General features: G+C 47.4%; 8 non-coding genes across 8 annotated transcripts; 4 read left to right on the top strand and 4 right to left on the bottom strand.

Annotated features, from left to right (window-relative positions):
- Positions 1-2225: 2225 nt before the first annotated feature.
- Positions 2226-2307, bottom strand: TRNAS-GCU (transfer RNA serine (anticodon GCU)). Its single transcript has one exon. It is a non-coding gene; the product is annotated as a tRNA-Ser (tRNA).
- Positions 2308-12767: 10460 nt separating this feature from the next.
- TRNAC-GCA (transfer RNA cysteine (anticodon GCA)) lies at positions 12768-12839 on the bottom strand. The gene has a single exon. It is a non-coding gene; the product is annotated as a tRNA-Cys (tRNA).
- Positions 12840-35156: 22317 nt separating this feature from the next.
- On the top strand, positions 35157-35228 carry TRNAG-UCC (transfer RNA glycine (anticodon UCC)). The gene has a single exon. It is a non-coding gene; the product is annotated as a tRNA-Gly (tRNA).
- A 6554-nt stretch (positions 35229-41782) lies between these two features.
- On the top strand, positions 41783-41853 carry TRNAG-GCC (transfer RNA glycine (anticodon GCC)). The gene has a single exon. It is a non-coding gene; the product is annotated as a tRNA-Gly (tRNA).
- Positions 41854-54695: 12842 nt separating this feature from the next.
- Positions 54696-54769, top strand: TRNAN-GUU (transfer RNA asparagine (anticodon GUU)). Its single transcript has one exon. It is a non-coding gene; the product is annotated as a tRNA-Asn (tRNA).
- A 3264-nt stretch (positions 54770-58033) lies between these two features.
- On the bottom strand, positions 58034-58115 carry TRNAS-GCU (transfer RNA serine (anticodon GCU)). The gene has a single exon. It is a non-coding gene; the product is annotated as a tRNA-Ser (tRNA).
- An 830-nt stretch (positions 58116-58945) lies between these two features.
- TRNAP-CGG (transfer RNA proline (anticodon CGG)) lies at positions 58946-59017 on the top strand. Its single transcript has one exon. It is a non-coding gene; the product is annotated as a tRNA-Pro (tRNA).
- Positions 59018-59739: 722 nt separating this feature from the next.
- On the bottom strand, positions 59740-59811 carry TRNAC-GCA (transfer RNA cysteine (anticodon GCA)). Its single transcript has one exon. It is a non-coding gene; the product is annotated as a tRNA-Cys (tRNA).
- Positions 59812-71695: the final 11884 nt, after the last annotated feature.

The raw sequence follows: 71695 nt of genomic DNA, 5'->3' as shown, positions 1-71695 counted from the left end.
TTGATCACCGGAGTTTCATGACATTTTTGTTGTTGCCGAAAATTCCTGGAGACCAGGAAGGAGGCAGCAAGTGCTTTTAGAAGCATAATATATTCGCAAATATGACCCAAAGTCAGCGCTCAATGCGATCTCACCGTTTGCACCGCCCTAGAGCCTCCCTGCTCAAGGGTCCTGTGACCTCAATGACAGAGTCACTGTTGCTCTAGGGTGTGCTGCTTCGTAGGCCTGCCCAAAAGACTTGCGGAGGGCTTCAATAGGGATTGGGGTAGACAGGCCTTCAAGGTTAACCCACACTTGCCACTGCTAGGGTTCACCTGCTGGTATTAAGACACCAGGGCTTCTAAGGTTGTGCGGGTCCTTCCAAGGTCTAGAATGGAAATGTGCTCCCTCAGGGAGATTGGTCTGGTGGACTGGTTATGAAGGCTGAACCTGGCTCCCCAGTTCCAAATTCGGCAGCTCTGACCATAGTGCCACATCCTCTCTCCACTGAACACCATACTACCCCACTGAGAGAAACTCGCACTGCAACTACAACCCAATTGTGCCCCGCTACTAACACCTAGAGGTGACTCATTTCAAATTACGCACTAGACAAGAGCAATATGCTGCCTAAAAAAACAAGTGACAACATTCTGTAAAAAGCAAACACTCATAAGGAATGTAAGATTAATTAAAGCATGTGAAATGTAAGCAGGAACAACATGGTTACCTTAACACTTTAGCACTTATTCAGAAATGAATGAGTGCTTTTGCATGAAAAGTTAAGGCCATGACTACAGGGCCGGAACAGACCTGCTTCAATGCCCATTGAATATATCCGTACAAAACAAAAGCAATATGGTTTAAAAGGACCACAGGATGAATACAGAGCAGCGGTGTGCATTTTATTTTCGAGTCCGCCCATCAAGGAGGTATTGCAGTACATCCAGAAATGGTGCACTTCCCCACCTGGGAAAAACAATGCTGTTTAGAGAAAGACAAAAAAACAAAAGTAGCACTTCACTGGTAACCTCTGTGTAGTGGCACTAGTGTTTTTTGGGTGTGAATAAAATCAATCTGGCCCCTTTTCGACCCACTCTGTCTTGCTTTAGTTATTTTTTACAGTTTGAATTTTTTATTTCTCTCTTTCCCAAGGCTGCACTTTGGAAGTGAAAAATGTCACAAAAAAGATGACCTTTCCAGCAAAAAAGTTTTTCTTTTTTGGATTCATTTCACAGGGGAACAAATAAAGGAAAGGAAAAGAAAGAGGGAGTAGTGGCTACAAGGCGCTGGGAAGGGGGCCCCCACACCCTGACCGTGCAGATTTCTTTAGTGCTTAGAGGCCCAGGGAAAGGGGGCCCCACACCTGGACCTTGCAGCTTGCTCTAGTGCTTCGAGGCCCAGGGAAAGGGGGCCCCCTCCCCTGGGCCTGAAGCAGTAACAGGGCCTTTCTTAAAACACTGCCCCAGCACCTGTTTCCCTGGCTGCTCCCTCCTCCCCTCACCCACTGCTCCTAACCTGTGTCCAGCTGGTCCTGGAAACAAAGAGGCCTTCTGTCACCTAGCAACAAAATGCAGACCGGAATGGCTGGTACTTAAGAGAGGTGTTGCCTCGCCCCTGACACTCTGAGCCCTAATTGATGGCCCTGCTGCTGTGACTTCCCCACTCTGTTTGTCCCTTCCCCCCACCCCTGCACCCCCAGGAATGCCACCACGTGACATCAGACATCTCTGATGTGTATTGTAATGTGTGGGGAGGGGGCCCTGGTGGAGCAGGGGGGCCCCCTGCCCCTCACCTGAGCGCGAGGCCCTGGGCGGCTGCCCATGCTGCCCATGCCTAGCGCCGGCCCTGTCAGTAGAAAAGGAATTGAGGCCAGAGTGAAAACGAGAAGATTGAATTGGTCTGCAGAATATGCGAAAGGTTAAGACGTCCGTGGGGGATTGCATAGTTGAATGCACTGAACCCTCCTCCCCACTTACTGATACTGAAGTTAAAGGTGGATTTAAATGATGGATGTTTTCTATAGCGCGAGCTCGGCCCAAAGGCATTGGAGTGCTTTGCATGAGCACTAGATGACACTGCCAGCCAGGTTATTTGTATGTTTCAGGCAGAGAGAAATCAGGCGATTTCCCCAGTTACAGGATGTTGCAAGGTGTTTGTATCTCTTTAAAGGGGCGTGTCGACTGAGGCAAATAAGGTGGAAAACGAGTTCTATTTTCTATATAAAGCGATTGTCAAAAGAACACCGACGAGGGTGGGATTCGAACCCACGCGTGCAGAGCACAATGGATTAGCAGTCCATCGCCTTAACCACTCGGCCACCTCGTCCTGATGAATGATGACTCCTATCACACTTTTTTATTTGTGGACACTCCACAGGGGGCAGAATTTCCTATATAACTATTTAGTGAAATGCGGTAGACGTAGCTACAACATTGAGCAGGGCGGTCTCACTGGATGTAAAATCCCTGCAGTGGCGGGCGCAGTCCCCCCCCCCCCCCTTGTCTACCCGGAGGTTGTTGGTGATTCGTGGCAGTTCACCTGCTGGAAATGAAGCCGGTCCGAGTGTGTTAGTCGGGGTGATTTAAGTGTGGTTAGGATTGCTGATCCTCTAGTCTAGAAGTACATTATGTCGCTGAGCCCAGGTGATGTTGGTAGCTGATTCGTAAAAGTCAATGGCGGATGCACCCTGGTCCGTCGTTACAGGCAGTGATAACACCGGCAGGAAGTGGTATGACTGATCTTAGCACTGAGATTGCAGTCAGGTCACTGCCAGTGGAAAACACTCGTCACTAAACCTCTCGATAAGCGGCCACGTTGCAGTGCAATAAAAATGTGTGATTCTATGTCAGGACAGGAGGCTCCGATTATGCTTAGTCTCATTTCTTTACTGACACATAGCAGCCAATCACAATACAGTAAAGAAAAAACAGAAACAGGGCAACCATAGAGTACACCCATAGTATATAAACAGTCTCAGAGGTAACCACTTCCTCTTTCTTTGCTGCTCCGCAGCCAGTTAAGTCTATTTACCTTTTCATGCTTATAATGCTATTGTGACTATTGTTATATTTAATTGTGCACTTGCCTTATCTTGCGCTTCTACCAACCTGCGCGCGGCTTGTGCATGCTTTACTGGTCTGGTCCGCCTTTCGGTGTGCCGGTATTTGTTGACTGTGTCGTCCGTTTCTCGGCGCGTTTGTGGGAGCGCGTGGCTCGCCTCCCAGTGCCTGGCCGTTGGTGCCGGTCGCTTTTGGTGGAGCGGGAGTAGGGGTCCGCGGCTCGTATTGGGAGCGCGAGCGCTCTCGAGCCGGTGTTGTTTTCAGTGGCTTTCAGTGTCGCGCATGCGCGCTGCTTTATTTCCGGCTCGAGGCGTTTCTTCACACGCCCGCCTGCCGGTTGAGTGAAGGACCGCTGTTTGATCTGCGCTCAGCCCACAGCCCTGAACTGTTGACCCCGCTTGACGCCGGAGCTCAGGAAAGAGCTTCGGTTGTATATTTTGTGTGCATAGGCTCTGCCTAGAGTGTTTTGACGGCAGGCTTTCTCCCTCCACATTTGAATTTGTTTTTCTTACTCGAGTTTACCTCAGTTAAGCCTGCTTTGGGGTCACACTCCCCCATTACTGGTATCTCTGGTACCCCATATATTTCTGCAGTCTTGTGGGCATTGACTTTTGCACATTGTTGCAATGGCTGAATATTATGAAGAGGATGAAGACTGCTATTATGAGGAGGAGGAGGATACCTCTCTGGAATATGACTTAGTGGAGGAGTTGGATAAAGGTGTTCAGCATTCCGTCAACAAGGCTCTGGTGAGAGCCATTAATCCACTCAAGCGCCATCTTAATGAATATGCCATGCAACAAGGCTGGTTGCCTCCTTCGCAAAAACCCGCTAAGTCTCCTGGTAACCCCCACAAGTTGGATTTTCAGAGACTGGCGAAGGTTTTATCTTCTGACAAGTCCAGGTCTTCTGTGTCTCTTTGTGCGGAGGAGTCAGACCATGGTCAAGCCTCTTCAGGTCATGACTCTCCTCCTAGGAAACGTCTCCGCAAGGAGCATTTTGTTGACGCCCTTGAGCGTCCCCCCCTTCTCAATTTTGAACCTGAGGACATTGTCCACCCAAATTCAACGTCATGGCTCCCCGCTCCAGCAGTAGCAGCTTACCTGGAAGCGCATGTTCGTCAACCTTTTGACGCGTCTGTTCGCGCCCGGCTGCGCTCAGAGTGCCCGAGGCCTGATCTGTCAGACCATATTGCTGAAACGCCGGAGGTGGACCCTATGATGGTCACCTATCTTAAAAAATATTCTAAAGACCCCAAGAAGGGCTTGGACCGCTCCTGGCGGTCTTGTCAAGACAAACTAATGGACATGTTGGGTCCCTTATCCAAGATCCTGGACCTTGGTTTCAAGGCCAAGGAGGCCGCGGCGACGGTTAACCCTGACGAGCTAATCGAATGGGCACAAAGAGCAGTGTGTATGTTTGGGAACGTCAATTGTGCCATATCAGCAGAACGTCGACGTTCCATTCTCCTGAAGCTGGATCCAAAGTTGGCAGAGCTAGCCACCTCTGAGGCAGGTCTAGAGGCGCAGGGTCTCCTTTTTGGCCAACCTTTCCTAAAGGAATTGACTAAGTTTGTTTCTGCCTTTAGCGGCATTGACAAGGCACAAGCCTCCTTGCGCCGGGCCATGCGTCCGGTTTTCAGCAAGGCCGGACGACAAAGGGGACGGTCGTTCGGCCGCGGTTCTCAACAACAGTCCCAGAAGGGTGGATCGCAGCATCGTGGTGGCCAATACGACTCCGGCTACTCCACCCGCGCCAACTTTTACCCTTCCAGAAAGGGAAAGGGCCAGTATGGCAAAGGACGTTCCGGTGGTCATCAGGGACAATACCAAGATTCCCACTCTACAGGTGAGCCTGATTCGCGCATGCGATGTGATGTTGGGGGGTCGCATTCAATCTTTCCTGCAGAATTGGCGCATGCTCTCCGGCGATGCTTGGGTACTACAAACTGTTCAGGGGTTCAGAATAGAATTCTATCACCCGGTGCATCAGTCTTGTCCCCCTCCTTGTCTAAGTTTTTCTCTTCAGGATCAGGTTTGTCTCTCGGAGGAGATAGATTCTCTTCTACAAAAAGGGGCGGTGATTCCAACCACCCGTCATCCGAAGGGGTTTGCCAGTTCTGTCTTTCTGGTCGAGAAGAAAGGGGGCGGTGCTCGTCTTGTTCTCAACCTGAAAGACTTCAACGGCGGAGTAGTCTATCGCCATTTCAAGATGGAGGGCATCCATCTGTTGAGGGATCTCCTTCGAGAAGGGGATTGGATGGTCAGGCTGGACCTCAAGGATGCTTATCTTTCGGTCCCGATTTACAAACCTCATCGCCGTTTTCTCCAGTTCCTCTGGCAGGGAGTCTGGTACGAGTATCAGGTTCTCCCGTTCGGTCTATCGTCAGCTCCATGGTGTTTCACGAAGCTGTTGAGACCTGTGGTGGAACATCTTCGTTCACTGGGTGTCAGGCTGATTATTTATCTGGACGATATTCTCCTTATGGCGGATTGTCCTCTCAAACTTCTTCATCATCTGGAATTATCCATCACACTTTTACAATCTCTGGGGTTTCTAATCAATGTCCAGAAATCGGTTTTGGTACCAGCCCAGCGTATCGATTTCCTGGGTTTTCAGATCGACTCGGTTGCTTGTCAGCTTCTCTTGCCCAACCAAAAGATGCGTTATATCAAAAGAGAGTTGACATCTGTTATTTCCAGACCGACTGTGTCATTGAGGTCGTTGGCGCGGGTAGTCGGTCTCCTGGCGTCCTCCATCCAAGCGATTTTTCCGGGTCCCCTTCATTACAGGGCGATGCAACGCCTGAAAATTCTTCATCTCCGGAAAGGACTCAGATATTCCGATCAGATTCCTCTTACGGAGGAGGTCCGGTGGGAGATGCAGTGGTGGTTGGACCACATGGAGGCCTGGAACGGCAGGGCCCTCTTCGGTGTGTCTCCGGATCTGGTGATAGAATCCGATGCCAGTCGTTGGGGCTGGGGAGCCCGTTGCGGCTCGGTCTCGACCGGGGGTCGTTGGTCCCCTCAGGAATTGAAGCTTCATATCAACTGTCTGGAGCTCCTGGCGGGCTCCTTTGCGATCAAATGTTTTTCTCCTCTACAGACCACTTGTTGTGTCCTTCTTCGGATGGACAATATCTCGGCGGTCCGCTATGTGAACAAACTGGGCGGGACCAGGTCCAGAATCCTGGCGGAGATCGCCAAGGATTTTTGGCACTTCTGTCTGCAGAACAAGATCACTGTTATTGCAGAGTACCTCCCGGGATGCCACAATCAGATAGCGGACTGGCACTCCAGGCACCTTCGGGATTTCAGCGATTGGAAGCTGCATCCCCGGGTCTTCCGTGCTCTCCATCGGCGTTGGGGTCCTTGTCATCTAGATCTCTTTGCCTCACGCCTCAATGCGCAACTACCGCATTTTTACAGTTGGAGACCGGACCCTCAGGCTCTGGCCACGGATGCCTTTCTCCAGCGGTGGCCAGCGACCCTATGTTATGCCTTTCCTCCATTTCTAATGATTCCCAGGGTATTGGCCTACTCCAAACGATTTCAGACGGATCTGATTCTGATTGCCCCTCTCTGGAGGGCTCAAGCGTGGTTTCCGGTCCTTCTAGAAATGTGTTCGGCCCCACCGTTTCTCCTTCCCCCATTGTGGAATCTCCTGTTGGACCCTCTCGGAGGTCCTCATCCCCTGATCCTCTCAGGCTCCCTTCCTCTTCTCGCGTGGAGGATCTCGGGGAACGCTGGTCGCTCCCAGGCCTTTCAGGCGACGCTTCCAAGCTCCTTAGTGAAGCCTGGGCTCCCAATACTCACAAACGGTATAAGGGGTCTTGGAAGCGTTGGTGTGATTGGTGTTCACAACAACAACTTGATCCCGTTTCAGCAGATATCAGCATGATTGTTAATTTTCTGGCTTCTTTGGCCACCTCTGGGCTGGCTTATTCGACTGTTAACGGTTTCCGGTCTGCTATCTCGGCGGGTCATGCCCACATAGATGGGAAGCCCGTGGGTGAACATCCTTTTGTTTCCAGGTTGCTTAAAGGAGTTCGGTTTGCGAAACCTCCCACCCCTAAATATGTTACTTTGTGGGATGTTTCGGTTGTCCTCAGATTTTTGGAGGCCTGGCCTTCCAATACTTCTTTATCTCGCAAGCAACTTTCCGCAAAACTAACTATGTTGCTATGTCTGGTTTCTTGTAAGCGCGTGTCGGATGTGCACGCTTTGGATCTGGCGGGTCGCTCCTTCACTCCTGAAGGTGTTTCCTTTCGTCTCTCCAGACGTACCAAATCTAATACACCTTCTATTTCTTATCCTTCTTTTCCTTCTCACCCCAACCTTTGTGTGGTTCAATGCCTGAAGGATTACGAGGTGAGTACTGCTTCTTTGCGCTCAGACATGCAGGGTCCACTGCTGATTGCATTACAAAAGCCTTTTCGACCTGTTTCTCCAGCGACTTTGGCGCGCTGGGTGCGAGGGCTTATGTCTGACGCTGGAATTGATGTTTCTGTGTTTGGCGCGCACTCTGCACGTGGAGCGATGGCGTCCAAAGCTTATTCCATGGGTGTAACTCTGTTTGACATCATGAAAGCTGCAGATTGGTCATCTGCTTCTGTGTTTAAAACTTTTTACTTTAAGCCTATCGATAGTGTTGCTTCTGTGGTGGTAGATCAGCTTTAAAAAAGCATAATCGGAGCCTCCTGTCCTGACATAGAATTCAAAATTTGCAAACATTCGTGACAAGAATTTTCAATTCTATTAAGGACTAGGAGGCGAGGATTATCCCACCCGTTATTTATGCATGTATCTATTATGTTGTTACTATGCATTGCTTCATGAATATTTTCCTAATGAAATGTAATAAATGCTTTGATATTTTCTTTACCCACCCTTATTTGCTCATGATTACACAGGATGTGTATTACGGCTTTGTATCTTGTTTCAGGTTCTGATCCCAAGTGAGGTTCCTCCGGCTCAGCCCTTATGGTCGTTCTGCTGCGAGTTTCTGCTCCTCGTTGGCCTGCTTCTGTTCCTGTGGCTCTTGGAAGTTCCTCCGCCTCCACGTTCGGATTTTGGTCCTTTCGATTGATGTTCTGATGTTACTTGATTCTTCTTACTGGATTTTGGACAAAGAAAGAGGAAGTGGTTACCTCTGAGACTGTTTATATACTATGGGTGTACTCTATGGTTGCCCTGTTTCTGTTTTTTCTTTACTGTATTGTGATTGGCTGCTATGTGTCAGTAAAGAAATGAGACTAAGCATAATCCTCGCCTCCTAGTCCTTAATAGAATTGAAAATTCTTGTCACGAATGTTTGCAAATTTTGAAATCTGTCCCTGAGAGGAAGTGTTGTCCCTGAGATGCAATGTTCCCATTGGTCGTGTGACCTAAAAGCCAGTGTGTGGCCTGGCATTGAGAGGCGGTTATGCAAATGTCCCAGTCGCCCAGAGCCATCGATCACACTCGCCCTGGGGCTGAGAGGCAACAGTGACACTGATCTTGGTGCTAAAAGACAGCAATGTTGTTCATCCTCCCCGAGTCACTTACAGAAATTAACCAGACTGTACAAAAGTACAATCAAAATCGCACCTCTTGCACAGCACATCTCCTGCACATCTGCAAAAGTCAAACGTATTGGAACATGTTTCGGCTCGTTGGTCTAGGGGTATGATTCTCGCTTCGGGTGCGAGAGGTCCCGGGATCCCGGTCGAGCCCTGTTTTTATTACCCTCTTCATTTCATTGTTTTTATATTGATTTAAATCCTTTATAATATTTTATATTTATTTTAACCTTTTCCGATCACATCTGTAAACATCCCTCACTCCTACTCTGCATAAAAACGCGTTTTACATTCTACAGTGGAGTTCATTTTTTTATGAATTATGCAGTTATAAATAAAACGGTGGGCAAATTACATGCTTTACGTGAGTTGGGAAATTATGTTATGGAATATATTTCCTTTTTTTGTTTTTTTAGCCGTCGTTTATCAGTTTAATTACTGGCCAAAGACAGTAATAAGCACTTCCTACCAAAGCGGTAAACTGTTTGGTGGATTTAAACACAAACACTTCTTCTTTCTTTAGTTCAAAGCACTGAAAACATTAATTTGAGTCCATAATATTGATTATTTTGTATTAACCGAAAGGAGAGTCATCCACGGATTTGTGCACTTAATGAAAATAGGCCATAGTCTTCGAGAATAAAACTTTTCAGCATAACATTTCAATGCAGAGGAACCACCTTGAATGGCAGAGCTGTGTAAACAGGGACTATTTATTTAAAAAAGAGGCAGAATGAAGCACTCCTGGAAAAACAAGTAAAACAAGCATTTGCAATGCAATAGGTCTCGCATTTGCAAGAGTTAGAGCTATTGGCATTCTAAATGACAATGTTTTTTATTTATGTGCATTGAAAACCTGCAAGCAGTGCACATAAATAAAAGTCATTGCCATGTACAATGTCAATAGCTTAAACCCTTGCAAATGCGAGACCTATTGCATTGCAAATGCACGCTATAATGTTTTTTAAAGCGTTAGGAGAGAGCGTGTCCTGCCTGCAACACCTGGCAGGACACAGCTATTTGAGAAGATAGTGCTCGGAGGATGTGATTAAAGCCTACCAAGTAACAACACACGTAACAGGGGTGTCGCCATGGGATGTTACAAAATGAGACAAGGCGGTACTAAGGAGGGACTACTTAGCATTACGACAAATGAACAGCCACAGTTTACAGTGGACAATGACACAAGCCAATAAAAAATATGGGTGGAGAGTGGGCGGAGCTTCAAGCCCCTACTTCAATACAGCATGCCTTGCAGGGCAGCTCATGTGCTGCCCAGGCTCGACCTAAAAATGTCACTGTGTTCAGGCAAAATAAAGAAATGTAACTTATTTAAAGGGCCGAGATGCCCAAAATTACCTTGTGAGCAGAAGGTGCCCTGCAGGTGACGGCTGTCCCTCGTGGATGTAGTGAGGGGGAGGTCAACAGCCCCTTCCTGGCAAACTAGCTGTTCATTTTTTATTAAAATTCCATATCATAAGGTTTATCATGGATATAACAAATACCTTGCTTGGGGAGAAGGGTATTTACCTTTTCATTTTATTTGAGAGACTCCAGTCCTGGTCCAAAGTGAACATTGCTGCAGCACTGCTGAGCTTCAGTGGCATAGCCTGAAAGGAATATGTCTATCGATATCCCCTATTAAAAAGATATTGGTATTTATTTTTGATAAAACTGGATGAAGAGGCCCCCCGTGAGATTTGATCACGCGACCAGTAGGTTCAATCAATCAATCAATCAATCACGTCATTTGTATAGCGCACTACTCACCCGGGAGGGTCTCAAGGCGCTGGGGGAGGGGAAAGTTACTGCTCGAACAGCCAGGTCTTGAGCTGCTTCCTGAAGGCGAGATGGTCTTGGGTTCGCCGAAGGTGGGTGGGGAGGGAGTTCCACGTCTTGGCTGCCAGGTAGGAGAAGGATCTTCCTCCGGCGGTGGCTCTGCGGATGCGTGGTACAGTGGCGAGTGCGTGGCGGGTCGATCGTAGCTGGCGGGTGGGCGTGCAGAAGGTCATGCGGTCGTTGAGGTACTTGGGGCCCAGGTCATGGAGAGCCTTGTGTGCGTGGGTGAGGAGTCTGAACGTGATTCTCTTGCTGACGGGGAGCCAGTGCAGGTCTCTCAGGTGTCTGGTGATGTGGCTGTGTCGGAGGATGTCGAGGATGAGTCGGGCGGAGGCGTTCTGGATGCGTTGGAGTCTTTTTTGAAGTTTCGCGGTGGTTCCGGCGTAGAGGGTGTTCCCGTGGTCCAGTTGGCTGGTGACGAGTGCCTGGGTGACGGTCTTCCTGGTTTCCGTGGGGATCCATCTGAAGATCTTGCTAAGCATGCGCAGGGTGTTGTAGCACGAGGATGAGACAGCGTTGACTTGTCTGGTCATTGACAGGGAGGAGTCCAGGTTGACAAAACCAGTGCTCTATCCCCTGAGCTATGGGGCCACAGCAGCTGTTTGTGGATGCAGTAGCCTATACAATGGGTAAGAGTACACAGCTCTGGTTAGAATACTCATTATTGATGTTCATTGGGCAGAGAATTACTAGGAGAGAGGATTGCACCAGTCCGAGTGAGTCAGAGAAAGAAAACAGGATGTACAGGAATACAGGATGTTAAACACTGTGCCCAGCTCACTGCACAGTGTGAGTCACTCACAAGAAACACCCTGCTCTGTGCTGTGCACACTTTCAGCCCAGCCCCAGCTCCTGTTTGTTAATATGCACATTTAAGAGCATACAGGTGCAGGCAGAAGAACGTGCAAGGGACGGCTGGGTGTACAACAGTTAAACACCTATCCTAAGAGAAATGTTGGTGCAAAACTGCTATTCATAAATCTTTATCTGCAGGGACGCACGCCCACTAGTTGCTTTCACGAAGCACCCTTGGATCTGACAATAGGGTCTTAGGGGCAGATTTACAAGCCCCTTGCGCCACTTTTGCGTCACTTTTCCCATTTTAAAAGTGACGCAAAAGTGGCGCAAGGGACTTGTAAATCTGTCCCTTAATGTCCACTGGTGGGAAGAGGACCGCTCGATGGGAGTAGCAGGTACAGACACAAGGTGATGGAAGATAAAGTTTACAAGAGTGTGATGCAGCCTGTGTGCCCTGGGCGAAATCAAGTGTCCGTCCACATGCCCCTCCACCTCTTTAAAAGGGTTTTCCCTTCTATTTTCTCTGAGTGCTATATAAGGAGTTTCTATTAGGCAGTGCTTAATTTGTAAAACTAATTCATTAATTTATCAACATATAAACAAATGTGTGCAATTGCCCAAAATGTTTCTAAAGAGGTTGTGCACCACTGGGCCACCATCGCACTGCCCGCTGTTTTCAGGGATACTACCAGGGCACTTTGAAGCAATATTACCTGGGGAACTTACTTAATAGGTTCTGGTGGCTGTGGGGTGTTCACATTGAGAAAAACAATCACCAAATGGTGACTTTTACAGCACACTTGTCACATAAATGTTCAACAAAAATCTAAAGGTTCTGAAGGAGCGCAAAGGAATGTTCCAGAAGTTTAGTGGTGCTCTACAGAAGGCTCATGGATAGTGGTACCCACCCTCCCACTGTCACATGGCTGTCACTAATCCGAATACACAGAGCAGCATCCTTCACTATGTTTTCAACCTGTCCTTTCAGGTGGATCCAGAGAATGTAACCTAAAGGGGGAAGGGTGGCATTTCACAATCTCTTGCTGTAGACAGGGACCCTCACCATTTACTTTCAGAACCAGTGTGTGCCTCTTTCTATATTTCTGTTTATTAAATTAGATTTCTCGTAGTTTATTAATCAGCAAACCTCACAGGTTTCAAACCTTACAAACATTGGAATAGAGAAGTCTTACATTAAACAGAAAGGTTTGCCTTTGGTGATGTAAAAGGGTGGACCCACTCCTAAAAGCTTGTGTTGGGATTTAAGAATAGGATGCGAGATAGCTCCCTACGCTGATTTGGGGGATCTCTCTCTCACGTTCACCCTTGTATTTCTCTCTTTAGCAGGCAAAGTGCCTTAATTTTAGTTAGCTTGTAACTAAAAAGTTAAATGTTTGTATCTGTTGGTCGTTTCTAGGAAACATTATCCAAAAAGCGTGTGTTCTGTTAATTTGCTCTTTTTCACAGCAAATAACTTCTGCTTAAGCTTTGCAAAACAATCTTGTAAAAAATTGTGTGAAATATTTTGAAGGGGACACCCGGATTTGAACCAGGGACCCCTTGATCTGCAGTCAAATGCTCTACCACTGAGCTATATCCCCACCTGTACATCCACATCCACAATGTGCTATATATGTGTCCTCTGTGGCCCTGCGCGTACAGTATACTGTAGTTTTACATTCCTGTCATTTAATTCGGGTTTCCGCTCAGCTCTGTCCCCAAGCCATTGGCCATTGGAGGTTTCTAGCACTGAGCTACAAACATCTCCTCCAATTCTGTGATTCACCTCTTTGGTGTGTCTGCCCTGTATTCACCCGTCTTGCTAACTATTTAATCACTGAGCTATGTCGCCGTGCTCGAAGGCGCACCCGAACATGATCACATTTCACCTTCAGAATGGGGACATAAAGTCTTGTTAAATAGGATGTTGTAATGTTTGAAGGTATGGGCCCTGGGCCCTCATGATAGGCACAGCAAGGATGACACGGACACCAGGAATCAGTGGTAGGAAAGGTCCTGAGCACGTGCGCTCAGCCTCTTTTCTTGGCAGCGTCATGTGACACCATGACGTCTGTGGTGGGTGGGTGTAGAGTGTATTACATTACATAGAAACACTAGAACGTGTCCACGCTAAGACACCACATCACTCCCCCTTTTAATCTATGAAAAGACTCAACCTCAGAGTTTACATTTGTAGAAAATAACATATCTCAGGATGCAGTGAAGTGTTCAGTTCCGCCAAGCTTTTCAATCCGCCGCTGCTTGGAATTGGGCAGATGGAGTTCAGTTTGTTTAGGGGAACAACTGTCCGCTTTGGCCTGGTTGGTGGTGCTGATGGAAACAGTCTGCAAGCCCTTGGGTAGCCCCGTTGTACTCCCAATCTTTCTGTTGCTGACCTCCGCGGTGACGGGTGCGGTTGGAGTTCTTGTAGTTCGCCATTGAATGATGGTTGGCCTTGGGCTCACTGTGGGGACCCACTGCGCACTGACTTCTTCTTCACTCTTAACTGTGGCAACAGCCACGTGGATTTACTTCCTTCCTTACTTAACTGTGGCAACGGCCACGTGGATTACTTCCTTCTATTATTAACTGTGGCAACGGCCACGGGGATTTACTTCTTTCTGCTCTTCAACTGTGGCAACGGCCACGTGGAATACACTTCCTTCCATTCTTAACTGTGGCAACGGCCACGTGGATATCCTTCCTTGCGCTCTAGCCGTGGCAGACGTGCCACCCAGATCTCTCCTCTTCTTCCTTTCTTTTCACGGTGGCTAACGTGCCACGCAGATCTCTCCTTTTCTTCCTTTCTGTTCATGGTGGCAGACGTGCCACACAGCTCTCTCCTCTTCTTTCTTTCTTTTCGCAGTGGCAGACGTGCCACACAGCTCTCTCCTCTTCTTCCTTTCTTTTCGCAGTGGCAGACGTGCCACACAGCTCTCTCCTCTTCTTCCTTTCTTTTCGCAGTGGCAGACGTGCCACCCTGATCTCTCCTCTTCTTCCTTTCTTTTCGCAGTGGCAGACTTGCCACACGGATCTCTCCTTTTCTCCCTTCCTGTTCCGCGACATCACTCAGTCCGATCTTGCATCTTCTCTCCTGACGGGCTCCTCCATGCAGGGCGCGCCCGCTGCATGTGTGATCCTGGTTTGTCCCCGACTGGAACACTTCCTCCTTCTTCCTCAGCTTCCTGAGTTGGCGTCGCGAACCCTCTTCTCTAGATTCTTGTAGGTGACGTTCGTGGGATGGTGTTTAGAGACCTTGACTAGGTCGAACGTCCTGGACCATTTGGCGGTCCGCTCCTGCTGATGTTTTGGCAGGTTTCTTCGGTCGTCCTATCGGACTTTCTGATGTAGGTTTAGAGAACCCATCGCGGGTCATACTTGGTACGCGATCTTTCTGTGGATCGGCTTCTGGGGGTGCCACGCTTAGTGGTCTTCTTCGGTAACTGTTCTGCACTGTGGCGTTACCTGTGACCTTCTTGCATCTCGTGGGGGCTGTGCCTTGCCACGTGGTGCGTTATCTGCGCCCGTTCTTTTCAAGGCTCTCGGACACTTGTTGCGTGTCGTCGGTACTTGCAGCTTTGGCTGGCGTCGTTTTCTTGCTGCTTTGGCTGACGTCCAGTACTTTGCTGCTTTGGACCGTCGGGTACTTGCTGCTTTGGATGGCGTCAGAAGTTTGCTGCTTCGGACCGTTGGCGGAAGTAGTTGATGCTGCGGTGATCTCCTGTGGCCACTAGAAGTCACTGCTCTCTCCGTCTTCTGATCTCGGCAGTCTTATTCCCTGATCGTTCCTCCAGTGCTTGGCAGTCGTTTTCTCCAGACGTTTTGTCCTTGCTTGGATGCTTGGTGAGGCGTTGGTGCCTCTTCCCACGTCACTCTGGAAGTGGCGTCTGCCGACTCCTTGCTGGTGCATGTGGGTGTCTTCTGCGCGGAGCGCGCTTTCTGGATTCAGGCGTCAAGATGCTTTCCCTTGTGGCGCTACTCCGTCTGTGGACTCTAGATGGTGCTTACTTCTTTTGCGTTGAACAATGCTTGTACCAGTGCTGGAGGATGTTGGTGCACTAATGCTCTTGGCCACTGGGTGGCAGTGTTGCTGGATCTGTTAGCCTGTCTTGTCTTTCCCGGGTGTGCACTCTACTGCCTCAGTGCACAGGGGGTTGGATCTGCTGCTGTGTAAGGGTGAGTAGCCTTTCCTTGCTTTATGTGTTCACAGAAATGTGCTGAAGCATACATGTACTGCAGGACGACCTTACAAAAAGCACAGTTTATTTCCCCTTTTGTGTTGTGCAGGCTTTGATGCTGGGGGGAATTTGGCAGTCTCTGTGGGTGCACCGGTGGTTCCTCTTGTTTTAGTGTCCCGGTGGGCTAATTTAAACTTATGGCGGTGTTGACCGCTTTGCCGGCACTCTGCTTCTCCCCCCGGAGCTCACAAGGAGGGGGGCACCTTCGGTATAGGTGGTGCGGCCGCTTCCCGGCACTTTGTTCCTGCCCTCCCCCGGGGTGGGGGCACCTGTAGTCACCGGCGCCTGTCCTGCCTTCTCTACTTTCCGCCCTCCCGGCCCGCTGCAGCTTCATGCATTCCTCGCGCGGCGGGGGTACTGTTCTCGGCGCGTCGCTCATCCGCCAATGCGGGGGGTGCTTGAGGCAGGCCGCGGGATGGGCTCCGCCGGCTCTGCCAATTTACACGCCGGTGACGATCCGGCCCCGCAGTCTCCACTTTGGTCTCCCGCTTACCCTTCACCGCTCGCGGCAGTCTTGGCAGTCCTCACGCGGGCGGGGGTTTGTGCCTCACTCCCGCGGTTGGGCCCCGCCGGCTCTGTGTTCACGGGTGCTCTTGGTCCGCCGGCCCCACTTCCGCCGGTCTCCCGCCGCTGCAGCTTCTACTCACACACGCTGCACGGCGGAGACCTGCCTAGCTTCTCGCAGGCCGCGGGTGGGCTCCGCTGGCTCTGCCGTGACTGTCCTTCTCTGGCGCTACCGGCGGGCCGCGGGTGGGCTCCGCTGGTGCTGCTGAGTCTCTTCTTCGCTGGGGGTGCCGCCGCAGGTCGCGTGTGGGCTCCGCTGGCGCTGCTGTGTCTTCCCTCGGTGGAGTTGCCGCCGGCCGGTCACGGGTGGGCTCCGCTGGCCTGGACCACGTCGCGAGGGGGGTCGGGAGGCGGTTAGCTACTCCACTCCCTCCCCCTCGTTGGTTTAGTTGGCTTTCGGGTCCGGCCGCCTTCCCTTCGCGCCGTGGCTTACTCTGGGCCCCGCCGCTTCCTATACACACGCGGCGGGGGCAAGGGATGACTCGGGCAGGCCGCGGGTAGGCTTCGCTGGTCCTGCTTATTTACTGGCACAGTTACTTTTGGGCACTTCGCCCCCAGGGGCTCACCTTCGGCCGGCAGGCCAGATGCTGCGTCGCGGTCGTGGCGGGTGGACTCCGCCCGGCCCGTGCACCACTCTGGTGGGGTTCTTGCTTTGCGGCCGTCTCAGGTGGGCTCTGGGCGGTCCACTCATTCCTCGAGGCACTTGTTGGTGGCGGCCGTCGCGGGTGGCTTCAGTCGGCTAGCTGGTCGCCTCTTGGTGGCTGCTGGGCTCCGACGTGCACCGGCTTCTCGGCTCGCTGTGCCTTGCTGCCGGGGGTGCCCTTCAGGCAGGCACCTCTCCCCCTTTCCTCAGTGTTTGGTAGTGGCACGCGTGGGTTGCACTACCGACCTCGTCGCCATTGTAACGATTGAAGGTATGGGCCCTGGGCCGTCATGATAGGCACAGCAAGGATGACACGGACACCAGGAATCAGTGGTAGGAAAGGTCCTGAGCACGTGCGCTCAGCCTCTTTTCTTGGCAGCGTCATGTGACACCATGACGTCTGTGGTGGGTGGGTGTAGAGTGTATTACATTACATAGAAACACTAGAACGTGTCCACGCTAAGACACCACAGATGTTTTTGCTTTTAACGCTGTGAGACGCCTAGTACCACGCAGATGAAATGGCAAAAGAGGGACCGGGGGAGGGGGTAAGGCGACACTCCTTCAGGAGGGGCAACGATAGAGGTGAATTGGGATATGAGGGGGGTGACTACAGCTGCCCATCCTCAAACGGTGGCACTGTGGCAGCGAAACCAGGAGGTGCACACGTCACTGCAGCAGGAACACCTCACCGCCTCAAGGTCACGTCACTGCCGCCAGATACACGTCACCACTGCCATGAACATATCATCACCGCCAGGAACACGTCACCGCCGCCACAGGTACACGTCACCTCCTCAAGGTCACGTCACTGACGCCAGATACACGTCACCACTGCCATGTACATATCATCACCGCCAGGGACACGTCACCGCCGCCACAGGTACAGGTCACCTCCTCAAGTTCACGTCACTGCCGCCAGATACACGTCACCACTGCCATGTACATATCATCACCGCCAGGGACACGTCACCGCCGCCACAGGTACACGTCACCTCCTCAAGTTCACGTCACTGCCGCCAGATATACGTCACCACTGCCATGTACATATCATAACCGCCAGGGACACGTCACCGCCGCCACAGGTACACGTCACCTCCTCAAGGTCACGTCACTGCCGCCAGAAACACGTCACCACTGCCATGTACATATCATCACCGCCAGGGAAAAGTCACCGACACCACAGGTACAAGTCACCGCCTCCAGGTTCACGTCACTGCCGCCAGGTACACGGACCCGGAGGACTCAGCCAAGCACAGGACGAGGGATTATTAGAGTCCTACAGGGGGGCCGAGGGCTGGGACAGATGGCCGAGAGTCATGAGGGCTGGGGTGAGGGCCCAGAGGATGGGGCCTGGGCTCGTAGCAGGAAGAACTGTTGCCGCTCCCATTTGTAAACGCTTCGGTGTATACATTACACACGTTGTTATGTGTGGCATTTCATGCCTCGTCAGGGGTAGGACGCGCTGTAGAAAAGTAATGTCACTTTACATGTTTTAGTTCCCATCTGTGTGACATTTTAAAGCTTCATGTGAGCCATTTTGGGTGACCCTTTACTGTAACTATGTAAAACGAGCCGGCAACAAAAGTGAAAGGAACCGCGAGCAGGCAAACAGCATGCAAACAGCATGCATGCAGAGAGGGAGCGAGCGGCCGAGTCGTAATAAATCAAGCGCGTGGTGGGAAACACCATGCACGTGCACATCGCCTGTCCGGGCGCTCACATGGTTTGTTCATGCACGGACCTGCAACAAGTAAGAACACTTAGGCGTGCGCTACTGACCCTGGGCTGGCTAAACTGCAACATGCGTGTACATGCCAGGGTGTGTCCTTGCGTCTATGCTGGAGTGTCTGTCTATGCCTGACTGCACGTCTGAGCTTCTGATAGTGTATACTACATTGCCTACAGGTAAAAGATTGATTAGATCCCAATATCTTGCACTTGCTTCCAGTTGTTAATGGTAAACTGCCCAATGACTTGAGTCTGGATTTTTCCCCAAAATGTTTCTGCACGAAATGCCTTACGGATGAGGCCAAGGGGGCAATGTCTTAAACTAACGGGGAGGGCTGAATACCTGATTAGGATTTCCAAGGCATCTCAGAGAAAGGGGTCTGCTCAGACCCATGGTCTGCAGCTTTCACCTGGTTAGTCCTTTTTTGGGGGTCTTAGATTTCTGGATGCCCTGGGGTTACTCTTTTCAGCTTGTGGTAAATATTTTACCGTATCATATTTTGCCATATAATTACAAGTACAAGAATAGCTCAATTAAATGAAAGGCAGAGTCCGGGGTGTCTGAGTCTGAAAGGGCTTTAATTCAGAAATGACTCGAGTCAATGGAGATCTATTCCATCAATACAAGGGTTCGGGCATGCAAGGGAAGATGTCAGGAAAGATGTCAACGATTTATTCACAGTACATGGCATATATAGTAAAACGACACAATAGCATTGCATACAGTAGGCGTGACAAGTGAAATGTATATGATAAGAACGCATGTGCGTAGCAAAAAGGCGTGAACATGGGTGTGCACAGAGGCGTGAACTAGGAACGTCACAGAAAAGTGTCATAAGTGGGTGGATGCTTAGTGAATTCTTGCAGAGTCAGCTGAAACCTATGGCCTGGATGCGCGCGCAGCTAATATGACGTGTGGTTGACGTGTGTCTGGAGGAAGCTAAGAGTCTGTCGTTTAACACTAGTGGAGAAGACATAAGTCTGGCATGTCAGGTCGACCTGTTCCTGAAACATATCTGATATCTTGTATTTGGAGGATGTTTATACTGGAGGAAAAGGTCTTTCGGACAGAGGTTATGCTACACTGAATGTATGCATGTATAGGTGCAGATGCGCGGAGCCAGGGCCTTCCATGGTAACGGGAGCAATGAATTACATGAGGAGGACAGGAAGGCTTGGCCCTTTACTCTGCAGTCGGGGAACTGTTTACTTATTTTACTAGACAGGAATGTGTTTTCGAGGAGGCTGAGCTGGCTACGCTGATAACTTGAAGGCAAAATACCGTCTTTGGCAGGCAGAGTAGGCCGAGCCGGGCACCGCTCGCTTGGCAGGAAGTAAGGCAGAGGTCAGGGATGCATCTCATCTCCACGCTGCAGCTTTCGGAGACAGAGGCGGAAAAGTGGTTCAATGGCAGGAATCAGGGCCTAACTCGGCAGAGCCAGGAAAACGTGAAAGTGCACCATGTAAAGACGGTGGCACAGCATACTTAGGAACTGAATTATCAATCCATTCATGGTGGATCTGAAAGAGGACATGTTAACGTCGGACGCAAATGTATTTGCGTCTTCAAATTCGGTTGCGGAGGGAAGTTACATGCACTTTAACTCGTACATGGAGACGATGGGGTACTCGTTAGGGGACATAACTAACCAAATAAATTCCAATTACCTCATTCCCTCCTTGTCCCCTACGGACCCATTAGGATATATCTATTTTCATTAGTCCATCTATCTGTTCGTATAACATCATTTGCTCTTCTTTCTTTAATCGGGAGTGGGAACGTGCACTTGAACGGGGAATACAGGATGTGGCGCACAAGCCGCAAATCGCTGGCCCACATTGAAGACACAGACAACAACTGAATATCATGGCCAATATAATCCCTAGGAATGACAATAGCTTCCATCCCCAGGCTGTTAATGTACTCCAGAACCAACCGGACCAAGTCCAGGTGCCTGGATTCTGATGAATCTGGCTAGCGATCTGATGGAGACGGGATATAGCTTTATATACTGACGGCGCGTTTTCTGGAATGAAAACACAGCAACTCGATCCGATGACTCTACAAGCCCCGCCCCTATCTGCCAGGATGACGTCAAGGACGAGACGATTTTGAAGAACAACAAGTCTCATAGCAGACTGCTCCTCTGTTAAGTTGCCCAAAGCTGAAGTAGTCTCATTCACTACTGCTTCGAGAGTTCTGGTTAATTTGCGTATCAATTTACTATTGGATACTGTGCCTAGATAGGGAAAGAATCCTTTATTGAAATCTGTATATTGATCCCATGCGGTTTCAGTATAATCAACTAATGGAAGGTCTCTTTTGGCTCTAACATGAACGAGGCGGGAATTTCTGTGATAATCAGGAGGAGCTAGAAAAACAGGTGGTAGTAGGAATGCAATGTAACAGGTACCATCCCAGTCTAGGGGTAAACGTATATAGGCTGTATGGCCACAAATGAAATAGGAATGGCGGGAAGCTTTGAATGAAGACTTGCCTTTATCACTGAATTCGATCACAGTAGTACATTCACTATGACCTAGGTATACTGAACCATTCTTTCTGACACATAATTCACCTTTGACTGGTAATACTGACATAGATGGCAAGTCCGGACTAGTTTCTGACTGAACATTTAGAATCATGAGGTTGAGTGTAAAATTGCCTAATCCATACACTTCGTTTTCTAGGTCGGTCCCTGTCCTTTGGGGAAGACCCTCCTTGTCTGGGAAACATGCCTTATTCATAACTGTGTTCAGATATCCCCATACCCAATTGCCCTGGAAAACTATGGAATCAGTATTTACAGAACTGATTAAACTAAACCATGCACCACAGGAAACATTGTGTGTAAACGGGTACGGAAAGAGGGGCAGAACTCCCTTGTATTTCTGATAGGGAGGGAGTCGGCCACATATCCAACAATTCGTAGCATTGCTGGTCTGATGGGAATGGTGTAACATACTGATGAATGAATTGTTGCGCAGCACAAGTCGATAAGATAGTTCATGTGGAGGTAGCTCACTAAACGTGTGTTCTGCAGTATCATTAAAAGAAGAGTGTGCAATAGGAAAGAACATATGTAATACCACACTTATGCCAATAATCGTAAGACTCAGAAAAAAACAGAATAATCAGGGTACAGACGCACCTACTACGGAGATTTTTACAATAACGGTTTCTTTTCATGATCTCCTGTCTATCTCTCTCTCTATTTGGATCTAGCTTGTACATTGTCAGAAACTGCCTAACCGCTTCACCCGAGAGGGACTTAAACAATTAAACTGTCTGACTTACTAGACCTTAGTTTCAGTTTGTACTCCTCTTGGGGAGTTTTCTCTCGAAAAGGGAGTTTAATGTCTGTCTTTGGTACGTGAGAGTCCTGGGAGTCAGGGCTGGGCAAGAGTCCATGGAATTTCTTAACGTGACTAGAATGCACCCAGCCCTTCCTCCCCTCCAGTTTCACGGTGGTCCGGGTGGTTAGCAGGACAATCTTCGGCTCCTTCCAGCGGGGCTCCAAAGGGCTCGTCCTATCAAAGTTCCGTATAACAACTGTATCCCCCGGGACCAGGGCATGCGGCTTGACCTCGGAGTTGTCTGGGAAGGCTGCAGCCACCTGTGAACGACAAGATTGTAGTGCAGACATCAAGGAAGCAAGGTAATCTGTCAACATAGTACTTTCGACATCGGTTATTTTTCTCGGCAGAGGCGTCCCCCACATATTAGGAGGTCTACCGAGGACCACCTCATACGGAGATAGCCCTGTCCTGGAATGGGCTACCATTCTCATATAAAACAGTGCAACAGGTAATGCTACTATCCAGTCTACGCCCTTTTCTTTACAAACTTTAGCAAGTCGTGTTTTCAGGGTCTGATTGTGTCTCTCTACTAATCCGGCTGCTTCGGGATGTCGAACACAGTGGAACTTCCTTTGGTATCCTAGCAGGAGTGATACCTGCTTCATAAGCTCGGACGAGAATGGCTGACCATTATCTGAGTACACGACACAGGGCAAACCGTATCGAGGGAAGAACTCACGAACCAGCTGCCTGGCAGTGGTTGGAGCAGTGTAATCGGGAACGGGATATGCTTCTGTCTATCGGGATAGGGCACATACAACTACGAGGACATACTTAAATCCTCGGCATCGGTCCATCTGGATATAATCCATCTGGAGGACTTCAAAAGGATAGTCAGGAGGATGAAATCCACCTTGCTCTACGGGAATCCCTTTTCCTGGATTAAACTGACAACAGATCATGCAGGTACGCACTTTCTGTTTTGCTGCTGCTCGTAAATGTTTGTTGAACCAGAGATTCTGTAAACTGTCTAACATGGCTTTTTCTCCTAAATGTGCTGGGCTATGTGCAGTGTTGATGATAACTGGAACCATAGAGTCGGGGAGAAACCATGCGGTCTTTCCCCTCGTCATCCATCCCTGTTCAGTCTGGACCCCTCCTTGTTCAGCCCATTTCTTGATTTCGTCTGGAGTAGCATGTGTCTGTATGTCAATGACGTCTAGTGCGGGGTCCCTGACTGTCATACTGTGTGTCAGTGATGATACATCAGTCTTGGTCATATTAGTTGTCTGTGTATGAGTCTGTGCTGTATATTTCGCTGTCTGATCTGCAAAGTCGTTTCCCTGGGAAATCTTGTCTGTTACTTTCGTATGTGCCTTGCACTTCATGATGGCTATGGCTGTAGGCAAATGTATTGCTTCTAATAGTGCTTGAATGAGGGGACCGTGCTGGATTTTGGCTCCGTGAGAGGTCAGAAAACCTCTCTCTCGCCAGAGGACACCGAAGTCGTGAACGACTCCGAATGCATAACGTGAATCTGTGTATATGTTTACTTTCTTGTCCTTGGCTAGTATGCAGGCTTGGGTCAGAGCAATGAGCTCTGCTGCTTGGGCTGACAGGGTGTCAATGCGATGTGATTCTATGACTTCAGTTTCAGTGGTCACTGCATATGCGGCCACTAGCTCTCCTGTACTTGTTCTCATGCATGAACCATCCACATAGAGTGTCAGGTCTGGATCGGGTAATGAGACGTCTGTCAAGTCTTGTCTGGGTTTCGTAACTGTGTCGACTACATCTATGCAGTCATGTGGAGCAGGATCTGTTGTGCTCGAAGGTAAAAGTGTAGCAGGATTCAGTGTATTACAACGTCTGATTTCTATGTGTGGCTGGAATAGCGTCAGTTCATAACCTGTCAGTCGTGCTATAGTCAAGTGTTGGGTCTGTGTTCTGATTAGGAGAACTTCCACAGAGTGTGGAACCTGTACTGTCATTTGGTGTCCCAATACAATGGAATCACTTTGTCTGATTGCTAGAGCTGTAGCTGCAACTGATTTTAAGCATGCAGGCAAGGCCTGAGCTACTGGGTCTAATGTGCTCGAAAAATAAGCACACGGTCTGTGTTTGTCTGCTTGAAGCTGAGTGAGGACCGACAACGCTGTGCCATCGCGTTCTGTGACAAAAAGTGTAAAAGGTTTGCTGTAACATGGTGTCGCTAAAACAGGTGCTTGACATAAGGCTTTCTTTAATTCGTCAAAAGCTTGTGTATGTTCCTGAGTCCAAGGGAGGACAGTCGAAGTCGCTGCCTCCTGTGTTGTCAACTGTATGAGTGGTTTAGCTAGAAATGCATATTGCGGGATCCATTGTCTACAATAGGAAGTGAGTCCAATAAAGGCTCGTACTTCTTTCTGAGTCTTGGGTTGTGGAAGATGTGCAATTAACTGTATACGATCTGGTGTCAGCTGTCTCCCCTCTTCGGACAGCAAGTGCCCAAGGTACACAACTTGCTGGGCGCAGAATTGCAGCTTCGAAGGAGACACCTTGTGTCCCTTGTCCGCCAAGAAAAACAAAACTGTCAATGATGCTTGTTCACATTCGGGTTCACTTCGGGCGGTGATCAGTAGATCATCGACATACTGTAATAGGGCAGTATTGGGGGGCATGTGAATATCGTCAAGTTGTCGTTTCAGTGCTTGGCTGTAGATGCTGGGGCTTTCTGTGAATCCTTGAGGTGCGCGTGCAAATTTGAAGCTTCGGCCATTTAAACAGAATCCGAAAAGATACTGGCTTTCCGGATCAATGGGGACACTAAAAAAGGCGTTCTTCAGATCAATTACAGTAAAGAACGTCGCCTCTGAATCAATAGCTGTCAATAAGGAAGAGATATCCGGGACCACAGGATACTGTGGTACCACGCATTTATTCAATTCGCGCAGATCAATAATCAGTCGATAGACTGGAGGTGCATTTGGATCAGTACGTTTAAGAATCGGAATGATAGGAGAATTACAAACATTGGAGTCGGTTTCTACAACCACTCCTTGTGCAATGAGCTCGTCAATGATTTTCAGTAAAGCCACTACAGCATCTGGTGGTAACTTGTATTGTCGAATACGTGGTAGTATAATTCCTGGCTTGAGTGTAACACGGTACGGTGTAATGTGCATACAACCTACATCAGTAGGGCCTTTCGCCCATAAGTGTGCAGGAACATTCTGTAACCTAGGATCAAAATCTCTCAACACATAATGGCCCTTGAAGTCACGAACGAACAGCCTAACTCCTTCCGGAGAACAACAAATTACAGCTCCTAGAGCTTTCAGGGTTTTAATACCAAGCAAGTTTTCTGGACATGATTTCGTGAGCAATAAATCAGTAGTTCGGGACAATGGACCAACTGCAAGTGGTACTGGTTTTGATACTTCATTAACAATAGGCCTTCCTGAAAATCCAAGGGAAACATTCTGTGAGCCTGAAAGGGGTGCCCCTGGAACCTCTTCATGACTGATGGTTGTTCTGCTTGCCCCTGTGTCAATCAAAAACTTTCTGTCTTTCCCTAATACCTGACTGTGTACATAAGGACCTTCTTGATCTACAGGAACCTCAATAAGGGGCAAGCCAACCTCCCTCTCTAGGCTGTTTCATGTGTATTGCTGATAATCGGGGTAATCAGATTGGGCATACTGGTACATCTGCTGTGTGACATGCTGAGTCGCGGCAATGGGTTGGGGCTGTGGTACCGCTACGCCTGCTGGGGAACATGCACAGGTTGTACATTTTGTGGAGCATGCTGCTGGACCTGATCCTGTCTGGGCGGACGTGGTCTCTCTTTGGTTTTGCCTGTGGAGATATTGTGTTTCAAGACTGCGCAATCGTTTACATAGTGACCTGGCTGTTTACAATAGTTGCATGTCCCTTTAACGGGAGCCGCTGAATTATTTGAATGTATCGCGCCCTTTTTCTGACCATCTGCTGGAACTGACTGAGCAACTAACATTTTCATTTTTGTGTCTTTCATACCTCTCTGTTCGTGGTCATGTTCCTCTCTAATTCTGTTCTGGTGATATTGTAACATTTGTAACATTTGGGAAGGCGAATTGGCTTGCCATGTGCTCTCAACTTTCAGTACACGGTTCTTAACCTGGGGTAATGAATTTTCGACTAATTTAGATACAAAAAGGTGTGGATATGACTCGCTACTTGGTTTCAGGCCACTATTAATAGTAAAACATTTCTCAAATCGGGAATAAAAATCACTAGTGTCTTCATCGGGTTTCTGTTTGCAGGCTGAGATCGCATCCCAGTCCTCCTTTTTGGTTGCTAACAATCTTGGCAAAACCTGTACTAATAATCCTGGTAATGCTTTAGTTTTATCCCCAAGGCCTAAACCTGGGGTTCGACCAGTTTCTTCGGTTTCTAATTCAGCCCAAACAATCTTTTTGTCTCCCACCTCCCATTCCTTTTCTTTGAGTTTCTCGTAAATACCGGCAGGCAACAATACTTTCAATATTTTCATAATGTCGGGATAGGTGTAATCCCCCATGAGTAACATGTCTTTTATTTCACGGTGAAAACCTGCAGGGTCTTTATCATGACTTGGCACTATTTTCTTCATTTCTAATAATTCCATTTTAGTTATGGGCGTGTATACGAACACACGCTCAAGGGTATTATCGTCTTTCCTGACTGGATGTACTTCACGTAAAGGATTCTGTTTGTCAAAGTTAAATGATTGCCTGACTGGGGGTGGAACGGAAACAAGATGTGGAGTCAAGAACGTTCTATATTTGTGACGTTGCTCTAAAATCGTTTCAATTAGATCGGTACCTAGACCTCTCCATCGTCTCAGGAGTAAGTCTTGCAATAAACTATATAACGGACCTGGATCAGATGCTTGGTTTTCATACTGTATGATGAGGTGTTGTGTCATGTATATACCAGCCAGTCGCTGTTCTTCTGGAGTAAGACTTAAAAACGTATGCTCTACTGAATCGTCTTTATATATGCTGTCATCCCCGGCCCACTGTACCGCGGACCGGGCTAGTTCCTGATCACGTAGGGTACTGAGTTCTTGGTAACCTATCCTTTCTTTTAGTACTTTGTCAGTCATCTGGAATACATGTTCGAGGGTACATCGCTCTGGTATCGGACAAAGGTAACGTTTCTTGTTTTCGAACGTTTCTTGTTTACGAATGGGCCTATCGAAGGGCCTTTCAATAGGATACAGTCTAGGAAGTTTCTCTCTGCCTACATATGCCATTATTTTTCTATTTGTCTGTTGCGAGGTTTCTGCTAGATTCTCTGATTCATCCTCCTCCTGCGAGGAGGTTGGATCGTCTGATTCGAGTGGCTCTTCAGATTCTCGACGGGCATGTATATCTATTATTTCTTTACGGATCTTTCTAACCATAGCATGTACACATTTCTCTTTATCATGTTTACCCTCAGATATATTCTGGCTCCATCTGGTCAATCTATTCATTTCATCTTGTGGAAAACCTACCTGATCTTGTTCCCTTATTAAACAATTAACCAAAAAACGCATGATCAAACCTTTGTTCTCAACTTTCTGACGTGACATGGCGTCACCAACAGACTCTGATCTTTCACCTGTTCTAATAAAATGGTACATGTTGTCTAGATGTTCTGGCATTTCTGGCAGTAAAACTAAATAATCGGTAACACGTCTTAAACGTATGGATGCTAACAACATGGGTCCTGTTCTACCAGGCACTGGGTCATATCTGCAATCAGTAAGCTGTTCTTGAAGTTTTTCGGCTGGAGCTCCTTTAGGTGTTCGTGACATTGCGAGATCTCTCATTGTAATACGTTGTAACTGTGGCGGGGTACGGAAACCTCCTCTAGCACCTCCAGAGGCGGAGGCTTGAGCATAACCTGACTGTAGGGTCGGTATTTGTGGCGGAAATTGACCCTGGGCAAAAGGATTAAGTGGATTAACAGGTGCAGGAAGTGGTGGAGGAAGTGGAGCAGGATGTGGTGCGGGTGGAGTTTGCTGTTGCGGACCTGGGGGTAGATGATCGTGGGGTAGGTTAACGTCTGCAGGTGGTACGGGTACATGGGCAGGAGCAGTAGTATATGCGGGAGCTACATCGTCTAAATAGGAAGAGAGGAATATGTCTGCTGCGGTCTTATGACGTGATTTAATCGGTACCAATGGAGGGGGCAGGTCCTTCGGTATTTCCGGGGTCGCCTTGGGTAGACCCTCGGCCAGGACTGGATACAGTCCTGTCATAATGGCATTACTCTGTCTGTCGTGTTGTTCCATTTTAACTCGTTCTCCTTCTTCTATTAGTTCTTTTTCATTGGCTTTTTCGGAATCCTCTCTACTATTTTCTGCTTTTCTGAGTGCTTTCTCTGTCCGTCTATGTGATTCTTTACGCCATAATTCAATGGCATCTTTCTGTGACTGTCTGGCTTTCTTTTTCCATAACGCTTCTTCTACTCTCATGATGCACTCGGCATCCCATGTCCCTGTAACGGGCCATCTCTGATTCTCTGCTAAGTCTTTCGTGTAATCCACCCATAAGTCGAGGTATAAAATGGCATCTAAGCCGTGCTTGTGGTACATAAAGTGACCAGGAGTGTCCCTGGGTGGGATGGGAACAGCTTCCTCAAGTATACCTTTTCTAGTTCCTATCTGTCGTAATTTCGAGAATAAAGGCATTGCTGCTACTAAAACGGACACGAAAACAATGAACACAATATAATATGCAAACAGTCACTCATACCACGACATTAAACACATTGAAACATTTCGAACATAAATTGACAACCCACTAATTCTATAACGAGAACAAAATCGAACATTGAATTACTTGATATACTGCTAAACAGTACAGATACACTGCTAAAACAGTGCAGACCGGGTCTGTGTACCCAAACCCGTCTTGACCGGATACAAATTAATGCACCCGTCTTGATGCGTCCCCAGCAACGGTACTCACCGGGAAGCACGGAACGGAAGGCCTCGGAAACTCGACTGGACTGGACTGACTGACGATGACGTCTGCTTCTGCTGCGCACTACGCATGCGCCTTGGCACTACAGGTGGGCCTCTCGACACCTCGGACGCTGCTCTCTCGGCTGGGCTCTGGTCGGGATCCTCCGCACTCCTCACCGCCTCGTATGGATGTCGATCGCAGTCTCCGTCATCTCCGTGGGCCTGAGGGAGATACAGGAAATCCTGCGGATGCGCTTGGGGTCCGTCACGGCCGTGGCAGGGGCTAGGCCTGCGACGCATCTCCGGCGCGTGGGGTGGGGGAGGGGTCCCTATTCGGGCGCCAATTATGTGGTAAATATTTTACCGTATCATATTTTGCCATATAATTACAAGTACAAGAATAGCTCAATTAAATGAAAGGCAGAGTCCGGGGTGTCTGAGTCTGAAAGGGCTTTAATTCAGAAATGACTCGAGTCAATGGAGTTCTATTCCATCAATACAAGGGTTCGGGCATGCAAGGGAAGATGTCAGGAAAGATGTCAACGATTTATTCACAGTACATGGCATATATAGTAAAACGACACAATAGCATTGCATACAGTAGGCGTGACAAGTGAAATGTATATGATAAGAACACATGTGCGTAGCAAAAAGGCGTGAACATGGGTGTGCACAGAGGCGTGAACTAGGAACGTCACAGAAAAGTGTCATAAGTGGGAGGATGCTTAGTGAATTCTTGCAGAGTCAGCTGAAACCTATGGCCTGGATGCGCGCACAGCTAATATGACGTGTGGTTGACGTGTGTCTGGAGGAAGCTAAGAGTCTGACGTTTAACACTAGTGGAGAAGACATAAGTCTGGCATGTCAGGTCGACCTGTTCCTGAAACATATCTGATATCTTGTATTTGGAGGATGTTTATACTGGAGGAAAAGGTCTTTCGGACAGAGGTTATGCTACACTGAATGTATGCATGTATAGGTGCAGATGCGCGGAGCCAGGGCCTTCTATGGTAACGGGAGCAATGAATTACATGAGGAGGACAGGAAGGCTTGGCCCTTTACTCTGCAGTCGGGGAACTGTTTACTTATTTTACTAGACAGGAATGTGTTTTCGAGGAGGCTGAGCTGGCTACGCTGATAACTTGAAGGCAAAATACTGTCTTTGGCAGGCAGAGTAGGCCGAGCCGGGCACCGCTCGCTTGGCAGGAAGTAAGGCAGAGGTCAGGGATGCATCTCATCTCCACGCTGCAGCTTTCGGAGACAGAGGCGGAAAAGTGGTTCAATGGCAGGAATCAGGGCCTAACTCGGCAGAGCCAGGAAAACGTGAAAGTGCACCATGTAAAGACGGTGGCACAGCATACTTAGGAACTGAATTATCAATCCATTCATGGTGGATCTGAAAGAGGACATGTTAACGTCGGACGCAAATGTATTTGCGTCTTCAAATTCGGTTGCGGAGGGAAGTTACATGCACTTTAACTCGTACATGGAGACGATGGGGTACTCGTTAGGGGACATAACTAACCAATACATTCCAATTACCTCAAGCTGACCAATGCATGTTCCTATGCAGTTTCCTCCTCACTCCAGCCCTTACTCCAATGCCCACAAATTCAGTTAATTTCCAAAAGCTCTACTTACCACTTCCTGACTGTTGGTGCTGCCTTTTCTCTTTAGTGAACTTCCTTGAAGACTACTTCCTCCTGAGCAACCAGACAATATGCGGCCCACGGAAGTCCAGAATAGCATGCTGGGCTCCAGTATCTTTTGTGTCCATAATAGTCACCCACTCGTCTACCCATCTTCTCACCCACCCATCCATCTTTTCACCCTCCCTTCTATGTATTCCTTCATTCTCCCATCCTTTCACACACATCCATCTATTCTTTCATCTACCTATTCTTTCACTCACTTATCCATTCAACCTTTCATTCGCCCCTTTTTTCATCCACCCAACCATCCTTTCACCATCCCATCCGTTGATTCCATTAATCCTTTTACCCACCCATCCATGCATGTATTATTTCTCCCACTCTACCATTCTTTCACCCATCAAGCTTTCTCCCACTCAGCGACCCTTCCTTGTACCCACCATCATTTCAACCATCTCCTCCAGCCACTTATACATCTATCCTCTTTTCCCTTTTATTTCAACCCCTTGTTTTCTTCTTTTTAGTGTTAAGGTTGAATTTTTATATTAAATTGATGACAGAGGAACCCATAAAGTACCCACCTCTTGTGGTAGATGGTAAAGCAGGGGAGAGGGATGGGGGATCCTTCATGACGCTCCTGGATTCAGATTTGTAGCATTTGAAGAAACTGACTTGTTTATCTGTTGTGTTTCCCCAGATTCATTCCTAATCACTTTACATATTCTCTGTCCTACTTCACCTGCACAGGGTCCTGAATTATTTGGTACTGTATCAGATCAAATTTGAATCAAATATGGGAACAGTGGTTTACCCTTCGAAGCCAAGTTTCTCGGAGACTTACCGTAACCTTCTCTTCAAGCACGTTTTCCATCGAATCTGAGTGTAGCAAGCGATTTAACCCAAGAACATTCCAAATGAATATTGAGAGACTCTCTTGTGGGATCCTATCCTAATATTGATCATTTAGGGAATATGTACAAATGAAGTGGCGGAGCGAGGTGTTAGCCTTCCTTGTTTAACCCCGCACTCGGCCATTTCTGAAATGCAAGGCTGCATCATATTTACAACAATATGGTGCAGCCTTGCATTTCTCCCTGCGATGGCGCTACACTTAGCAGCGTAGCGCTAACGCAGGCAACCTTTCACCATAGGGCAAGGATGTCTGCGTGCAGTGGAGGATTGTTTATGTGTAGGAAGGTGCCCCTTCCTACACATAAACAATCCTAAAATGCCATTCGGTCAATTTCATGTGTGCTGGTTCTTGGTTCCCTGCTGTACAAGGCAGCACACATGGAAAAAGCAAAAACAAGGAGAAATAATGCATTTCTCCCCATTTCGCCAACTCAAGACTAGGTTTCCCAGGTCTTAATTTTGGCACTACCTCCTTTGTACGCTGCCCTTGTACATTGTGGGCAGTGTCAAAATCAACAGGTGTTGCGTTGGAACGCCCACCGTAACACCTACTGCCCACCCCTTTCACGCTATCCATAGCGTGAAAGATGTCCTTATTTACAAGTGGCTTAACGCTGCCTTGTAAATAGGGCTAAACCCCTGTCGCCACCACAACATCGATAAAAGTGACATTGTGGTGGGGATAGGAGCTTGTACATATGCCCCTTAGTTTACTAAATACTTCACTCTCTGAATTTATTTATTCAGATCTGTTTGTAATGCTCACTGCAAGGCTCATTTGTAGATTATCTTTGTCCTGTGCAACTGATCTGTATGGAAGATCTCTACATGGTTCTTCTGCCATGGAAAAAATTACTTGTCTTGACCCAAGCTTTGTGAGGTCATTTTAAAGGGGGCTTGTGTGCTGGCGTCAGAACGCTGAAATTGGTACTTTTCGGATTCCCTTAGGTCGATAATTATTTTTGGGTTACTAAAATGATTCTCTTATTCACCTGGGAGAACAACGTGGGCTTTGTTATTTCTTTAGAGAATTGTCCCTCAATAAAGCCCACTTGGTTATGGTCGCATGATAGAATGTAAATCTACCCAGCAATGTTGATCTGTTTATCGGTCTTGCCTTCTTCCTTTTCTCCATTCCTTTTTGCGTGTCAAAATATAATACTTGGGGGCAGATATACAAGCACCTTCCAACACTTTTACGCCGCCGTTGCGTCACTTTTGTGACACAGCAGCGGCGTAAACCATGCACCATGTTGCGACTTATTTACAACGTGACGCATCTCGGCAGGTGCGTCATGTTGTAAAGCCCTGCACGTTTCATGTGGGCGTTCTGTCGCAGGGTGGGCGTTCCCTCACAGGAAAGCCACGTAAAACTGATGCAGTGAAATCTACAAGATTTCACTGTGACTGAGTCAGTTTTACGACGCTGCTGCGTCAAATCCTTACGCCTGCTTGAAGCAGGCGTAAGGAGTGAGGCACCATGTTGAGTATGGGCGGCCCCTGTGCATTGCAGGAGTTGCGTCACGCTTGCGACGCGACTCCAGCAATGCGCCGCCTGTGCGCCTCAAGATGCGTCACGCATCTGCCCCTCTTGCACCATGGTGCGCCACATTGTAAATGCGACGCATCTGTGGTGGCGCAAGGTGGGGATTGCGTGACACATCTGTTCTGGCGCATCCCTGCTGATTTACAGAGATACGCCAGAAGACGTAAATATGCCCCTAAGTGGTCATCTTGCGTTATTGAGGCCCCTGGGAATTTAACCATCTTCCTTGAACAATTTATTTTATGCGTAACCATCTCTTCCTAGATGTTGTTTTGATAATCCTGTTTCACTACCTGCATTCTGGTTTATGCAACTTGGATGGAACCTGCGAGGGGTCAACATTAGTAGAGGGACCAGTATTGCCTCTTCGGTTGTTCCCACCAATTGTTCAGGAACTATATAGATTATTGGGTGGATCTAGGGAACTTCCCACCCTTTGAGGTTTTCCAGGGTTTACATTTTTTGTACTAAATACATTTCCCTTTAAGTGCAAGAGGGTTTTGGAGCTCCTATTACTCTCTCCTGTCCCCTTTTTCCCTCATATGCAAAGGTATTATTTAATATTTTAAGCTTATTTAAACTTTTCTTTCTGTTAACTCTGTAGGTCAGAGGATTTTTTTTAAATAAAATACATAATCTCATCTTTTTTTGAGTAGCACTAGGATCTTGGAAATAAATATCTCAGAAATGACTTCTATCTCTTTATGCCGATGCACACGACTTGTCCCTCCTTTCTATGATCATTAGAAACCTTTATTGGATGAAACAAACAGGGCATCCGTGTACTAATTGCCTTAAGCTACTCTAAAATAATTTTTAATAATGCTGTGTCTTTTTTGACTGATCGTAATTAAAGCCACAGATTCAAAAATCACAGGTGCGTTTTCCGCATAAGTAATAATACGTCCAACATAGACACCCCGGAAACAGCTGAAGGGCCAATGTTTGAAATGAGAAGCTGGCAAGACTGGCTTGATAAAGGATGGCCTTCAAAATCGACATCATCAGTAAACCTACTATTCCAAGCAACCAACCTATCGGTTGAACACTGACCTTCCAGAGACTTGGGTACCCCCGACCCTGCAGATTCCATTGTGGAGGGGAATTCTAAAAGCGGAGACGATGCGCCTAAAGACCACAGTCTTGGGGAAGAAGAAAGTCAAGGCGCTACATTGCCTACAGGTCAAAGATTGATTAGATCCCAAAAACGTGCACCTGCTTCCAATTGTTAATGGTAAACTGCCCAATGACTTGAGTCTGGATTTTTCCCCAAAATGTTTCTGAACGAAATGCCTTATGGATGAGGCCAAGGGGGCCATGTCTTAAACTAACGGGGAGAGCTGGATACCTGATTAGGATTTCCAAGGCATCTCAGAGAAAGGGGTCTGCTCAGACCCATGGTCTGCAGCTTTCACCTGGTTAGTCCTTTTTTGGGGGTCTTAGATTTCTGGATGCCCTGGGGTTACTCTTTTCAGCTGACTAATGCATGTTCCTACGCAGCTTCCTCCTTACTCCAGCCCTTACTCCAATGCACACAAATTCAGTTAATTTCCAAAGGCTCTACTTACCACTTCCTGCCTGTTGGTGCTGCCTTTTCTCTTTAGTGAACTTCCCTGAAAACTACTTCCTCCTGAGCAACCAGACAACATGCTGCCCACGGAAGTCCAGAGTAACATGCTGGGCTCCAGTATCCTTAGTGTCCATAATAGTCACCCACTCGTCTACCCATTTTCTCACTCACCCATCCATCTTTTCACCCTCCCTTCTATGTATTCCTTCATCCTCCCATCCTTTCACACACATCCATCTATTCTTTCATCTACCTATTCTTTCACTCACTTATCCATGCATCCTTTCATTCGCCCATTTTTACAGCCACCCAACCATCCTTTCACCATCCCATCCGTTGATTCCATTAATCCTTTTACCCACCCATCCATGCGTGTATTATTTCTCCCGCTCTACCATTCTTTCACCCATCAAGTTTTCACCCACTCAGCGACCCTTCCTTTTACCCACCATCATTTCAACCATCTCTTCCAGCCACTTATACATCGATCCTTTTTTCCCTTTTATTTCAACCCCTTGTTTTCTTCTTTTTAGTGTTAAGGTTGAACTTTTATATTAAGTTGATGACAGAGAAACCCATAAAGAACCCACCTCTTGTGGTAGATGTTGAAGCAGGGGAGAGGGATGGGGGGGGGGGGGGGGGGGTCCTTCATGACGCTCCTGGATTCAGATTTGTAGCATTTGAAGAAACGGACTTGTTTATCTGTTGTGTTTCCCAGATTCATTCCTGATCACTTTAAAGTCACTGTCCTACTTCACCTGTATTAGCTTTATAAAATCTGTTGTGCCCTAAGATATCATGCAAGCGTTGGTGGTATAGTGGTGAGCATAGCTGCCTTCCAAGCAGTTGACCCGGGTTCGATTCCCGGCCAACGCAGTAAAATGTTTTGTCTTTAAATATACCTTTTTTCAATTTAAAACTTTGCTATTAAATATGCAAGCTGGTTTCTTTAATTCAGGATCTTATTTGCCCTTACGCATGCAAACTTGTATTCAAGCTTTGCTGTTAAACATACAAAGTGGTGACCTAAAAATGCGCATTGTCAGCTCTGAGAGACAAGGGCCGTTTGTAGACAGCGGGTTTTTTTCGGCTAAAATGAAGCCACTTTGGAGCCCGGGTCTCTGCTGTGTAATCTGTCCCTTTTGTTTTGCTAAGATGTCCTTTTCGACGCGTTGATGGTGGTGGCCGGCTCTCAGTTTACCCGGTGGATTCGCAATCCATATTTTAGTGTTGTTATGTTACAGATGAGGTTTAAAAGCCATCAGACTAGCGTGTATGTAATGATTCATTATGCAGAGCCCAAAGTTCCCTAAACATGGATGTGGCACGTTTGCATAGTGTTGGCATGTCTCCCCAGAAGGGGACAGAAGCAGGAACCGTAAGTACTGCTGACGTGACGTGAGCTGAAGATACTTTGTGTAGTTGTCTCGGGATGAGGGGACCTATGAGCAGAGCGGAGCAGAGATGTGTTCTCGAAGTCGTGCAGATGCTGAGAGCAGAGACTGGAAAGGGGTGGGCTGAGGGGGAAACCTCGCACAGCTGCAAAATGACCCCTTGAGCTAATTGAGCTAATCTGCCTCCAACGGTCCTGTTTTTCCCAACAAAAAACTGCATTCTGGAAATTGTAGTTTCCCTGTTAACATTTTTTGCGTGTTTAAAAAAAGTCTCTCTGTCAAATGCATTTGGATAGAAAGCCGAGTTTGACTACAGGTGCCAGGTTGGTAAGGAGCCCATGACTCACTATGTGTCACGTGACAGCTTCTTCTTTCAAATCATGTACAATAATGTTGCTACAATTAAAAATTTGCAAACATTCGTGACAAGAATTTTCAATTCTATTAAGGACTAGGAGGCGAGGATTATGCTTAGTCTCATTTCTTTACTGACACATAGCAGCCAATCACATTACAGTAAAGAAAAAACAGAAATAGGGCAACCATAGAGTACACCCATAGTATATAAACAGTCTCAGAGGTAACCACTTCCTCTTTCTTTGTCCAAAATCCAGTAGGAAGAACCAATTAACATCAGAAGAACCAAGGAGAACATCATCCAATAGGGCCAAAATCCGAATGAGGCGGCGGAGGAACTTCCAAAAGCCACAGAAACAGAAGCAGGCCAACGAGGAGTAGAAACTCACAGCAGAACGTCCACAAGGGCGGAGACGGAGGAGCCTCACTTGGGATCAGAGCCTGAAAAAAGACACAAAGCCGTAATACACATCCTGTGTAATCATGAGCAAATAAGGGTGGGTAGAGAAAAAATCATTGCATTCATCACATATCATTAGGAAAGATCTATGAAGCAGTGCATAGTAACAATATAATCGATATATGCATAGACAACGGGTGGGATAATCCTCGCCTCCTAGTCCTTAATAGAATTGAAAATTCTTGTCACGAATGTTTGCAAATTTTTAATTCTATGTCAGGACAGGAGGCTCCGATTATGCTTGTTTAAAGCTGATCCACCACTACAGAAGCAACACTATCGATAGGTTTAAAATAAAAAGTCTTAAACACAGAAGCAGATGACCAATCTGCAGCCTTCATTATATCAAACAGAGTAACACCCATGGAATAGGCTTTGGACGCCATCGCTCCCCGTGCAGAGTGTGCGCCAAACACAGAAACATCAATTCCAGCTTCAGACATAAGTCCCCGCACCCAGCGCGCCAAGGTAGCTGGAGAAACAGGGCGAAAAGGCTTTTGTAATGCAATAAAAAGCGGACCTTGCATGTCTGAGCGCAAAGAAGCGGTACTCACCTCATAATCCTTCAGGCATTGAACCACACAAAGGTTGGGGTGAGAAGGAAAAGAAGGATAAGAAATAGAAGGCGTATTAGATTTTGTACGTCTGGAGAGACGAAAGGAAACACCTTCAGGAGTAAAGCTGCGACCCGCCAGGTCCAAAGCGTGTACGTCCGACACGCGCTTACAGGAGACCAAACATAACAACATGGTTAGTTTTGCAGATAGTTGCTTGCGAGATAAAGAAGCATTGGGAGGCCAGGCCTCCAAAAATCTGAGTACAACCGAAACATCCCACAAGGTAACATACTTAGGAGTGGGAGGTTTTGCAAAACGAACTCCTTTAAGTAACCTGGAAACAAAAGGATGTTCACCCGCGGGTTTCCCATCTATGTGGGCATGACCCGCCGAAATAGCCGACCGAAAACCGTTGATAGTCGAATAAGCCAGACCAGAGGTGGCTAAGGAGGCCAAGAAATTAACAATCATGCTGATATCTGCTGAAACGGGATCAACTTGGTGTTGTGAACACCAATCACACCAACGCTTCCAAGACCCCTTATACCGTTTGTGAGTATTGGGAGCCCATGCTTCACTAAGGAGCTTGGAAGCGTCGCTTGAAAGGCCTGGGAGCGACCAGCGATCCCCGAGATCCTCCACGCGAGAAGCGGGAGGGAGCCTGAGAGGACCAGGGGATGAGGATCTCCGAGAGGGTCCAACAGGAGATTCCACAAAGGGGGAAGGAGAAACGGTGGAGCCGAACACATTTCTAGAAGGACCGGAAACCACGCTTGAGCCCTCCAGAGAGGGGCAATCAGAATCAGATCCGTCTGAAATCGTTTGGAGTAGGCCAATACCCTGGGAATCATCAGAAATGGAGGGAAGGCATAACAGAGGGTCGATGGCCACTGCTGGAGAAAGGCATCCGTGGCCAGAGCCTGAGGGTCCGGCCTCCAACTGTAAAAATGCGGAAGTTGCGCATTGAGGCGTGAGGCAAAGAGATCTAGTTGGCAAGGACCCCAACGCCGATGGAGAGCACGGAAGACCCGAGGATGCAGCCTCCAATCGCTGTAATCCCGGAGATGTCTGGAGTGCCAGTCCGCTATCTGATTGTGGCATCCCGGAAGGTACTCCGCAATAACAGTGATCCTCTTCTGCAGACAGAAGTGCCAAAAATCTTTGGCAATCTCCGCCAGGATTCTGGACCTGGTCCCGCCTAGTTTGTTGACATAGCGGACTGCTGATATATTGTCCATCCGGAGAAGGACACAACAACTGGTTTGCAGAGGGGAAAAACATTTGATCGCAAAGGAACCCGCTAGAAGTTCCAGACAGTTGATATGTAGTGTCAATTCCTGAGGGGACCAACGACCCCCCGTCGAGACCGAGCCGCAACGGGCTCCCCAGCCCCACCGACTGGCATCGGACTCTATCACTAGATCCGGAGACACACCGAAGAGGGCTCGGCCGTTCCAGGCCTCCATGTGGTCCAACCACCACTGCATCTCCCACCGGACCTCCTCCGTAAGAGGAATCTGATCGGAATATCCGAGGCCTTTCCGGAGATGAAGAATTTTCAGGCGCTGCATTGCTCTGTAATGCAGGGGACCCGGGAAAATCGCCTGGATGGAAGATGCCAGCAGACCGACTACACGTGCCAACGACCTCAACGACACAGTCGGTCTGGAAATAACAGATGTCAACTCTCTCTTGATATAACGCATCTTTTGGTTGGGCAAGAGGAGCTGACAAGTTACCGAGTCGATCTGAAAACCCAGGAAATCTATACGCTGGGATGGAACCAACACCGATTTCTGAACATTGATCAGAAACCCCAGAGACTGTAAAAGAGTGATGGACAATTCCAGATGTTGAATAAGTTTGAGTGGACAATCCGCCATAAGGAGAATATCGTCCAGATAAATAATCAACCTGACACCCAGAGACCGAAGATGTTCCACAACTGGTCGCAACAGCTTCGTGAAGCACCATGGTGCCGACGAAAGACCGAACGGGAGAACCTGATACTCGTACCAGACTCCCTGCCAGAGAAACTGGAGAAAACGGCGATGTGGTTTGTAAATCGGAACCGAGAGATATGCATCTTTGAGGTCCAGCCTGACCATCCAATCCTTTTCTCGAAGGAGATCCCTCAAGAGATGGATTCCCTCCATCTTGAAATGTCGATAGACGACTCCCCCGTTGAACTCTTTCAGGTTGAGAACAAGGCGAGCACCGCCCCCTTTTTTCTCGACCAGAAAGACAGAGCTGGCAAACCCCTTTGGATGACGGGTGGTTGGAATCACCGCCCCTTTCTTGAGAAGAGAGTCTATCTCCTCGGACAGACAAACCTGATCCTGAAGAGAAAAACGCAGACAAGGAGGGGGACAAGTCTGATGCATCGGGTGATAGAATTCTATTCTGAACCCTTGAACAGTTTGTAGCACCCAAGCATCGCCGGAGAGCATGCGCCAATTCTGCAGGAAAAACTGAATGCGACCCCCCAACATCACATCGCATGCAGGAATCAGTCTCACCTGTAGAGTGGGAATCCTGGTATTGTCCCTGATGACCACCGGAACGTCCTTTGCCGTACTGGCCTTTTCCTTTTCTGGAAGGATAAAAGTTGGCTCTCGATGAATAACCTGCGTCGTAGGAGCCTCTGTGTTGAGAGGAATTGCCTCTCTGGGACTGACTGGCAGAACCACGGCCGAACGAGCGTCCCCTACCTCGTCCGGCCTTTCCAAAAACCGGACGCATGGCTCGCCGCAAGGAGGCCTGCGCCTTGTCGATACCACTGAAGGTTGATACAAAGCGCGTGAGTTCCTTAAGGAATGGCTGGCCAAACAGGAGGCCGTCTGCCTCAGGGCCCGACTCAGAAGTGGCCAGTTCAGATAGTCTAGGGTCAAGCTTTAATAAGATGGACCTGCGACGTTCCGCAGATATCGCACAATTCGCATTACCCAACTGGCAAATTGCCCGTTGCGCCCATTCGATCATTTCCTTAGGGTTCACAAGGGCAGAAGCTTCCTGGGCCCTGTAACCTAGGTCCAAAATTTTTGTGAGAGGCCCAAGGACGTCCAACATTTTATCCTGACAGGACCGCCAAGATCTATCCAGGCCCTTCTTTGGGTCCTTGGCATATTTTTTCAAATAGGTGACCATCATGGGGTCAACTTCTGGGGTCTCAGCTAAATGGGCAGACAAATCAGGCCTCGGGCATTCAGAGCGCAGCCTGGCACGAACCGAAGCCTCAAAAGGCTGACGGATATGTGCCTCAATGTAGGCAGCTACAGCCGGAGAAGGCCCCCATGATGAAGAGTTGGGGTGAACAATGTCGGCGGGCTCGAAATTGAGCACCGGAGGACGCTCAGGAGCGTCCACAAAATGCTCCTTACAGACCCGTTTTTTAGGTGGAGGAGAAACATGGTCTGAAGATGCGGAGGATAACACATTGTCCGAATCAGCCTCATGAAGACCTGCAGTCGTGGGTGGCGCAGATGCTAAACTTTTCGCCAGACGCTGAAAATCAGATTTGTGAGGGTTAACAGGCGACTTCGCCGATTTCTTGGCAGCCGGCAACCAGCCCTGCTGTTGAGAATAGAGATTGAGGTGACGCTTCAAAGGATTAATGGCACGTACAAGTGCTTTGTTAACGGATTGCTGAACACCTTTGTCCAGCTGTTCAACCAAATCCTGTTCCAAGGAGCCTTCCTCCTCATCAGCATAATAATAATAGTCGTCTTCAGCGTCATCATAATAATCAGCCATTCTACAGCAAGTAGAGGTAAGTGCCCACAAGACGACTTGAACAATATGGAGTGTTGACAAAAAACACAAGTCAAGGGGGAGTGTTGAGACCCCAAAAACAGGCTTCGAAGAAGCAGGAAATAAACCTGACTCGAAAAACAAGTAGAATGTGGAGGGAGCCAAAGCCTGTATCAAATAGAACACTCTAGGCAGAGCCTATGCGAAGAAAAAACAACCAAAGCCCTCAGAAGACCTCGGTGTCTGACGGGGTTAACTCCAGTGACAGGCCGTGGGCAAAACGTCAATACGCCGTCGCTCAACCAGCTGAGGAAACACCAACAACCGGAAATGGACAGCGCGCATGCGCGACTGTCGCCTGTCCTCGAAGACCGTCGCAAGAGCGCTCGCGCTCCTAAGCAAAACGGAACCCCTGCTCCCGCTCCACTAACAGCGCGCGAGCAGCCAGGAAGCGCTCGCGCAAGGAAAACGGAGGTGAGGCACACGCTCCGACAAGGAAGAAAAAAACTGCACGCCGGCAGCAAACAACACGCGAAGTCAGTGAACGGAGACACAGCCCCAGACGCGCGATAACAAAGCGCAAAGGTCAGCACAAAGCAAACAGTAAATAACAATGCGCAAAGTCAATAGTAAAGATAAAGCACTTAACTGGCTGCGGAGCAGCAAAGAAAGAGGAAGTGGTTACCTCTGAGACTGTTTATATACTATGGGTGTACTCTATGGTTGCCCTATTTCTGTTTTTTCTTTACTGTAATGTGATTGGCTGCTATGTGTCAGTAAAGAAATGAGACTAAGCATAATCGGAGCCTCCTGTCCTGACATAGAAATATAAATGAAGAAAGCATACTACCCGAGGGTCACACCGGTTTCTTAAATACAACAGTTATGTCTCACTAATGTACCTGATATGAAGCATTGGTGGTTCAGTGGTAGAATTCTCGCCTGCCACACGGGAGGCCCGGGTTCGATTCCCGGCCAATGCAGCATGTTCTTTTTGGAAAATGTTTCTGAAAACTCTTGAAATATTTTACAAATTGTAAATAAACCCAAAGATTTGTTTATGCCAACAGAGCTCGTTGCATCATGTGTGACCGAGAACAGCTCACTTAAACCATTCATTCGAAGCAGCAGCAGGGTCTCCTGCCACCGCCCCCTGGTGTTTCATATGGAAATGTTCAACCCATTATGCCACGTCTATAGCTCAGTGAGCGGAAACATATGATGGATACTTTTACAAAGATGCCTCGCTGTTAATGATGGGCTTGATATGTGAATAATTCAGTGGTCGAAGTGCATTTAAAAAACGTATGGGAATGACCTGTGATGCTGTGCACAATGGGAGCAGGGTGAGGAAGGGTAGGGGTGTGGTCAAAGGCGTGGCTAAAAAAACGAAAATATTCTGTACATTTTTTGGTCTTTCACCTTCAGGTAACTACTTATAAAATAATACAGAGTTCAAATAGGAAACAGATGCAATGAAGGATAATCCGTGGGAAATGCGGTATTGTGCATTATGACACCTATATTATAGTGAAAAAACTGCACCGGCGAGCCACAGAATTGAATCCTGGTTGGTGCCATGGAGAATAGTGACTTGTGTATATTTTGTGCTACAAGGTCCCAGTCTGGGACATAAAGCATTGTGTACATATACCTCATTATTTTAAACTTGTATTACACAGAGCATAATATAGGTTTCTTCAAAATGTGCGAAAAAGTTAAAGATAATAAAGTGGTTCCAAAATATAGATCTTAGTAATACCAGAACTATAGGTAGTGCAGTTTTTTATAACTGTCTTTAAAAGCACATATAACACAGCTAGGCTGGTAGCTCACTCAAAACACCACTCAAAAATAATACATGTGTGTCATCAAGAAGCAGCTTTTTAGGTCTTGGTAATATCCGGTCTGCCGAAGGCAGACCGGAAGTCCGAGAATTAATGTTACTTAGTTGGACTACTAGTCCCGCCTCAGTTTTTGCCTCTCTTCCATTGGCTGGCTTCCTAAACGGAGGTTAGTCATTGGAAGAGAGAGCTGTCCCTCCGAATAGGCTCCGTCTTTTTCGGATTCGGGGGCGTACATTTTGTTGTTCTTTAGCTAGTGACGTCATCCGTCACTCAAAACAACAAATGCACGCCCCCGAATCCGAAAATGGTCCGAAGCTTGTAGCCACCATTTTGCTGGTCGAGGAGCGTCTCCCAGGACATGAGGTAAGCCTCTGCTCCCCTGTTTGTGCCATTGTGCATTGCAATCCCCTTATTTTCGGATGTTTGTTGCCGCCATGTTTAGCAGCGTGGAACATGTCTGCTGTTGCCTGCCCGCCGGCACCTCTCCACAGGTATAACGGGCGGAGGCGCTGCCCCAATGTTGTTTATTTTTGTGGCCGCCATGTTTAGCAGCGTGGAACATGTCTGCTGTTGCCTGCCCGCCGGCTCCTCTCCTTCTCCCTCAGCTCTGGACACTCGGCCCACATGCTGCTCACTTTGAATCGGTCGCCGTGGCCCCGAGACCCGCTGCAACTTCTGCTTATCTTACAACTATGCCCTTGGAGCTCAGGAACGAGCAGCCGATCAGTGAATCCCCTACCTGAGCCCCCGCAGGCCACAGGGCTGAGGCATATTGATGGGGATCGTAAAGCTAGCCGCGGCTCCTCTCCACAGGTATAACGGGCGGAGGCGCTGCCCCAACGTTGTTTATTTCAGGCCGGTGTGCACTGGCTGTCTCCGTTGCTGCAACTTCCCAGCCAAGCACCTCACGGCGTTTCTGATGGCAGCCCAGATGTCTCAGTGCTCTGCAGTCTGCATCGGACAACCCAGCGGGCCTCAGGTACTCATGCAACGTTCGTCTCCAGTGGCGTCGCTGTGTTTCTCGTTTCTGGGCATCACACAGGATGATTTCTGTAAAGTCGGCATCCCTTGCAGTATGTGCGGACGACAGGGCAGAAACTGGCTTCGGATGGCCCCCATGGTCGCCGATATGTGTTGGATAAGTAAGTCCTGTCGCTGAGCTCAACTACTTTGCGGCCGCTATGTTAGGCGGATAGCTACGCCCCAAATAAGTTGGCATTCATGACTGTAAATGGGGAAAAATGTGCACCACAAGTTCAGTAGTTCAATATTAGTTGGCATGAAGCAACCTACAGGCTTGCATTTTAATGTCAGTGAAATACAGCCTCACAATCATCGTTTTCATATTTTTATCAGACATTGCATTGGTTTCCTTACATATAAAACAAGACTTCATCCAACCATTAATGTTCATAGGTTCTTGTCGATCGACAATTCCGCAGATTGTTCAGCAGACATTTTGCGATGTGGGTTTAGCTGTGTGAGCAGATGGGATGTAGCAGTGTGTTGGCTAGATAAACAAATAGAATGTACTGTGGGTTTACGTGTGTGAGGAGAGGAAATGTAAATCTGGATGGCTGGGAAGCTTGTAAAATGTATTGTGGATATCTTTGAGTAGGTGAAATGTCGGAGGGTTTTGCTGGGTAAGCAGGTTACATCTGTGGGTTTGGCTGTGTAAGCAGGTGGAATCTGCTGTGGGTTTTAGCTGTGTGGGCAGGCGAAGTTTGGTGTGGGATTTTACTTGTGAGCAGGTGAGATGTACTGTGGAGCTGGCTGGTTAACGGGATGAAATTTAGTGTGAGGGTGGCTGTTAAGTGAATGGTGTGCAGGTTTAGCTGTACCTACTTTTATTGATTTAATATAGTGTGGAAATTGCTAGGCTAACCGATGGAATGTTCCGTAGAATTAGGTTAAGCTGTCAAAGCAGCTGAGAGGTAGTTTGTCCTAAAGCTTGTAAATGGGGGAAATTCAATGTGGGATTACATTTCACTGTGAGTAGCTGAAAGGTAGTTGAGGTCTGGCTGTGTGAACAGGCGAAATGTATTGAGTGTCTGGATGTGTGAGCAGATGAAATGGACAGGGAAGTCTAGCTGTGTGACCAGATGTCATGAAGTATGTAATTGCACTGTGGGTGCAGGTGAAATATGCAGGAGGTTAGTGCTGGGAACACGTAAAATGTAGTATGACTTTACCCTTGTGAGTGATGCATTGTAGTGTGGGATTAGTTTTGTTGAGTTGTCAAACACCATTTATTTGCTCATGTGATCAGGTGAACAGTTCCATGGGTTTTGCTCGGTAGCAGGTGAAAAGCATTGTAGATGTACCTGTATGAGTACACGAAAATGTCGAAGTAGTTTAGGTCTAACTGTAAGGGAAAATGAAATGTTGGATGGATGTTGATCTGTGAGTAGGTTTATTTAGTGGAATGTGAATTTTGCAGTGAGCCAGTTTCATTTAGCGTGGGATTCGTTGTGAGAGCAGGTGGAGTCCAGATTGCAATTAAGTTTAGCTTTTCCAGCAGGGGAAATGTAGTGTGGATTCAAGTGTTTGAGCAGGAGAAATAGAGTGTGGGTGTGGAATTACGTGTAGGTGAAATGTAGTTCTGGGATAGGGTTTATCGTGACAGCAGCACAAGTGCACTGCAGGCCTAGCTGAATGAGCAGTTGAAAACTAATACAGGTTTATTCATGTGAGCATGTGAAATGTCGTCATGGGTTAGTTGTTTGAGTAGGTGAAATGTATGGTTGGTTTAGCTGCTCGAGCAAGTGAACTGTAATGCAGGTTTACTTCCGCTAGCCAGTGGTGTTTAAAGTGGTGTCAACAGTGTGAGCAGGTGATCTGCATTCTGGATTTGGTGTGTGAGCATTTCATATGTGTGGGTTTATCCTTTCGTTCACATCAAATATGTTTATTGATGTATTTCTTTATTGTAACACACTACTACCCACCCACTGGTGGTCTCACAGTATTCATGCAATGTGGGTTTAATATTCTGAGCAGCTGGCGTTATACATATATTTATGTTTGCAATGTCGTTGCATTTATACACATTTTAAACCCCTAACAGAATGTATTAGTGGATGGGTGGGAATCTACTCTCCAGATTGTGCTTCATTAGAAGGTTGTTGGGTTGTATTTTGGCCTATGTGGGAAGTGTTTTGGTGTCAACGTGATGCCAGAGTGGCGCTCCTACCCTTTTCAGTGCTGCTGTTTTAAGCGTATTGTGAAGCAAGGAGGACTGTGGGATCGAACACTTGAGCTGTATATTATTGATGAGTCTGGTTTGAATGGCACAGGTGGTGAGCGTAGTCTGTGGGGAGTGTTTTGTTCTTGAGTGTGATGAGTAGTGGATTGCCTTTCTCATGCCATTATGCTTGTTTAGCTGGACTTATGTATAGAGTGGCATGCACTTCAGTGAGTGATAGGTGCACATCATCACGCCTGAGTCCCTTGTGGGGAACATATTCCAGTTCTTGGGATTGGTGTGGTCTGGAGTCTGATGTTCAAACTTTCCTTGTGTGAGTGACTGAATCCATTTGCTGTTTGACATGATCCTACATCATCTGTTTGTAAATAGCCAGGTTGGGATCTCATTTTCCAAATTTCAAGTGATCACATCTAGTTCTTGCTTTTGCAAAGAGGGAAATCCAAAATGATGCTGCTTGTATGAAGAGTGAGAATGGACCAATGCGTTTCTTCTTGTAGAGGGGGCCAGCAGAGGAGGCACCAGTCTAGAGTGAAGGTCTTTGTGGTACAAGTAAATTTGCAGCATTAGTTCGAGCTTGGGTCCTTGCTGAAGTTGGCCCTGTAGACAATGCAGAGAGTATTGAAGGCAGAATGTGTGATTGTAATCAAACCAGTGATCTACTTCTAGCATTGCTCATAACATTTTTTTTCATTTTCTTTTAAAACATACATAAATGGTATTGTCATTTACAATGGCAATAGGTGTGCATTAATACTGGATTTTTTAATAATACTGGATTTTATACAGCGCAAACAGCTACCTCACGAGGAGGTGTCCCGGCGCTAGTAGAACACAGATAACCTGGGCCAAAGATAGGAAATCTAGCGTGGCTGGGTGAAGAGCCAGGTCTTTAGCATCTTCTTAAAGCAGGGTTCGGAGGGGGCCTGTTGGATTGCTTGTGGTAGGGAGTTCCACAGAGCGGAGACGTTTGCTGAAAAGGTTCGACCGCCAAGTCGGGCCTTTTTTGCGCGCGGGACGACCAGTTGGACACGGTCATTGGACCGTAGTGCGCGGCTTTGGGAGTATCTTGGAAGGCGTTTTTTTAGGTAATGTGGGCAGGAGCCATGCAGAGATCTGAACGCAAGCATCAGCGCTTTGAATTTTATTCGGTTGGCAACTGGCAGCCAATGCAGGGTTCGAAGATGCGGAGAGACTGACTGCTTGAAAGGGATTCGCAGTAGCAGTCTCGCAGCCGCATTTTGAACTACCTGAAGTTTGTGAGTCAGGTATTTTGGGAGGCCAAGGTATAAACCATTGGCATAGTCCAGCCGTGAGGTGACAGTCGCATGGACAACCGTTTTTCTGCAGCTCTCCGGTAGAAGTCTAAGGATTTTTCGGAGGTTTCTTATCTTGCTCAGGCAGCATCCGGCCACTTGTTGGATATGGGATGTAAAGGACATGTTATCATCCCATCTCACTCCGAGGTTTTTTGCCGAGTGACTGGGTGAAGGGGGGGGCCCATCTCCGAAGGCCACCAGAGATCTGGGGCGGGGGTGGGACCCTTGCCGAAGAAAATGACTTCGGTTTTATTGGCATTAAGTTTTAATTTATTAGTGTTCATCCAGTGTGCAATGTCCTGGAGACAGCCTTTGAAATTTGAGAAAGAATCCTGCGTCATCTCAGAGTATGGAAATACCAACTGGGTGTCGTCGGCATATGAGATTGCCTTGACACCCCAGTTGGCAATTAGCGTAAAGAGAGGAGCCAGGTAGATGTTGAACAAGAGGGGGCTGAGGGCCGATCCCTGCGGGACTCCACAGCTGAGGGTTTTGGGTGTGGAAGAAATCGTCCCAAGTGCCACCTTCTGCGTTCTCCGAGATAGGTAGGAGTTTATCCACCCCAGCGCTCTGTCTTGAATGCCTATCTCTGCCAGCCGGCTGAGTAGTCTGGCGTGGTCCACCGTATCAAAGGCGGCCGACAGATCCAGGAGTACCAGCATTGCTGAATTTCCTGCATCCATCGACCACCTCACTGACTCGGCTACCTCTATGAGCGCTGTTTCTGTGCTAAAGCCGGGCCGGAAGCCAGATTGAGTTTCATGTAGAATGTTGTTGGTTTCCACACATTTACTTAGTTGGCGTTGTATAACTTTTTCCAGCATTTTTCCCGGGGCAGCTAGGAGGGATATTGGGCGGAGATTCGTGAGGTCATCTGGGTCCCCATTAGGTTTTATCTTTAGGGGAAGGAGAGTAGCGTGCTTCCAGACGTCTGGGAAAGTGCCCGATGTGATGGAAGAGTTCCAAATACATTGAAGTGTGGGAGCTACCGAGTCCGCTATGGCACTCCATAGTTTAGCTGGACAGGGGTCGTCAGGGGAGCCGGATTTGCAGCGGCTGAGTTCATGCCTTACCTCATTCAGGGGGATATGCATGAACTGGGTGAGGGTCTCTCCTAGCTCGCCATTGTTCGCTATGTCCTGCTTCACTGTTTTTATTACTGGACCAAAAGAGTCGTACACTTTTTTAATTTTGTGATCAAAGTACTCTGAGATTTGCTCGCATAGCGTAGCTGTGGGTACAACCTCTCTTTCAATGCATTTTGGTTTGAAGAATGACTGTACCACTTTGAAGACTTGTTTGCTAGACTGTTCTGCCTGGAGAATCGAGTCCGCATAGAAACGCTTTTTATTTTTTCTAATGGCTTTCCGGAATTTTTTGGAGGCTTCCTTATATCTAGTTTTTTCTTCTAAACCGTAGTTTACTCTTCAGAGTCTCTCCAATTTTTTACAGGCCGCTTTCTCATCCCTAAGTTCCTGCGAGAACCAGGGAGCTGAGGGGGAGTCTCTTTTTGATAGAGCCCGAGAGGCTGGAGCAATGGAGGAAACCATCTTTCCTATCCATTCATTGAGGAGTATAGCATCCGTATTGGCATTGTTTGTCAAGGAAGGGGTGGTTTGCGTAAGGACCGGGCACATGGTATCAGGGGTCAGTTTTTTCCATTGCCTCTTCATGAAGTAGCATTTACTTGATGCCGGGATGTCATTCAGAATGTTCAGAGTAAATGGGACGAGTGAACGGTCTGACCATGTCAGAGGGAGAGGTGTTTCAGACAGCACATTCTTGATATTAGAAAAGATGAGATCAATAGTGTGGACCCCAGTGTGTGTAGGGCCCTCATTGATCAGTCTGAGACCGGCAGTATCTAACGTGGTTCTGAGCAGCTCTGCCATGGCGCAGTCGGGTTTATCCATGTGGATATTGAAGTCACCTACCACTAAAAAAAGGGGGTGGAGGAGCGAACTCTGGACAATCGTGTCTAATAAGGTAGTAAGGTAGGGGTCCGCGCCGACCGGGAGGCGATATATAACTAGTCCTGCTAGTGAAAGCTGAGGGCTCGCTTGGAAGCAAAAGTGGAGTCCTTCGATTCCTTGAATAGCAGTGGGGGCTGAGGATGTCAATACTAGATGCTCTTTGAAAATAATGGCTACACCACCGCCTCTTTTTGTCCCAGGGCGGTTGGCGAGGCATATTTTAAATCCCAGAGGGACTGCAAGTGCGATGGAGGTCAGGTTGTCCTCCTTGATCCACGTTTCAGTTAAGAACAGGATATCCCATTCCTGCTCTTCTAGTAGAAGCCAGACCTCATCTGCGTGTTTGGCTAGGGATCTGCAGTTAAGTAGGCCCGCCCTGAGGCTTGTTTGAGGTGGGGATTTGGGATTGGGGGGTATCGCAGAGGCAACGCTGCCAATAGCTATCCCGCAATTGCTGCAGATCTGAGGGGGGTCGAAGGTTATAGGGTCTATGGTGTGAGGGCAGCATTTAGATGAGGGATCGAGTGCCTTTAGGTCCTCACCTGACCACGCTATCTTTCCACCTTGCGTTCCACCACCGGCAGCATGTCTGGCCCCGGCCGCGGTCTGGTCGCGGACGGGCGCAGACGGGCTTGCCTTAGGCGCGCCTTTGGCGCGCAAACGGCGCTCCCGCTGCGCTCGTCCGCTGCGCTTCCGGTGGCAACACATAATAAGTAGAGGTGGAGGAAGGGGTGTGGCCTAACGGGTGGTGGGCGTGGCCTTCGTGTCCCAGGGGAAGGCGTCCACACCAGGAGTATCACGTGGCACAGGGGATCGAGGTACAATTGTATTGCTTCATAAAAAATACACTCAACAAAGGTAAAATCAGTTTTAAAATCACATCAATTTACACCAAAGTTTAAAAAAAATCGCTAGGGCGACTCTCCCGGCTTCTGCCTCAAGAGGTCTGTAGGTTCTGCCTCGCGCTCAGCTTGGCGCGCTATTTAAATGCTCGGCGAAAGGGGCGTGGCCTAATGGGTGGTGGGCGTGGCCTGCGTGTCCCAGGGGAAGGCGTCCACACCAGGAGTATCACGTGGCACAGGGGATCGAGGTACAATTGTATTGCTTCACAAAAAATGCACTCAACAAAGGTAAAATCAGTTTTAAAATCACATCAATTTACACCAAAGTTTTAAAAAAATCGCTAGGGCAACTCTCCCGGCTTCCGCCTCAAGAGGTCTGTAGGTTCTGCCTCGCGCTCAGCTTGGCGCGCTATTTAAATGCTCGGCGAAAGGGGCGTGGCCTAACGGGTGGTGGGCGTGGCCTGCGTGTCCCAGGGGAAGGCGTCATTAGACAGTAGTAGAGAATATTCCCGGACATAGAGCCACACACACACACACACACACAAACAGAGCCACCCACACACAGACAGACGGCTCTGTCTGTGTGTGTGTGTGTGTGCGTGGCTCTGTCTGTGTGTGTGTGTGTGTGCGTGGCTCTGTCTGTGTGTGTGTGTGTGTGCGTGGCTCTGTCTGTGTGTGTGTGTGCGTGGCTCTGTCTGTGTGTGTCTGCGCGGCTCTGTGTGTGTGTGCGCGTGGCTCTGTCTGTGTGTGTGTGTGTGTGTGTGTGTGTGTGTGTGTGGCTCTGTGTCCACGAATACTCTCTACTACTCTCTAATGCTCACCTATTGCTAATTTAAATGACAATACAATTTATTTATGTTTTTAAAAAAAATGAAAAAAAATGTCATGAGCAATGCCAACAGCTCTACCTTTAATAATGCCTAGACCATTGCATTGTAAATGCTTGTTTATTACTGTCTCTTAATAACACACACTTCATCATTTAGCTGACAGATCCCTTACAATACCTATCACAAAGAATAATTCTGTGTCATTAGGAAGATTCAAGTAGTTCCATCAATTAAAGTCAATACCGGCTTCCACTCTCCCTTTACATTTGCAGATTGACTAGTTGTGCACATTTATATTTCTTTCAGGCAGCAGGCACCCTGGCAGGAAGGCTTGTTTAGCTATCTGCCGCTCCACCAGTTTCACAGCACAGGAGACTCCCTGCCTTACACTTTAGCCGAAGCATTAAAACATTAAAGAGGGTGGCTAAGCCAATTGTCTGCAGATCAAATAACAGTATCAAATTATTTACAGAACAGGAATCAGTTTGTTGTTGTAACTTGTATCACAGTTGATGATCATGAAAGCATATAGATAGTCCAATTATGGTGCTCACGTGGTGACAACACGCAGCCACCCTAGGTGCCGATAATAGGTACTGTGTGAACATTATGAATAAAATTTCAAAATAACACCCCAGCACATACTAGTTAATAAAAATCAAAAAATCCCCACAGTCCTAATGGGACTTTTACGTGGATACAAGATTGCATATTGATGCATCGGCTTATCATGGTCTGGATGCATTTTTCTAATTCATTGTGATTTTAGGAACTTGTCACAGGCTTGTTTCAAATAAAGGACTTGCATCGGAAACCAACAACACCTGCAAACGAACTCTTCTTTGTGAGTCTTAACCCATTGTTATTCTTTTGTGTTGCCTCTCATCAGCTTGTTGTTTTCTGGAATAATTAATGGAGACACTTCATTGAATCAACAAAGAAGTGTTTGAACTTTGTTCTTATCAAGTGTTTTTTGTTTTTTTAATAACTAGTGTGTGCTTTGGTGTTATTTTGAACTTTAGTTGAAGCATTTCAACTGCCGGAATTAACCATACCCGGGTGGTTGTCTTTTCACAAAAAGTTGGGAACTGTCTTTCTAAAATTAAAAAAGTACGGACACTTCATGCCCCTCAGATCCCTCCCACTTCGACCCCTGGAATAATTACAGTAAAACGGACATTAATACAGCAAACAAGAAAGCATTAAGGACAATTGTTTTTTGGGAACTTAATAAGTGATTATTACAACTTCCTAAATCAATGAAACCACATTATTAACCCCTTCGCTGCTGATGACGAGCTCAACTCGTCATCAGCCACTGTGGTCGTGTGCGGATGACGAGCTGAGCTCGTCATCTAACGGGGCTTTTCGAAAAAAGCCGCACAGCGGAAAAATAACCGCCGCAGCGATGCGGTTAACAATAGAATGGAGATTGGGTTAAAATCTGATAGGACTGAAATATATGTTCTTTAGGTCAGATGCAAAGGTTTAGAGAGGACAAAAGCCTCTGAATTGTATTTATCATGATTTGATTTGTGAACAAGGTCACCTGCAAAAAATGTGTAATGTTGTTGAGCTATCCGACATGAAATACAAGCCTGCGACAAGCTGGTTGCAGGCAATAAAATGAATGAGAAAAGTTAACCCTTCACGCTGTTTTTTCATTCAAACCTACTACCTGAGATCTATTAACAGTATTATTGATCAGATGCCTTAACCCATTGAGCTATCTGAAAACGCAGTTTGTGGTGATCAATAAAGCAAGCCGGTGCAACTCACAATCATGCTTTTCCTTGTGTGTTTCGTTAGAGATATAGCCTCATTTATGAAAAGTGATGCATCGCTGTGAGAAAACAGTGATGCGTCACTTTTCATTGCACCCTCCTTGCGACACCAATGATGCGTCATATTTACAGTATGACGCATCTTGTCGCAAGGAGTTAAAGATCCTCAGTATTTCTGACGTATCTGTAGGTGCAAACATGACGCATTGCTGGAGTGTGTCACAAAAGTGACCCAACTCTAGCAACGGGTCATTACACATGGGCTAGTCCAAGGTGAAATGTGCCTGCGTCAGTCTTACTCCTGCCATGGGTCAGGCATAAGATATTGACGCATTTGAGTCCTAGAAGTGGTACAGTGAAATCTTATAGATTTCACTGCGTCACTACTATGACCTTTACTTGCGTTGGAACGACCCACCCTGCATACATTATCCCTGACGCAGGTATAATGTGGCGCAGGGTTTTACAAAGTGACACATCTACCTAGATGCGTCACTTTGTAAATATGGTGCAGGAAGGCACATTATTTACGTCGCCGGTGCGTCACAAAAAGTGACACACCGGCGGCACAAAAGTGACTCAAGGACTCATAAATAAGCCCTACACTGTGTGACAACAAATTAATATGTATTAGTCGTCAGCTGGTGGGTCCTGGGCGAATTGTCATTGATTCTGCTGCTCTGGCCACAGTTACCATGAGGGCAGCATTTGCTAATTGGGCCACAGAACTTAAACTGCTCCTCACAGGTGTGGTCCAAGCTGTAACTGGTCAAGTTTATCCAGACGCAGGTCCGTGCCATATCACGACCGAAGCTTCTATACAACTATATATTCTAGACACAACAAATAAATTTGCTTGTGGTCGAGTTCAGTGCAGATGTGGCCTGTTGGTTTGAGCTGGACTGTTCTTATTTTAGCAGGACCAAGGCTATTTGCACCAGGTTGGCCCATATTTGAAGTCGTGCAGCACACAATTCACATATACACACTATGATATCATACTACAATCAGGGCTTTAAGTGGGCCGGGTCTGTCCGGGTCTGAGCACCGGCAGTTATTTTCTGGGGGCCTCGAAACGGGTCTCTTTCGGGCTCTATATCCAGGCCTTCAAAGGTAGTCCGTTTTCTTTTTTTTTCCTCGACTGCAGTGAGAGCATGAACATCGATGTGCCCATGCTCACAAACAACTTCAGAAGTACTGACTTCTTACTTTTTAACAGCGCCCCTTGCCGCGCTTTCCCTTTTCCAGTAGCTGTCTCGCTGTCCCCGGACTCGCAGCACTCACTCTCCCCACCCCCAGGGCTTTAAGTGGGCCGGGTCTCAAGGGGTCTGAGCACCGGCAGTTTTTTAAAGGGGGTCTCAAAACGGGTCTCTATCGGGCTCTGTTTTGAGCCCTGGCACAGGCTCTCCGTTTTTTTTACCGGTCTGCAGTGACAGCAGTTTGCTGTCACTGCAGTCAGGACAAAAGTGCCAGGGCGCAAAACAGTCAGATAGAGACCCGTTTCGAGCCAGCAGGCACATCGATGTGCGCTGCCCACACTGCTCACTTCTCACTAGTTGAGAAGTTACAGCATGACGGAATGCCAGGTGAGCGTTGTAGGGGTAGGGAAATCCTTTAATGAGAGTCATTTTCTTTCTGGATTTCCCTTCTCTTTCTGAAAACGCAAGAGCAGCAACATTGTGGTAGGGTCACCAGGGCTTTAATTGAAAGCTTTTTCAATATTATATGTAACGAGCTATAGTTGCAGCTTATTTATCTTATGCAACTAATAACCATTGACAAAGCCAATAGTCCTTACTTTTTGTAGGTATGATGTTCCTTGTCTCACATATCTGGATGCAATGACAGAAACACCAAAATACAAGTCGGGCGGCACACTATGCTAAACACAGATTTTTAGCAAGTGTTTTAAAGCCACGCCCCTAATTGCACTGGCCACACCCCTTTGAGAGACCCCCCAGTTTTTTCATTCCACTTAAAGCCCTGACTACAATTCTATCATGAGAGCTCCGGTGGCATCACGAAGTCTCTGTGGCGCAATCGGTTAGCGCGTTCGGCTGTTAACCGAAAGGTTGGTGGTTCAAGCCCACCCAGGGACGTTCACTTTTATTTATTTTAACTATACCTTAGCTTCAGATACAAACATGATTTCTTTACATTTCCAAGGTATATTTAAAACTACCCTTCTCCTGAAGGTAAAGATGAGTGCGAATGTAAACTTTCACGTGGTCCATTGCAATTTGCGTGAGGAGCAAATTGCCCATAAAATATTGCAGCTGCGTGACAGCTCCTGGTTGTATTATGAGACAAATAGTGACAGTATGAACAGTAACCTCAAAAAGTTAAATTGTACATAAACCTGTGTGTGTGTCTGTTTCATAGGTGATTTCACAGGGTGCCCTTCACCTGCCGCAGCAGGGCGCGAGCTTTTGAGACATTAGTTACTGTGTGTAGCACAGCGACATCTCGAGGCCATTAATGGAATTGCCACCGGCTAGAAACATAGCTACTTAAGTGCAAAAATAGTAAAGGAAAGGTTGACAAGTGCAAAACAAGTTTAAAATGGACTAATAAATCCTCAGTAGAGAAGGAATTGAGGCCAGAGTGAAAACGAGAAGATTGAATTGGTCTGCAGAATATGCGAAAGGTTAAGACGTCCGTGGGGATTGCATAGTTGAATGCACTGAACCCTCTTCCCCAATTACTGATACTAAAGTTAAAGGTGGATTTAAATGATGGATGCAGTTTTCTATAGCGCGAGCTCGGCCCAAAGGTATTGGAGTGCTTTACATGAGCACTAGATGACACTGCCAGCCAGGTTATTTGTATGTTTCAGGCAGAAAGAAATCAAGCGATGTCCCCAGTTACAGGATGTTGCAAGGTGTTTGTACCTCTTTAAAGGGCGTGTCGAGTGAGGCAGATAAGACGGGAAACGAGTTCTATTTTCTATATATAGCCAGTGCTTTAAATGGGAAAAAATAAGTGCAGGTACTCATTAATATGAGCTAGAGGTGTGGCAAGTGGGCGGGGCTAGGGGCGGGGCTAAGAGTAACATGATTATACATAATGAATTCTGTACCAGTTGCAGCCACTATCAAAACACATGAAAAATGTGTTTATGTAAATGAAACAGGTTAACTTGTTACACAAAATGAAATCCAAACAGGATGATATGTGAACAGTTTGGCATTTTGTAATATTTGTTGCTTTTTAATGCCATACTGTTATTTGTTGTTGTTTGGCACAATACTATCTACTCTCAGGCATACACTCGCACACACTCACACTCTCTCTAAAATCTCCTGAGTGTCCTGATTCTCTCCCTCTTTCCCTCAATTTTCTCTCACAGAAAAACAGGCACACACAAGTCGGCAAGCACACAGACATAAGCAAACACTCACAAAAAGTCTCAGGTGGGAGTAAATCCATTTTAAACTCCTTCCCTCCCATGAGTTTATAAATTGCCTCTGTCCATGTGCTACCTTCATACCTGTGTTTGCCCAAATGCGCACAATAGTTGGAATGTGATTAACAGCACAGGGCCTAAATGGGCCCTCCACTGTCAATACAGTGTGATGGTGAACACAGGGACATCATGCAAATGATCCTGCGCTGAATAGTTCAACAGCAACTCTTCTTAGGACTATAGAAGCGCCGTGGCTATCAAATAGGTTCCAACCATGGCAGCCTCGTGCTCACCAGCACTAGCAGCCAGTGAGCCTACCTTTCATGAGTATTGGTACTCTCCTCAGCAGTAGAGATGTGCTGATACTAACAGGGATAAAAATAATAATAAGTGCTGGTACACAGTACCTGTGAGTACCAGCCCATTTAAAACAACGCCACTGTCCTTTTCCTTACAACAAGGCTCTTCCTGGTTCCATGCCTCTACATAGGCATGTCCTCTCCATTCGCCTCTCATCTTTACCCAGCCTCTAAGCTTATCTCCCTAGATCTGCTCCTCTTCCTCCCACCTTTTGCTTACTCTCTCCACAAGCCTTACATTTCCTCACTGGTTTTTTCCCTACTTGTCTCTTTTTCTCCCCTCCATGCTGTATTCATCCCTTAAGTTTGCCATCTGGCCAGTATTTTGGGTTTGCAGTGTGTGTGTATGTGTGTGTGTCTGCGTCTGTCTGGGTGTGCGTGTGTCTGGGTGTGTGTGTGTGTGTCTGGGTGTGAGTGTGTGTGTATGTGTGTCTGTCTGTATGTATGTGTGTCAGTGTGTGTGTGTTTATGTGTGTCAGTGTGTGTGTGTTTAGGTGTGTGTGTGTGTCTAGGTGCATGTGTCTGGGTGTGTGTGTCTATGTGTGTGTTTGTCTGTGTGTCTGTCTGTATGTGTGTCTGTATGTGTCTGTCTGTATGCCAGTGTGTGTGTCTGTATGTGTGTGTGTGCCTGTATGTGTGTGTGTGTGCGAATTATAAGAAATGCAACAGATGTATGACTTTACAGAAATGTGTGTTTAAAAAAATACAATTTCTAAGACGATTCATGAATACAGACCTCAACAAATTTGTGGTATTTTTATCTGAAAATAAGTGGCAAACCTATCACCTCACTTCTTTACATTCATCCCATCTCTTTTCTGCTATGTTCACCTCATCTTTATCCCCAACCAACGCCATTGCCAGATGTCATGTAGCTCATTCCTAGAGTACTGCAGCGTTTCCTGCTATTCATTGCCATATGCGTGGGGCTACCGTCACACCCATAGAGCCAGTACTCAGGTCCGTCACTGGTGTCTTGTAAATACGGTGATTAATGTTGGAGGGGCTCACAAAGAGAAGCCGCTCCTGTCCTGAATATAAAAATGCTAAGAAAACCGGCTTTGGCGAAGTTAGAGGATTTTTTTAGTTGTTGCCAATAGCGTTCGTACAGTCCGTGCCATAAATATCCTAAATACGACTGAATTACTGACTGACTTTCTTAACCCATTTACACACCTGATGGAGAGGGGCGGAGGTGAGGCTAAATCACTTTCAGCTGAATAGTCGTTGCGCATGTGATCGACAGGGAAGGGTCTGTCTAAACCCTGCACTGTTAATCACAGCGTGACGCACATCATGCCCTCTTAGACCCCTGCAGTCTCAGGCCATTCACATGGACGCTGCTGGAATCTCCAGCAGGGACTCTGCAGGAGGCTTGGCGCGATTACACGCTCTAGAGAAACAGAGTGACATCTACCCTGTTTAATAGGAGAGACATACTGGAGCCTGCAGTCCCGTTTATTAGGGTACCGGTACTCTCCCTTGGCTAATGAGAAGTGCCGGTACTGAGGGTCTAGAAATTCAGAAGTGCCGGTACTCAGTACCGGTGAGTACCGGCCCATTTAAAGCACTGTATATAGCGATTATCAAAAGAACACCGACGAGGGTGGGATTCGAACCCACGCGTGCAGAGCACAATGGATTAGCAGTCCATCGCCTTAACCACTCGGCCACCTCGTCCTGATGAACGGTGCCTCCTATCAAACTTTTTTATTTGTGGACGCTCCACATGGGACTGAATTTTCCATATAAGTATATAGTGAAACGCGGTAGACGCAGGTACAACATTGAGCAGGGTGGTCTGACAGGATGAAAAATCCCTGCAGTGGCGGGCGCAGTTCCCCCCCCTTGTCTACCTGGAGGATGTCGGTGATTCGTGGCAGTTCACCTGCTGGAAATTAAACCGGTCCGAGTGTGTTAGTCGGGGTGATTTAAGTGTGGTTAGGATTGCTGATCCTCTAGCCTAGAAGTACCTTATGTCGCTGAGCCCAGGTGATGTTGGTAGCTGATTCGTAAAAGTCAGTGGCGGATGCACCCTGGCCCGTCACTACAGGCAGTGATAACACCGACAGGAAGTGGTATGACTGATCTTAGCACTGAGATTGCAGTCAGGTCACCGCCAGTGGAAAACACTCGTCACTAAACCTATCGACAAGCGGCCACGTTGCAGTGCAATAAAAAAATGTGTGAATCTGTCGCTGAGAGGAAGTGTTGTCCCTGAGATGCAATGTTCCCATTGGTCGTGTGACCTAAAAGCCAGTGTGTGGCCTGGCATTGAGAGGCAGTTATGCAAATGTCCCAGTCGCCCGGAGCCATCGATCACACTCGCCCTGTGGCTGAGAGGCAACAGTGACACTGATCTTGGTGCTAAAAGACAGCAACGTTGCTCACCCTCTCCGAGTCACTTACAGAATTTAACCAGACTGTAGATAAGTGCGATCTAAATCTTACCTGTTGCACAGCACATCTTCTGCACACCTCGACACGTCTGATACAAGGAAGCATGTACTGGTTCGTTGGTCTAGGGGTATGATTCTCGCTTCGGGTGCGAGAGGTCCCGGGTTCAAATCCCGGACGAGCCCTATTTTATTACCCTCTTCATTTGAATATTTTTATATTGATTTAAATCCTTTATACTATTTTTATATTAATTTTAACCCATTCCGTTCACATCTGTAAACAACCCTGACTCCTTCTCTGCATGAAAACGCGTTTTACATTCTACAGTGGAGTTCATTTTTTTTATGAATTATGCAGTTATAAATAAAACGGTGGGCAAATTACATGCTTTACGTGAGTTGGGAAATTATGTTGAATATATTTCCTTTTTTTAGCCGTCGTTTATCAGTATAATTACTGGGCAAAGACAGTAATAAGCACTTCCTATCTAAGCGGTAAACTGTTTCGTGGCTTTAAACACAAACACTTCTTCTTTCGTTTCACAAACATTGGACTAGAGAAGTCTTACATTAAACAGAAAGGTCTGTCTTTGGTGATGTGTAGGGAGGACCCACTCTTAAAAGCTTGTGTTGGGATTTAAGAATAGTATGTGAGATATCTCCCTACGCTGATTTGGGGGATCTCTCTCTCACTTTCACCCTTGTGTTTCTCTCTCTTTAGCAGACAAAGTGCCTTAATTTCAGTTAGCTTGTAACTAAAAAGTGAAATGTTTGAATGTGTTGGTCGTTTCTAGGAAACATTATCCAAAAAGCGTGTGTTCTTTTAATTTGGTCTTTTTCACAGCAAAGAACTTCTGTTTTAGGTTTGCAAAAAAAAATTTGTAAAAATATGTAAAATAGTTTGAAGGGGACACCCGGATTTGAACCAGGGACCTCTTGATCTGCAGTCAAATGCTCTACCACTGAGCTATATCCCCACTTGTAGAGCCTGTTCCACAATACGCAATATACGTGCCCTCAGTGGCCCTGCTCGTACAGTATCCTTTAGTTATACATTCCTGTCATTTACTTTGGGTTTTCCACTCAGCTCTATCCCCAACCCCAAGCCGTTGGAGGTTTCTAGCACTGAGCTACAAACATATCCTCCAATTCTGTACCTCTCCTCTTTGATGTGTCTGCCTATATTCACCCGCCTTGCTAATTATTTATTCGCTGAGCTATGTCGCCGTGCTTCAAGGCGCGCCCGAATATGATCACATTTCACCTTCTGAATGGGGACAGAAAGTCTTGTTAAATAGGATGTTTTTGTTTTTAACGCTGTGAGACGCCTAGTATCACGTGGATGAAGTGGCAAAAGAGAGACCGGGGAAGGGGGTAAGGCGGCACTATCATATGCCCTTCAGGAGGGGCAACGACAGAGGTGTATTGGGGTTTGAGGGGGGGGGGGGGGGGGTGACTACAGCTGCCCATCCTCAAACGGTGGCACTGTGGCAATGAAACCAGGACGTCACATGTCACCGCCTCCGGTCACACGTCACCACTGCCATGTACATATCATCACCGCCAGGGACACGTCACCGCCGCCACAGGTACACGTCACCGCCTCCAGGTCACGTCACTGCCGCCAGATAAACGTCACCACTGCCATGTACAAATCATCACCGCCAGGGACACGTCACCGCCGCCACAGGTACAAGTCACCGCCTCCAGGTTCACGTCTCCGCCAGGTACACGGAGCCGGAGGACTCAGCCAAGCACAGGACGAGGGATTATTAGAGTCAGGGTACGAGTCGGGGTACCACGCGGGTGGACGGCATCCCCCCACTTATTTTCGAGGGTTTTCCAGGGTGGACGCCGTCCACCCTGCTCAATCACAAAGCCGTCCACCATTTACAATGAAAACCGCGTCCACCCTTACAAAATAGGTGCGCGCGGGTGGATGGCTGAAATCGGAAGGTTCTTGGACTGCCGCAGGACACCACGCCGGTCACCACGCCCCTTCACCTACCAGGTTCGCCGTTGCAACCAATTGATGGACGCCGTATTTCAACAGGTTTTTGCCTTTCGTGACGTCACTTGCAGTCGTGACGTCACTTCCGGCCTGTGAGCGTCCCCCCACTTCTAGGTTGCTGCCTTTCGTGACGTCACTTCCGGTCGTGATGTCACTTCCTGTATGCGAGCGTCCCCCCACTTCTTCATTTAGGACTTGTGCCCTGATTAGAGTCCTACAGGGGGGCCAAGGGCTGGGATGGATGGCCGATGTGGCCCCCGGGGGAATGCAGGTCGGCAGACTCGTCTTCCCCCGGGGTGTTCGCGCGAGGACACGGCAGGCGGAAGTTAGGTAAGGGGTTTAGGTCAGGGGTGGGAGGGGTCAGGTAGGAGGCTACTTATGGGGGAACAGGAGAGGAACAACTTCCTTTTCCTGTCCCCAGTGCCTCAGGGAAGAGTTAGGTTTTTGCCACCCGCCCACCCTACAAGAAAAAGGGGTTTTTGGTGCGGTGTTGTTATGGTTGCCATGTTGGGCAACATGCCAGTTTAGGACAGGATGGCAAGGGGGGAGACGTTCCGGAACTGGGAGGGGTGGGGAGTCCATGACGGGCAGAATCATCCTTACAGGGAGGGGGTTACAGCCGCAGGATGGGAGAGAGTGGTAGACGGGAGTGCGATGGATGGAAATGACCGAGGAGTCGGAAAGTGGAAAGGGGAAGTGAATGGGATGCAAAGTGGTTGTGGTGTGATTTGGGAATGGATGGTGGAGCACGTGAGTGGATGACGGTTGAAAGGCAGGATGTTGGGGGGATTGTTAAAGTTGATAATGTTATGTTTTGTAAGCTGTCATGCCTGTCCTAATAAATTGCCTTTTACGCAAACTGATGCGTGGAGTGGTTATTGCGCGAGAGTCATGAGGGCTGGGGTGAGGGCCCAGAGGATGGGGCCTCGTAGCAGGAAGAACTGTTGTCGCTCCCATTTGTAAACGCTTCGGTGTATACATTACACGCGTTGTTATGTGTGGGATTTCATGCCTCGTCAGGGGTAGGACGCGCTGTAGAAAATCAATGTCACTTTACATGGTTTAGTCCCCTTCTCTGTGACATTTTAATGCTTCACGTGATCCATTTTGGGTGACTCTTTACTGTAACTATGTAAAACGAGCCGGCAACAAAAGTGAAAGCAACCGCGAGCAGGCAAACAGCATGCAAACAGCATGCATGCAGAGAGGGAGCGAGCAGCCGAGCCATAATAAATCAAGCGCGTGGTGGGAGACACCATGCACATGCACATCGCCTGTCCGGGCGCTCACACTGTTTGTTCATGCACGGACCTGCAAAAAGTAAGAACACTTAGGCGTGCGCTACTGACCCTGGGCTGGCTAAACTGCAATATGCGTGTACATGTCAGGGTGGGTCCTTGCGTCTATGCTGGAGTGTCTGTCTATGCCTGACTGCACGTCTGAGCTTGTGATAGTGTATGTGTAAATGTGTGTGTATGAGTAAATGTGTGTGAATATCTTAATTAGTGCATCTTAGAGTGAATGTGTGTTTGAATTGGGCTGGTTTTAGCACTGGTGGCGCCCAGTGCAAACAATCTTTCTGGCGCCCCCCCCCCACCTCCTTCTCCATGGATATCCTCACTACCGCCCACCAACAGGGCCCCTCATCTCTCCATAGCCCCTCCCTGATATACATTTAATTTTATTTATAGTGCTACTCATCGTTCCCTCACACTCAGTTCTGTGGCCTGCATGGTAGGTACACATTATTTGCAGTACCCACATTGACCCTCTGTGCAGGGCTTTAAGTGGGATGAAAAAAATGGGGGGTCTCTCAAGGGAGCGTGGCCAATGTAATTAAGGACGTGCCTTAAAACACGTAAGCTAAAAGTTTGTGCTTAGCATAGTGTGCCGCCCCACTGGTATTTTGTTGTTTATGTCTTTAAATCCAGATATACGATACAAGTAACATCATACTTACAACAAATCAGGACTATTGGCTTTGTCAATGGTTGTTTGTTGCATACGATAAATATGCAGCAACTGTGGCTTGTATATAATATTGAAAAAGCTTCAACATAAAGACCTGGTGACACCACAACAATGTTGCTGCTCCTTAGTTCCGAAAAGAGAAGAGAAATCCAGAGAGAAACTGACTCTCTTTAAAGGATTTCTCTTACCCTATAACGCACGAAAAAAGAAGGACCGTCTGTGCCAGGGCACAAAACAGAGCCTGAAAGAGACCCGTTTCGAGGCCCCCGTAAAAAAACTGCCGGTGCTCAGACCCGGTGAGACCCACTTAAAGCACTGTCTCTGTGCTACTTTATGTTGAGTCTAAACTGCCACTAGACAAAACTCTGATCTCTCTCCAGCAGGAACATTAATAACCAGAGTTATCTTGACATTTTTTTGGTTGACTGAAAACTTTTGGACACGCAAGGAACTCTACAGTACTGCCATAAAATCCATAAGATATTTTTAAACACAGCACCCCCGCTCAGATTGGAGCCTTGTGCGGCTGCACCAGTCACACCACCCTAAAGCCACCCTTGAAGGGGTCAGCAACTTTAATGCATTTCTTTGCAAGCCACTTTGCGTGCACGGAGACACCAGGCGATATTTATAGGGTAGTGGAGTGGGAGGGACTATGACTCTAGGAGCACATTTTTGGTGTTTTATTCTGTAACCGCCTCTTTGAAATAAGAACTGCTAAATCATCCCCAACAAAATCCCTTCTTCGGATGGCCACCGTTGTACCCCCCTGGACAAAAACCTTTTGTGATTACCTATCACGCCACACGGAGGAATTCAGCGCCATCAGCGAGACAGAGCGGCTCACCTTCTTCTTTACTCGGCACCAGTCCACCTCTCGGCGCACCCGCTTCGCGGGTGCCCCTTCGCCTGCCTGAGGAGTGAAAGACACCTGTTGCTGCTTGTGAGGAGTGTAGAGGCGGTAAGGAGGTAAGCGGCACCGGGCGTGTGGCTGCAGCGGGGCTGCGAGCGTGCAGGGACTTCAATTCCCAGAAGTCCCTGCTAGACCGACGGAGAGCTTCCGGTCCGCTCTCCCTGCTGGCCCGCCCCCCGCCCCCCCGCCCTCCTGAGGCCTCATAACACCAGTTTGCAGCCTAAGTGAGTGGGACACCCTTGTGATTACCTATCACGCCACACGGAGGAATTCAGCGCCATCAGCGAGACAGAGCGGCTCACCTTCTTCTTTACTCGGCACCAGTCCACCTCTCGGCGCACCCGCTTCGCGGGTGCCCCTTCGCGGGTGCCCCTTCGCCTGCCTGAGGAGTGAAAGACACCTGTTGCTGCTTGTGAGGAGTGTAGAGGCGGTAAGGAGGTAAGCGGCACCGGGCGTGTGGCTGCAGCGGGGCTGCGAGCGTGCAGGGACTTCAATTCCCAGAAGTCCCTGCTAGACCGACGGAGAGCTTCCGGTCCGCTCTCCCTGCTGGCCCGCCCCCCGCCCTCCTGAGGCCTCATAACACCAGTTTGCAGCCTAAGTGAGTGGGACACCCTTGTGATTACCTATCACGCCACACGGAGGAATTCAGCGCCATCAGCGAGACAGAGCGGCTCACCTTCTTCTTTACTCGGCACCAGTCCACCTCTCGGCGCACCCGCTTCGCGGGTGCCCCTTCGCCTGCCTGAGGAGTGAAAGACACCTGTTGCTGCTTGTGAGGAGTGTAGAGGCGGTAAGGAGGTAAGCGGCACCGGGCGTGTGGCTGCAGCGGGGCTGCGAGCGTGCAGGGACTTCAATTCCCAGAAGTCCCTGCTAGACCGACGGAGAGCTTCCGGTCCGCTCTCCCTGCTGGCCCGCCCCCCGCCCTCCTGAGGCCTCATAACACCAGTTTGCAGCCTAAGTGAGTGGGACACCCTTGTGATTACCTATCACGCCACACGGAGGAATTCAGCGCCATCAGCGAGACAGAGCGGCTCACCTTCTTCTTTACTCGGCACCAGTCCACCTCTCGGCGCACCCGCTTCGCGGGTGCCCCTTCGCCTGCCTGAGGAGTGAAAGACACCTGTTGCTGCTTGTGAGGAGTGTAGAGGCGGTAAGGAGGTAAGCGGCACCGGGCGTGTGGCTGCAGCGGGGCTGCGAGCGTGCAGGGACTTCAATTCCCAGAAGTCCCTGCTAGACCGACGGAGAGCTTCCGGTCCGCTCTCCCTGCTGGCCCGCCCCCCGCCCTCCTGAGGCCTCATAACAACAGCCTACTCCCGCAGCGCGGGACGCAGCCCGGGCTAAGACTGGGCAAAGACAGGGCCGTTTTAGGCCGTTAGAGACCGTTTAAGACTGGACCGGGCCACCTCTCTTGGTTTCATCCTTTTTGAGTCTCTGTAGTTAGCATACTTGATTTTAATATATTTATTGTAATATCCCTTCCCCACAATGTCATCACGTGAAACTCGGAGTAAGGCAACTAAGATCTCCAAAAAAGCGACAGGCACCTTAGATGACTTTATCACCAGGACCAGCCTCTCCATTGACAATGAAATAACTAAGCTCCAGCACAGAGTATCAACTGAGCTTGAATGTGCTAGGAGGCTTTCAACTGAACTTGCGCTTAGGAAAAAATCTTCCCTAGGCAGCATTGCTTCCTCCAAAACTCCTGAACGCATTTCTGGTCCAAAACCAATCATAGCCCTAGCCGAGGTGCACTCAATAGTAGAGGAATCAATTCCCCCTACCTTCCAAGAACCACATGGGCCTTCAGCTAGGGCCGAGTCAGGAAGCCCATCACAGTTGACACTCTCAAAGGAGAGTGCTGAGGTCCTTCCAGATGAGGCGTCCTGTAAGCCACCAGAAGAGATGATACCTAACACAAGCCCATCATCCACCTGTAGGTTGCCAGTTGAAGCAGAGTCCCTGAAAAACAAATCACCCGTCAAAGTACCATCAAAGCACAAAAGAAAGCGCAAACACCTAACGGCTTTCGCTAGGAAAAAAGCAAAAGTAGCACTTAGTCATAACATCAAGGGTGGTGCTTTAAACACTCCTATTGTAACATCCGAGATCTCTGTACACGATGTAGCACTAGTAAATGCAGACAATACTAACAATAGCATAGATGAACAAATTTCCATTGCTATGTCCGATCATTTAGGTAGCGAAGGGCAAAGAGTTTCCTGTGATATGGTAGAACAAGACGGTGGAAGAGAAGAATTTTTAAAAATAGTATGGGAGACGCTTAAGAGATTACTCAAACCACTGGAAATTAGGTTAACTGGAATTGAGAATCAGCTTCTCGAGGTTGAGAAAAGTGTTATTACTCTTTCAAGCATAAGTCTCAACTGTACTGAAGCGCCTAGAGTCACCCAACAAGTTCCAGTCCCCGTCCCGGTCACATAAAAAAACTCACATATTAGTCCATTAAATGTGCATAAAAAAAAGGTGGGGGTAGTAAATAACACAAACATTATTCAATCAACTAGCACCAAAACCCAATTGAATCCAACCCCCTCAACTTCTACAGCTGTAAATACTACTAGCAAACCCATACAGAAAAACCAGGCCCATACTAATACTCCCCTATCACAAATTCCTTCTTCTTCTCACTCTTCCAATCAGAGTGCATTAGCCCCAAATAAACCTCAATCCAATCCCCCTGCCTACCCCTATATTAGTTCTGCAGGCATCCAATCCATGCCTGACAAAACCTTTGCAAATGCTTCCCATAAACCAAACCATCAGTTTAACCACACTCGCAATAATTTTAGAGGAGGGTACATAGATCTGCCACCAGACGCTAGTACATTTGTAGCTGTTCTCACAGGGGTGCCAGAACTGGATAGCCAATATGAAGAAAATTTCCAATCACTAAAAAACAAAGTGATTTTTTGGCTAAATAAATATAAACCCATTCCCAACCAGATGAAAAGTAAGATCCTTATGGTTAGGAGGGTACCATGGGTAGGGCCAACTGTAAAATCAATCACGGGTGATTGTATTGTCATATCCTTCGAAGAACCCCAGAGTGCTGAACAAATCTGCAATTGGAAATCGTACGGTGTGAATCCCCCTATTAAAGCCAGACCCCTATCATTTTTCTACCCTCCACCAAGACCTATCCATCACGGCCTCAATTGGAACCCTGTAAACCAGTATTATGACAGTGCTCCTAACTTGGCCAGACATGGTGATTATAATATGTGGTCTGGTGCTCCAAACTTAGCCAGACATGGTGATTATAATATGTGGTCTGGCATTCCTACCTTCAATAGATTTATCTGCTTAAATGCTGTGGATTGACTTGCCACTGTGCCTTACTGCATTTATGAATTATATGATGTCTTTTGTAGATTGGGCAAAGGCTATCCCAAACTTAAAAATGTTGTATACTTGCTTGATGATGACCTGTCTAATAGGAATATGCCTGACTTCGTTTATGAATTATATGATGCCTTCTGTAGATGGGTCAAAAGCTATCCCAAACCTAAAAATGTCGTATACCTGTTTGATGATGACCTGTCTAATAGGAATATGCTGCACAGGTCTAAACCAGTTCCACAGAAAACGGAATCACTTAACAAGGCTGGAAATGTACGCTGTTGCACAGCTGAGGGTGGTCGGGATGGGAGAGCAATTACTGCAACTAAAGGAAAAGTAAAGGTTGCAGAGAAAGACATAACAAATCCGCAAGTAGGCAACCGGCCCAATCAGTGTGTAGTCGATCCCCTCCCTGCCAACCAGAGTATTGATCCTTGCTTACTTATCCTATCGTGGAACATCGCAGGTGTTCATAAGAACCTAAAAGATCCTGAGTGGGAAAATTACATTGACACCTGTGACATTTGTCTACTACAAGAAACTTGGGCCATAGAAGTTCCTCATCGGGTAGGATACAAAACTTATGGCATTAAGGCAGCTCAGTCTGACAGAGGAAGACCATCAGGGGGTCTATTAATCTGGCTAAAAATCACCCTGGCCATGCAGGTGGAAATTGTGGATACAGGCTCTCCGGATATTTTAGCCCTAAGGGTCATTCCACTGTGTGGCAATGAATGGTTCATTATCAATGTCTATAACAGACCGACCAGTCACTCCAAGGTGTCAATAACACTTGAGGCCCTGGAGCTCCTGTTGAAAAATGTAATTGGAGATATCCCGGTCATCTTGGGAGGAGACTTAAATTGTAATTTTGAACCTGTTCTGGGCATTTCTGAAGTGTTCGAAGACGAGGACTCAGCATATAACATCCCCCAGCTTGAAACGACCAAATTTGTTAAATATTCGACATTGGCCAGCCAAATACTAAGACTTTCCGCAGACCACGGCCTTAGAGCAGGCAATGGCCGACTCCCATCGGACCTGCAAAAACAACCGACCTTCTCTAAAGCTAAAAGCAATTTAGATTTTGTACTTGTTTCTCTTAGCATCTGGCACTTTATGATAGATCTGAAAGTAGTAAGTAGGGGGGAAAGTGATCACTACCCCTTGGAACTTTACATCAGCAAGAACATGGTTAGTGACACCATTTTAACTACAACTGAATCCACCCAAGTCAGCTTATGTGAGGACGTCCACATAAATAATAACAGACGTGCAGTAAGATGGCCACGTGTTTTGGCGGATGGAAATGCCTTAGCATTGGTTTACTCTCTTTTTGAACAAACATTTGCACATATAGTTGACCATGCCTTCCTACCGGAACACTTTGAACATTTTATTGATCTACACAAAGTCTTCTTTTCTGAACTAAAAATGCTCTTATCAAAAATGCCGAGAAAGAAGCAGCAAAACCACAGAATGGCCAACCACGGAAAGCTATGGTATGATCACTCGTGTAGAACTGCCAAATCAAACCTATTGCTTGCCATTAAAAATAAGTCTAAAGAAGAAGTAAAATCTGCAAGGGTGGAATATAAACGTATATTAGAAACATCCAAAAAACTCTGGGAGGAATCAATTTGGGCCGAAATGCTAACTGCTGCAAAAACCAATGACAATGTTGGCTTCTGGAGACTGGTGGCCAACGGGGGGCATGCTGGGAGAGCTGTGAAAGATGTATTCCTAGATGAGATGACCTGGGTAACTCACTTTACAAACCTCTACAAACAATACGATAGTGATAGCCAATGGAACTTAAGGTCCCTTCCCCTTACTGAACCCCTCAACTTTACATTGGAAGAGACGGTAAGGGCGATCAACGATCTAAAAAATTCTAAAGCCCCTGGTCCGGACAGAATACCGGGGGATCTCTACAAACACGAAGTAGATGTCTGGGCCCCTATCTGAACCGTCTGTTTAATGCCCTATCGTCAAATTGTAACTTTCCAGATAGCTGGCGGGCAGCGGAGGTTGTGCTAATATTTAAAAAGGGGGATAGAATGACACCCTCCAATTACAGACCAATTAGTCTGATGGACACACTGCAGAAACTATATGCCAAACACCTCCTATTCAGAATTAACGATTGGCTTGAAGCTACGAATATAATTTCCAAATTCCAAGCTGGTTTCCGGAGTAAGACCAGCACAACAGACCAAATTTTTCGATTTTGCTGTTTGATTTGGAAATATGTTCAGCTGAAAAAAGGTCATCTGTATGTAGCCTTCGTTGACCTGAGGGCTGCATTCGATTTAGTCCCACGCAGTCTACTTTGGAAAACCTTGCAAGAAATTGGGTTGCCGGGATGCCTCCTAGCCCAAATAGTTGAGCTGCATGCTGATAATTTCGCAAACATCAGGTGGGGCCCTAATGGCGAGTTGTCTCGCAACATTCCCATTGAACGTGGGGTTCGCCAGGGATGTGTCCTGGCCCCTACCCTATTCTCCCTGTTTATTAATGATGTCCCTGATTATTTAAATGCTTGTGTTAATGATTCACCGCAGCTCAATGGTGTAAGGGTGCCTGCGCTGCTCTTTGCAGACGATACTATACTTATATCCCAAACAAAAAAGGGCCTCCAGGCACTCCTTAACTCCTTCAGCTGCTATTGCCAGACAAAGGGCTTGGAAATCAATGCAAACAAAACAAAATGCATGTCATTAAATCCCAGTATGCCAGACAGAGGATTTTTGACCCTGAACAGCCAAAAACTAGATACTGTGGATAACTTTTCCTATTTGGGTGTTGTACTAGATTCCAAGCAAAGCTGGAAACCCCAAATCGAGAAAAGTAAGATAACATATGCCCAAAATGTCAAACCAATTTTATGCAAAATGAATTCCAGTACAATCAAAAGTGTAACCCCGGTTTTAGAACTTTTTAAATTTAAAATACAGTCTGCTGTACTATATGGAGCAGAGATATGGGGCCCATGGGCAAGGAACAGCTTCCAAATTATGGACAATAAATTCATGCGGGCTTCCGTGAGGGTCCCTATTAGTACACCCCTTTTACCACTCCAACTTGACTTAAATTTTAGGAGAACAGATCATTTAGCCATCTTAAGGCCATTATTATTCTGTGTTAGGCTTTGGACTACCCCTGAGTTGATAGACTATAGAAACGGCCTGCAAGAATTGATGATGCTTGATTCCTTTAACTCCATCAATTGGCTAGTGCACATTAAAAAATGGCTTACATTCCTGGGCCTATATTCAATGTGGGAGACTCCAGATAAAATGCCTACTTTTTCCAAACTAGTAGTCAAGCGAGCCTTCTGGACCCACATAAGCAGGGAGTTAGTGGATGGAGTTAGCGCTGGTTCAGCAGTCCAGGCTTTTTTATTATTTAAGGACGAGCTTTATTTCGAACCATTCCTGGACGAGATTGAGCCACCCATTGCAAAAACTCTTTTCCTAAAGTTCAGATATGGGATACTTATGCTGAATTACAATACTGAAAGATGGGCACAAAAAAGATTGGGAGCCCTGACTGTTAAAACCAAGTGCTGCCCTATGTGCTCCATTGATTGTTCCGAGAATGAGGTTCACATGCTCTTTGTTTGTAGTGCATATACGAAACCGAGAAAGAAATGGTTGAAACCAATGTGTAACCTTCTGGGGACTAGGTCCTGTTCAATAGCTTTTAGGATCATGAAAAGCAATTCAACTCAGCTTATTGTATTTAGTATAAGTAAATTTCTATACTCTGTTTACATAATCCGGAAAAAACAAGGACATTGTCTCTGAGTTGGAAAGTGTATATGTTTTCTTATCCCTTGCATTTGTGATACTTTTTAATATAACTTTTAAAAAAAAACCTTTTGAAATGAAATATAATGCGAGATTTTCCATGCAAAAATGAATTGTAAAAACTACTCCTTGCCCGTACAACACTTCTTTTATACTGTTATATTTATTTTGATTCTTTTATGTATGTATGTGACTTTTATGGCCAAAACGGCCGAAATAAAGTTATAAAAAAAAAAAAAAAAAAAAAAACCCTTTTCCAACCAAAACAGAGGCCGCCTTTTTTAGGACGAGGCCGCCCTGCACGTGGAAGGAGACGGAACAATCAACAGGTGCACTGGTCAGACAACGAGGTACCAGTAGTCACCCACACAAGGAGCAAGACCAGGGAACCCTTACCAGGAACGAGCGGAATGAGATAATCAGCAACAACCATAATGCACAGTCACTGGTTTTCAAACTATTCATCATCACTTTGTCTCCCACAGAAGAAGATATCCTCAGCAAAGGCCTTTCCTTCATACCGACTAAACGCCTGGACAAATTCCAACTCCATGTGGAATTAGCTGAATTCTTCCGTAAGCTGAAACTCAAGGAGTTTTTTGAAAAACAACCGCTAACGGAATCCAATGTACACACCAATGAGACAGGACTGAAAGTAAAATCCTCGTTTTGCCCACCCACCTCCAGCATCCCTGTGGAAATCACCACCTTCGAACTGGCCGACTATCACCAAATTGAAAACCTTGACCCACCTAAGCCCTTCAACAACCTGACCACTAAAGAAAGAGAGG

The sequence above is a fragment of the Lissotriton vulgaris genome, chromosome 12, assembly GCF_964263255.1.
Source record: "Lissotriton vulgaris chromosome 12, aLisVul1.2, whole genome shotgun sequence".
NCBI classification, from domain to species: Eukaryota; Metazoa; Chordata; class Amphibia; order Caudata; family Salamandridae; genus Lissotriton; species Lissotriton vulgaris.
This window is presented reverse-complemented; position numbering and strand designations above follow the sequence as displayed.